Raw genomic sequence first — 63,427 nt, forward strand, 5'->3', positions numbered from 1 at the left:
ATGCGCTGCGACTCTGCTATTCCTGTCACGGGACGACTGATCCGGCCTCCATTATCACTTTACAATATTTATAAATCTATGGGGGATGGGAACTATAATGTAAAGTGGATAGGATAAAAAGTGTGATCACGTCACTGGTCACGTCTGCCGGGGCGACATGAAAAGTTACAATAATGTGTCCTCTGGTTTAAAATTATAATCAGTGCGGTCAACCGGTGGAGGTAATACTCAGTGATACTGCCCCCTGCTGGTGGAGGGACGACGAGCCCGGAGTAGGTGAGCATTCCACATCTCTATACTTTATATGGGGGGGGGCGGGGGGGCTGGCACTGTTATTTGTGTTGACTGATGGGGGGCACACAGTTGCAATTTTTTATGGTGTAATGTGTTCCTGACACTGTGTATGGGGGAGTCATCTCTGACAGTGTGTATGGGGGGATGTTCCTGACACTGTATGGGGGGGTTGTGTCTTACACTGTGTATGGGGGGGTTGTAACTGAAAATGTGCATGGGGGTAGTGGCTGAGACGGTGTATGGGGGTAGTGGCTGACACTATGTATGGGGGAGTTGTGGTTGAAACTATATGGCGGGGTTGTGGCTGACACTGTATATGGGGTGGTGCTGTGTTTGACACTGTGTATACGGGAGTTTTGGCTAGCCCTGTATATGGGGGGGTTGTGGCTGGCCCTGTATATGGGGGGTTGTGGCTGGTCCTGTATATGAGGGGGTTGGGGCTTGACCTGTATATGTGGAGTTGTGGCTGGCCCTGTATATCGGGGGGTTGGGGCTTGCCCTGTATATCGTGGCGTTTGGCTAGCCCTGTATATGGGGGGTGTTGTGGCTAGCCCTGTATATCGGTGGGTTGTGCCTGCCTGGCCCTGTATATGTGGGGGTGTTGTGGCTGGCCCTGTATATCGGGGGGTTTGGGGCTTGCCCTGTATATCGGGGGGTTGTGCCTACCTGGCCCTGTATATCGGGGGGTTGTGCTTACCTGGCCCTGTATATCGGGGGGTTGGGGCTTGCCCTGCATATGGAATGTGTCGTGCCTGGCCCTGTATATGGGGGGTTGTGCCTGCCTGGCCCTGTATATCGGGGAGGGTTAGGGCTTGCCCTGTATATGGGGGGGGGGGTGATGTGACTGGCCCTGCATATCAGGGGGTTGTAGGCTTGCCCTGTATATGGGGGTGTTGTGGCTGGCCCTGAATATCGGGGGGTTGGGGCTTGCCCTGTATATGGGGGTGTTTTGCCTGCCTGGCCCTGTATATGGGGGGGTTGTGGCTTGCCCTGTATATGGGATGTGTTGTGCCTGGCCCTGTATATGGGGGGGTTGTGGCTTGCCCTGTATATGGGATGTGTTGTGCCTGGCCCTGTATATGGGGGGGTTGTGGCTTGCCCTGTATATGGGATGTGTTGTGCCTGGCCCTGTATATGGGGGGGTTGTGGCTGGCCCTGTATATGGGGGGGGGAGGTTGTGCCTGCTTAGCCCTGTATATGAGGGGATTGTGCCTGCCTGGCCCTGTATTTGGGGAGTGTTGTGTCTTATACTGGCACTGAGGCACAATCATGTCCATATCTTCCCCGTGTAACCGTTTTTCTTGTTTTAAGGATGATTAAAGGGCAGCTTTCCCAAAATCCTGAACAGCAATTCTGCTGAGTTATGTTGCAGTACTGGGCAGATGATGTATCGCTGGGCAGGACTGACGTTCAGGACCCTGGGAGAGCTGGATGACAGTTCTTGTGAGAGCAGTAATGGCGGCGATATTAGTTATCGACTATTTTTCCCAGAAACACAGATAAGAAAAGGCTGAACAGAAGAGGAGACCGCGGGACTTTGCTGGATATTTACTGGGAACGTTTTAATTTTAGAAGGAAATGCTGATCTGACGAGGACGGAGAAGTGCAGCTAATCATTCTGCCGTGGCACCAAAGTCTCCTGGTCCAGCGCCAGCGCACATGAATGAGGAGCCATCAACAGGCTGCAGCGATAGAGCCGGGGATAACGGATAAGAGTCAGCTGCGGGGGTCACCTGTTCACACGCACCGACCATTACCAGGATCCCAGATTAGACCCCGTGAATGAAGAGAGAAAGAAAATCTGAAAACAATGCACATCATCCATCACCCATCACTCATCATCCCATCACCCATCACTCATCATCCATCACTCATCACCCCATCACCACATCACCCATCACTCATCACTCATCATCCATCACTCATCACCCCATCACCACATCACCCATCACTCATCACTCATCATCCATCACTCATCATCCCATCACTCATCATCCATCACTCATCACGCATCATCCCATCACCCATCATCCATCACCCATCATCCATCACCCATCACTCATAACTCATCATCCCATCACCCATCACTCATCATCCATCACTCATCATCCCATCACCCATCATCCCATCACTCATCATCCATCACTCATCATCCATCACTCATCATCCCATCACTCATCCTGCCATCACTCATCTTCCCATCACTCATCATCCCATCACTCATCATCCCATCACTCATCATCCCATCACTCATCATCCCATCACTTATCATCCATCACTCATCATCCCATCACTCATCATCCATCACTCATCATCCATCACTCATCATCCATCACTCACCATCCATCACTCATCATCCATCACTCATCATCCCATCATCTCATCGCCAGCACAGAATGAGAGGATCACAACATAATGACCGTCAATAACAAAGTCATCTCCAGAACTGCTGTATCTAATCCTAATATGTGTGATACTGGCTGCTGAGCTGCTGTATCTAATCCTATCATGTGTGATACTGTCTGCTGAGTTGTGTATCTAATCCTATCATGTGTGATACTGTCTGCTGAGCTGTGTATCTAATCCTATCATGTGTGATACTGTCTGCTGAGCTGTGTATCTAATCCTATCATGTGTGATACTGTCTGCTGAGCTGTGTATCTAAATCTATCATGTGTGATACTGTCTGCTGAGTCTCTGTATCTAATCCTATCATGTGTGATACTGTCTGCTGAGCTGTGTATCTAATCCTACCATGTGTGATACTGTCTGCTGAGCTGTGTATCTAATCCTATCATGTGTGATACTGGCTGCTGAGCTGTGTATCTAATCCTATCATGTGTGATACTGTCTGCTGGGCTATGTATCTAATCCTATCATGTGTGATATTGGCTGCTGAGCTGCTGTATCTAATCCTATCATGTGTGATACTGTCTGCTGAGCCGCTGTATCTAATCCTATCGTGTGATACTGGCTGCTGAGCCGCTGTATCTAATCTGTTGCCCTCTGTTTGCGCACAAGGTCATGGAGAACCTTTCACCCATCAGATACACTTGTTAAAAGATGAGATTAGATGCAGGACCCAGAGGTGGTAGAATATTAATACCTATCCCCGGGGGGCGCAGAAAGTCCCTGCACTACCACCTGCTTCTTATAACTTTATTTATGGATGAAAATGTGATGTGATCGGCGCAGGTTTCCATGAAGAAGATGATCTGGTGTCTTGGAATACCCCCCCCCTGCGCGCAAACCCCCCCCCCCCGGCCTTAGGGAATCATCAATATCGGGTAATCTGTCTTCTATCTGTTTCTGGGAAAGCTGGCTGACAACCAATATGGCCGCCATTACAGCTCCTGCAGCGCCCGTCACCCATCTTTCCCAAACTCCTGAATGTCAGACCTGCCTGGTCATGCAGCAATACATCCTACTCCAGCTGCATAGTCTGGTAGATATGCCATTCTGGAGTCTGAGGAAGCTGGATGACAACCGCTGTGTATTGGCGACTAGTCGGTGATGAGATATGACTCGTGTTCATCGCCCCCCCCGGCAGCACGAAGCCCCCGGATCCAGCCTGCAGAGGAGCGATCCATGCCGGAGAGAATGTCATTACATAGTGTCATGTATAGGGGATAACCGCCATCACATAAGGGATTACCCCGCAGAAGTGACATGTCTCATTATAATATAACACAATACGTCTATCGGGTTACATCTGATCCCTGTAATCCTAGACGACCCCCAATCCCCTGTTCTCAGCGCTCTGGATTCTCGGGGACCCTCACGTCTGGAATCCTAAGGAGTGACCATATTAATCCCCCGCTCATGTAACACCAGTAACAACACAACAGTATTGCAGCACTAGCTTCATTTACAGCACATTATACGGCTCAGTTGGAGGAACCTGTCCGATTGCGGCTCCTCATGAGATGGGCCATTGCACGCTGGCCCCTGGCCCTCCCATGACCAGTGCCCGCGCATCTCCACTGCATCCCCCCGAACATCCTGACTAACCTTTGTGGTTGCCGAGTCCATCCGAACCAAGGACCAGACATCGAGCTTGTGTTCTCCCCACAGACAAGAAACCATGCCACGTGGCTCGTTGTTATCTCGCGGTGGCCCATAGCTACTCACTCCATGTGGGCTCACCCAACTGCCCTACTTTGCCCCCACCATTTACCAATCCCTCAACCGTCTTCTGTTGAAACGAGCCTTACAGCCCAAGTCTTTGTGCTGCACCACCAGGTCCAACTCCTCGGCCATCCCTGCCCATCTGCCCCTTTGGCAGCTCTTTATCATCCTGACCAACCTACCTGGCCATACCACCGCGGTCTGACAGATGTACGGCCTCTCCTCTGACCAGTCCACTACACCCCATGTCCAGGTCCTTGTCCTCTGTGGACACTCTATCAATGCCGATATCCTGGCCCCTTCCACTGCTTCCCACATGAGCCCTGTAAGCACAAAACCTTCCGCCACCATCCATTGTCACCATCGTGCGGACCTGGCCTCGGTCCACGCGACTTCTTGTCCGTCGCATCGTTTAATGATGTTGTATTATTCTATACTCGCCGGCCGCATTTTCTGGTCACCATCTCCAATGCTGATACTTCTATTGGCGCTCGATCAAAGGGATTCTCACCAGTGGTGGATTAAGTAGACCATAGGCCCGGGGCTGTTCCACAAACTTGGGCCCCCCTTCGCCACCGCCACTCTGCCGTGTCTATAGTGAACACCACATTTCTGTGTGAGCATTGATAAATGGTTATTATGATTCCCCTTGTCAAAGGGCTGTGTCCCTACATACTGACTGACTCCAACCATCGATGACAGCATCACACTGTGTAGGGACACTTCCTCTTGACTATGGGAATGGTGACATGCATTTGTCTATTAGTTCTGGGTACACAGAGATATGTAGAATACAAGGATTACCTGCAACAGACATGTCAGGAGAGGGGACAGATCACCCTATAGATCCAGTGACTCACAAGTGACGTCTTCTCTGATGGGAGTCGTTCTCTTTTCTTCTCCATCTGACGCAGACCGTTATGGCGACTTTTCCTGATGAGACATCTTTGCTCTTCGCTTCTGCAGCCATTTCCAGCCTCTATAGAAACACACAAATTTAGACACCAAGGCTCAGGACCCTACATTAAAGGAGTTGTCCGGGCATGGACCGTTTTTTATACTGATGACCGATCGATGTACCCGGACAACCCCTTTTACTCAGACCAATAAATTTGGACCTCAGACTAGATCATAGAATACATACAGACCCCAGACCTTCTAAACTATTGCAGTCCCCAGACCAGATCCCCCTAAACAAATACAGACCCCAGAACAAGCACCCTAAATAAATACAGACCTCAGACCTGACCCCCTACACTAATAATGACCCCATACCTGACCCCCTACACTAATAATGACCCTAGACCTGGCTCCCTTAATACAGACCCCAGACCAGACCCCCTAAACTAATACAGACCCCAAAATAAAGACCCCTAAACTAATACAGACTCTAGACCAGGCCCCCTAAATACAGACCCCATACACTAATACAGACCCCAGACCCCTAAATACAGACCCCCTAAATACAGACCCCAAACCTCAAACTAATACAGACCCCATACACTAATACAGACCCCAGACCCCTAAATACAGACCCCCTAAATACAGACCCCAAACCTCAAACTAATACAGACCCCATACACTAATACAGACCCCAGACCCCTAAATACAGACCCCCTAAATACAGATCCCAGACCTGACTCCCTACACTAATAATGACCCCAGACCTGACTCCCTTAAGTAATACATACCCCAGACAAGACCCCCTAATCTAATACAGACCCCCAGACCAGACCCCTAAATACAGACCCCAGACCTCAAACTAATACAGACCCCCTAAATACAGACCCCCAGACCCCTTAAACTAACACAGACCCCTAAATATACAGACCCCAGACCCCTTAAACTAATACAGACACCAAACCTCCTAAATACAGACCCCTTAAACAAATCCATTCCCTTATACTTACAGAGCAGCTCACCTCAGTCCTCTCTGTGGAGTCTTGCTGCTGTTCTAGGACCTGCGGTCATGTGACCTTATGTCTTAGGCCGGGTTCACACTGAGTTGTTTTGCAGGCAGAAAATCTGCCTCAAAATTCCATTTGGAGTTTTGAGGCAGATTTTGCTCTGCCTGCACGCCGGCGTTTTTCTCCCGTGGGCAAAAAACACCGCGAAATACGCTTTCTCTGCCTCCCATTGATGTCAATGGGAGGTCAGAGACATAAACGCCTGAAGATAGGGCATGTCCCTTCTTTTTCCCGTGAGCCGTTTTTTCCGCTCGCGGGAAAAAACGCCTCAGCCCCCATTGAAATCAATGGGAGGCATTTTCAGCTGTTTTTTGGCGCGTTTTCCGACGCGGTTTCCGTGTCAAAAAACGTGTAAAAAAGCTCTGTGTGAACAGACCCTAAAGGTCCTTTTGCAAGACATATACAATGCCGCTTTGTCTCTGGTTTTGCCGCGATTCGCTGCAAAATCGTAGAAAAATCCAGGTAAAACTACATTGTACTTTGGGCGGCCATAGGCCTCCCCGGAGCCTCGGGCCCCAGGCGGCCGCTCAAAACGCCCTATGATGATCCGCCATTGATTCTCATCCTCATTATCTTCCCTAATTTTTACTTCAGCAACCAACGGGAATTTCTCCGCTTAACCTAACGTTTTTTTGCCTTGCTTTACTGCACCTTCCATGAAACCCCAGGGTAAGGCCCCGCGCACACGACAGTATTTTTCATAGGTAATTACGGACCCATTCATTTCTATTGGCCGCGAGCGTCTTTCCGTATTTTTACTGATCGGTGTCCGTGCTGAAAAAATTATACAACCCGTCCTATTCTAGTCAGTAATTACGGCACAGACTCTCCTATAGAAGTCTATTGGAGCTTCCGTAAATACGGACGGCTACTGATGTGCATCCGGAAACCGTCCGTATAGACAGAAGCGTTGCTAGGCAACATGTTGATGACATCATTTGCAACCTCACTCTTTTGTACGGATCCGTATATACGGATGGAATACGGACACCCTTCCATATATATATATACTGATAAAATACGGATGCCTACTGATCCGTATTTATGGACAGTATTTCGTCGTGTGCATGGGGCCGAACTCCTGAGCCATTCCATTGGTTTGCTTATTCTCACTGGTGTCGCTGCCTTTGCTATAAATCACCCCCCACCTTCCGCCTCTCCCGGTGAGCGCCCCAAGCCGGATTTTAAACATGCTCCAAAAACGGCTCAATAAGTGACACGGATTTCTTTTTACGAGGCGGTTTTTTTACGCGGCCGTTTTTCCCATTGAAATGAATGGGCAGATGTTTGGAGGCGTTCAACCCCCGCATTCTTAGCCATTTTTCGGGGCGTTTACGGCCGGAAAAATGGCTGAAAATAGGTGGTGTGAACATACCCTTATGGTTTCTTACAAACATTTTGCCCGCTCGTCACTCTTTCATGGCGGGCCTCATAAAACCTCCCCGGACCAGTAGTATATTTATCAGGAGCGCTGGGGGTAACCGGTATAACCGCGCCTCTCATCTACAAACACAAGGTCCATAAAACTCATCCGGCTCCGGACTCATCCGGTTTTCAGCAGAATGAGGTGAACGGTCTCCACGTAACGCTGAGGAACTGTAATATCCTTCATTTCTCTTGTATCAATCCCAGTTACATTATGGCCTATACTCCAGTCACATCCAGAGCTGCAAGCACAACACTGCTGGCTGCCATTAGAAACAGTCTGCGGTTTACCTGAACTTTGGGAACAGGGGACATTGCTGTGAAAATCAATAGATAATGCTGATAAAGCCGTTGCACCATGTACCGGCCCTTTAAGGCGACCTCCAGGATGAGCCCCACATGTTCTGTCGTGACGATGTCCCTATATTCCTATGTTACCGCATTTGATTTCACGACAAGTTCCTGTTCCCCTGGACTTGGTACGATGCTTTGTACTGATCCCTCAGCCATCCGTGATCACCCCAGAGCTGAACCCCTAATTCCCCCACATTCTCCAGCACCCTCCCCTGGCCTGACGCCTGTGAGCGGGGGATGTGACCGGCCTCGTGTCCCGGGGACGTCGCTGCCTGGGGTGACCGCACTGAGCACCGATTGTTCTCTACTTGTAATAAAGGACTCTATAGAGAGCAGCGGCTGAAAATCACGGGGCGATAGGGGGGGGGGTTTATCATTTCGAACCCGTTATATTCTAGAATCGAGTATTACTCAACAGCTATTTTGATACTTAACCCTGTCCCGTCCCCCCAGACCAACCCCATAAAGTAATGTGCTGCAATGACATCGCACTGTATAAGATGACATAACGCTATATGTGACATCACAGTGTATATGATGAGATTACTCTGTATTTGATGAGATCATGCTGTATATGATGAGATCACGGTGTATATGATGAGATCACGGTGTATATGATGAGATCACGGTGTATATGATGAGATCACAGTGTATATGATGAAATCACAGTGTATATAATGAGATCACAGTGTATATAATGAGATCACGGTGTATATAATGAGATCACGGTGTATATAATGAGATCACGGTGTATATAATGAGATCACGGTGTATATAATGAGATCACAGTGTATATGATGAGATCACAGTGTATATGATGAGATCACGGTGTGTATAATGAGATCACAGTGTATATAATGAGATCACGGTGCATATGATGAGATCACGGTGTATATGATGAGATCACGCTGTATATGATGAGATCACGCTGTATATGATGAGATCACGGTGTATATGGTGACATCACAGTGTATATAATGAGATCACGGTGCATATGATGAGATCACGGTGTATATGATGAGATCACGCTGTATATGATGAGATCACGCTGTATATGATGAGATCACGGTGTATATGATGAGATCACGGTGTATATGATGAGATCACAGTGTATATGATGAGATCACAGTGTATATGATGAGATCACGGTGTATATGATGAGATCACGGTGTATATGATGAGATCACGCTGTATATAATGAGATCACAGTGTATATAATGAGATCACAGTGTATATGATGAGATCACGGTGTATATGATGAGATCACGCTGTATATGATGAGATCACGGTGTATATGATGAGATCACGGTGTATATGATGAGATCACGCTGTATATGATGAGATCACGCTGTATATGATGAGATCACGGTGTATATGAAGAGATCACGGTGTATATGATGAGATCACGGTGTATATGATGAGATCACGGTGTATATGATGAGATCACGGTGTGTATAATGAGATCACAGTGTATATGATGAGATCACGGTGTATATGATGAGATCACGGTGTATATGATGACATCACGCTATATGTGATATTACGATGTATATGATGACATCACGCTATATGTGATATTACGATGTATATGATGACATCACGTTGTATCTGATGACATCACTGTGTATATGATACTTTGCTGTATGACACTGATGGAGCCCTGAGATGGAAGAGAAGCCGGGCATGTGTCTGATAATAAGTAGAGCTGTCACTGATCCCATAAAATCTGCATGACTGAACCCAACACATTAGTGACCGGACGAGACTGGACATTAACAAAAGGCGCCATTATCAGCTGACCCAGAGTCACGAGCAGACACAATGCATTCCTGTGGCCCCCACTACACCCGGCCGCTGTGCCAGACCAGACAATGAGGCGTGAAGAATCTGGTAGTCTGAGGTAGAATGAGACTTCATGTGATATAACATCCGGCTCAGCGGAGCGACCTACTGACTGGGTGAACCTCCCCGTATATATATATACACACACACACAGTATATACATGTGACCCTGCAGCTATATCATCAATGACCGATCACCAGGGGGAATCACGCAGCACAATCGTTTAAGGCCTCATTCACACGAGCGTATCCGAATCACGCGCGTGAAAAACGCGTGTTTTATATGATGGGTTATTCTAGGCAGGTGTATTATATGATGGGTTATTCTAGGCAGGTGTATTATATGATGGGTTATTCTAGGCAGGTGTGTTATATGATGGGTTATTCTAGGCAGGTGTGTTATATGATGGGTTATTCTAGGCAGGTGTATTATATGATGGGTTATTCTAGGCAGGTGTATTATATGATGGTTTATTCTAGGCAGGTGTGTTATATGATGGGTTATTCTAAGCAGGTGTATTATATGATGGGTTATTCTAGGCAGGTGTATTATATGATGGGTTATTCTAGGCAGGTGTATTATATGATGGTTTATTCTAGGCAGGTGTGTTATATGATGGGTTATTCTAAGCAGGTGTATTATATGATGGGTTATTCTAGGCAGGTGTGTTATATGATGGGTTATTCTAAGCAGGTGTATTATATGATGGTTTATTCTAAGCAGGTGTATTATATGATGGTTTATTCTAGGCAGGTGTATTATATGATGGGTTATTCTAGGCAGGTGTATTATATGATGGTTTATTCTAGGCAGGTGTGTTATATGATGGGTTATTCTAAGCAGGTGTATTATATGATGGGTTATTCTAGGCAGGTGTGTTATATGATGGGTTATTCTAAGCAGGTGTATTATATGATGGTTTATTCTAGGCAGGTGTATTATATGATGGGTTATTCTAAGCAGGTGTATTATATGATGGTTTATTCTAGGCAGGTGTATTATATGATGGGTTATTCTAGGCAGGTGTATTATATGATGGTTTATTCTAGGCAGGTGTATTATATGATGGGTTATTCTAGGCAGGTGTATTATATGATGGGTTATTCTAGGCAGGTGTGTTATATGATGGGTTATTCTAAGCAGGTGTATTATATGATGGTTTATTCTAAGCAGGTGTATTATATGATGGTTTATTCTAGGCAGGTGTATTATATGATGGGTTATTCTAGGCAGGTGTATTATATGATGGGTTATTCTAGGCAGGTGTATTATATGATGGGTTATTCTAGGCAGGTGTATTATATGATGGTTTATTCTAGGCAGGTGTATTATATGATGGGTTATTCTAGGCAGGTGTATTATATGATGGGTTATTCTAGGCAGGTGTATTATATGATGGGTTATTCTAGGCAGGTGTGTTATATGATGGGTTATTCTAGGCAGGTGTATTATATGATGGGTTATTCTAGGCAGGTGTATTATATGATGGGTTATTCTAGGCAGGTGTATTATATGATGGGTTATTCTAGGCAGGTGTATTATATGATGGGTTATTCTAGGCAGGTGTATTATATGATGGGTTATTCTAGGCAGGTGTGTTATATGATGGTTTATTCTAGGCAGGTGTATTATATGATGGTTTATTCTAGGCAGGTGTATTATATGATGGGTTATTCTAGGCAGGTGTATTATATGATGGGTTATTCTAGGCAGGTGTATTATATGATGGGTTATTCTAGGCAGGTGTATTATATGATGGGTTATTCTAGGCAGGTGTGTTATATGATGGGTTATTCTAGGCAGGTGTATTATATGATGGGTTATTCTAGGCAGGTGTATTATATGATGGGTTATTCTAGGCAGGTGTGTTATATGATGGGTTATTCTAGGCAGGTGTGTTATATGATGGGTTATTCTAAGCAGGTGTATTATATGATGGGTTATTCTAGGCAGGTGTATTATATGATGGGTTATTCTAGGCAGGTGTATTATATGATGGGTTATTCTAAGCAGGTGTATTATATGATGGGTTATTCTAGGCAGGTGTATTATATGATGGGTTATTCTAGGCAGGTGTATTATATGATGAGTTATTCTAGGCAGGTGTATTATATGATGGTTTATTCTAGGCAGGTGTATTATATGATGGGTTATTCTAGGCAGGTGTATTATATGATGGGTTATTCTAGGCAGGTGTATTATATGATGGGTTATTCTAGGCAGGTGTATTATATGATGGGTTATTCTAGGCAGGTGTATTATATGATGGGTTATTCTAGGCAGGTGTATTATATGATGGGTTATTCTAGGCAGGTGTATTATATGATGGGTTATTCTAGGCAGGTGTATTATATGATGGGTTATTCTAGGCAGGTGTATTATATGATGGTTTATTCTAGGCAGGTGTATTATATGATGGTTTATTCTAGGCAGGTGTATTATATGATGGGTTATTCTAGGCAGGTGTATTATATGATGGGTTATTCTAGGCAGGTGTATTATATGATGGGTTATTCTAGGCAGGTGTATTATATGATGGGTTATTCTAGGCAGGTGTATTATATGATGGGTTATTCTAGGCAGGTGTATTATATGATGGGTTATTCTAGGCAGGCTGTTCTATACTGTATTATTACATGCTATGATCTTTTGTTCTCAGGCTCCTCATTGCTCCTCATTGCTCCAGGCTGAGTTTTCTCCTTACTGGGAGTTTCTATACTTATCTGCAGGGATCAGGGTGCAGGTCTCCCCCTCCTGGTGTTGACCCCGCCCCTTGTTATGATTGACAGGCTGTGCGGCCAGTGATGTCCGGGGGCGGCGCTCCGGGCTGGTCGGGGGTGATTAGAGAAGCGGTCCGGCAGTCGTCACCTGCTGCAGGTAGAGAGCGGACAGGATGCAGGGACAGAGCCGGACGCTGCGCCTGGACCGCGGGCAGAGACTGCAGGCTGTGTGTGTGCTTGGCACCACCCTGTCTATAGATGTCAACGGGTGAGTGTGCGCCATTATTACACCCCCCTAATGTGTGTGCACCCCACTAACTGCACTCAGATGTCCCCTCATAGTCTGCACCCCACTAACTGCACTCAGCCTGCACACCGGGGCCCCCCTCTTCTGTCTGCACCCCCGGGGGCCCCCCTCTTCTGTCTGCACCCCCGGGGGCCCCCCTCTTCTGTCTGCACCCCCGGGGGCCCCCCTCTTCTGTCTGCACCCCCGGGGGCCCCCCTCTTCTGTCTGCACCCCCGGGGGCCCCCCTCTTCTGTCTGCACCCCCGGGGGCCCCCCTCTTCTGTCTGCACCCCCGGCGGGCCCCTCTTCTGTCTGCACCCCCGGGGGGCCCCTCTTCTGTCTGCACCCGCGGGGGCCCCTCTTCTGTCTGCACCCCCGGGGGGCCCCCTCATCGACTACATTATCTGTCTGCAGAGTTATCACTGTGTTATCTGTGGTGTTACATAGGACTGCAGGTAACACTACTACATTATCTGTACTCAGAGAGTTATCACTGTGTTACCTGTGGTGTTACATAGGACTGCAGGTGACATCTACTACATTATCTGTACTCAGAGAGTTATCACTGTGTTATCTGTGGTGTTACATAGGACTGCAGGTGACATCTACTACATTATCTGTACTCAGAGAGTTATCACTGTGTTATCTGTGGTGTTACATAGGACTGCAGGTAACATCTACTACATTATCTGTAATCAGAGAATTATCACTGTGTTATCTGTGGTGTTACATAGGGCTGCAGGTAACATCTACTACATTATCTGTACTCAGAGAGTTATCACTGTGTGTTATCTGTGGTGTTACATAGGACTGCAGGTAACACTACTACATTATCTGTAATCAGAGAGTTATCACTGTTATCTGTGGTGTTACATAGGACTGCAGGTAACACTACTACATTATCTGTACTCAGAGAGCTATCACTGTGTTATCTGTGGTGTTACATAGGACTGCAGGTGACACTACTACATTATCTGTAATCAGAGAGCTATCACTGTGTTATCTGTGGTGTTACATAGGACTGCAGGTGACACTATTACATTGTGTGCTCCGTTATATCGTCTGTGTTAATAGACAAGTTCAGCTCTGCTACATCTGTATAAGCTGTGATGCTGCATATGGGTGATGGCGTCGTCATTGATTCTGGAATAGCAGGGCCGGAGTGACGCAGCAGCGGATTATATGTGACACCGCCTGCCGCCTTCACTAAAGTCGCTTCTGTCCACCGCATCCATCCGTGACACAGAAATGTCGCTAAGTGTTCGGCGCGGACGGGCCGCTGTGTCGCCTCTGGTATAACTGGTTCTACTGTGACATCCAATAATCTCCGGGCGACCGCACAAGGTGTCAGATTTTGACGCCGTTCACTTTCATTCCCCAAATCCCGCCAAATAGCTCCTCCCATTGTATCGACTAGTGAGCAAATAATAGATCATCCGATCGCTCCAGTAGAGAAAACCCGTCCTGCGCCATTTCCGTGTTTGACCTAAAACTGCAGCGACTCGGGTGCTATCATTGGGTATTAAAGTGCAATGTGAACGCCTGATGATCCTGAAGGGTTAACTAGAGGCAGCGCCTGCCGTCATTTGCCGCTGGCGACTTCTCCTGTTGTGAATCGCAGACGCCGCACGTATAACGAGTTAACCAGAAGTCACCGTGGGGGATGGGGCAGTGGGTGTGACATTATAAGGTTATAACGCTCCAGCTCCCTGTATCCTGGTGCCGTACACAGATCCGCTCACGACATACGACCGTTTTATTGTCCTCGCTGGAAAGTCGGTGAACGTTTTTATTGCGGCGTTTCTTCATTCTATCTTTTCTGGGACAGGCTGGGTCACTATTACAGGTCCCGATGTCACCCAGCTTTTCCAGACTCCTGAATGAGACAGCGGCCAGATCTGCACCTCACTCTTGTAACGCTGCATAACTAGCGCATTCGGGAGTCTAGGAAAGCTGGGTGACAATGTAACGAGATTGTTGTGTTGTGTTCAGGGCTAGTTATAGAGGACGCTCCCCTCTCCTGACTTTTATTCCCCATGAAATAACCATTCTGGAGCATCTTTTCCCAGAACTCTGCATTGTGCCGTTCCTCCGTTATTCCTCCTAGAAATCTATGAATCAATTGACAACTGGGTGTTACAATTCCCCTTGTCAAAGGGGCGTGTCCCTACACTCACTGCACTGATTGGACATTGTCATTCTGTGTATGAACACACCCTCAAGAGGTTTCACCCAGCTGTAAATTTATCATACATTTCTAGGAGGAATAACAGAGGAACGGCAAAACAGAGTTATGAGAGAATTTGCTCCAGAATAATTTCATGGGCAATACAAGTCTTTTGTCAGGCGAGGGGAGCGTCCTCTTTAATATCCCCCCGCTGTAGTACTGACACGAGTCTCTTATCCGTAAAGTGAGCGGGCGATTTTCATTTCTGGATGATCTGTCGCCCCCTCCGTTTTTCATGATTGTCGCTACTTCTTCAGTTTAGTTATGAAGCCTCCGGAGGAGATTACAGCACAAAGAAGTGACAAATAATAACCCGGACGTTGCGTCATTTCCCCCTCAGGACTCGTCTTCTCGTAGCCGTGTCCCAGAATAACATCGCGCCCGGGAACCGTTAGACGACGCTCCAGCATTGCGTAATGAACAGTCCTGACACTTTAAGAGAGAATCTGTTACAATTTTATAAGCGTTTCAAAATCTCTGCTTGCTGTGACTGAAGGGAAACATTCATTATTTATATCCAGAGGCTAAAAACCAGTCCTGACCTCCTACTTCTCTGTGAGCCGAACAAATCTCTGTCCAGGCTGATCGCTGTGTGAGCAGGACTAGGTCAGGCAGGTTTTCAGCCTCTAGAGGCAAAACCCAATGTTTCCATTCACTGCCAGCAAGAATAAATTTTTAATGAGTTATTCAAACACAAAGTTGCAGAACTATTCATTCTACAGTGAGGAAGCTTTAGTTACACCGGCCCTTTAATGCGCCGGCGGACGTGAGATTATCGTTAGTGACTGTAATAATGTGGCGGCGGACGTGAGATTATCGTTAGTGACTGTAATAATGTGACGGCGGACGTGAGATTATCGTTAGTGACTGTAATAATGTGGCGGACGTGAGATTATCGTTAGTGACTGTAATAATGTGACGGCGGACGTGAGATTATCGTTAGTGACTGTAATAATGTGCCGGCGGACGTGAGATTATCGTTAGTGACTGTAATAATGTGACGGACGTGAGATTATCGTTAGTGACTGTAATAATGTGACGGCGGACGTGAGATTATCGTTAGTGACTGTAATAATGCGGCGGTGGACGTGAGATTATCGTTAGTGACTGTAATAATGTGTCGGACGTGAGATTATCGTTAGTGACTGTAATAATGTGGCGGACGTGAGATTATCGTTAGTGACTGTAATAATGTGGCGGACGTGAGATTATCGTTAGTGACTGTAATAATGTGACGGACGTGAGATTATCGTTAGTGACTGTAATAATGTGACGGACGTGAGATTATCGTTAGTGACTGTAATAATGCGGCGGCGGACGTGAGATTATCGTTAGTGACAGTAATAATGTGACGGCGGACGTGAGATTATCGTTAGTGACTGTAATAATGTGGCGGCGGACGTGAGATTATCGTTAGTGACTGTAATAATGTGGCGGCGGACGTGAGATTATCGTTAGTGACTGTAATAATGTGGCGGCGGACGTGAGATTATCGTTAGTGACTGTAATAATGTGCCGGCGGACGTGAGATTATCGTTAGTGACTGTAATAATGTGGCGGCGGACGTGAGATTATCGTTAGTGACTGTAATAATGTGACGGCGGACGTGAGATTATCGTTAGTGACTGTAATAATGTGACGGCGGACGTGAGATTATCGTTAGTGACTGTAATAATGTGACGGCGGACGTGAGATTATCGTTAGTGACTGTAATAATGTGACGGACGTGAGATTATCGTTAGTGACTGTAATAATGTGACGGCGGACGTGAGATTATCGTTAGTGACTGTAATAATGTGACGGCGGACGTGAGATTATCGTTAGTGACAGTAATAATGTGGCGGCGGATGTGAGATTATCGTTAGTGACAGTAATAATGTGACGGACGTGAGATTATCGTTAGTGACTGTAATAATGTGGCGGCGGATGTGAGATTATCGTTAGTGACTGTAATAATGTGGCGGCGGACGTGAGATTATCGTTAGTGACTGTAATAATGCGGCGGACGTGAGATTATCGTTAGTGACTGTAATAATGTGACGGCGGATGTGAGATTATCGTTAGTGACTGTAATAATGTGACGGCGGACGTGAGATTATCGTTAGTGACTGTAATAATGCGGCGGCGGACGTGAGATTATCGTTAGTGACTGTAATAATGTGCCGGCGGACGTGAGATTATCGTTAGTGACTGTAATAATGCGGCGGACGTGAGATTATCGTTAGTGACTGTAATAATGTGACGGCGGATGTGAGATTATCGTTAGTGACTGTAATAATGTGACGGCGGACGTGAGATTATCGTTAGTGACTGTAATAATGTGACGGCGGATGTGAGATTATCGTTAGTGACTGTAATAATGTGACGGCGGACGTGAGATTATCGTTAGTGACTGTAATAATGTGACGGCGGACGTGAGATTATCGTTAGTGACTGTAATAATGCGGCGGCGGACGTGAGATTATCGTTAGTGACTGTAATAATGTGGCGGACGTGAGATTATCGTTAGTGACTGTAATAATGCGGTGACGGACGTGAGATTATCGTTAGTGACTGTAATAATGCGGCGGACGTGAGATTATCGTTAGTGACTGTAATAATGCGGCGGCGGACGTGAGATTATCGTTAGTGACTGTAATAATGTGACGGTGGACGTGAGATTATCGTTAGTGACTGTAATAATGTGACGGCGGACGTGAGATTATCGTTAGTGACTGTAATAATGTGACGGCGGACGTGAGATTATCGTTAGTGACTGTAATAATGTGGCGGACGTGAGATTATCGTTAGTGACTGTAATAATGTGACGGCGGACGTGAGATTATCGTTAGTGACTGTAATAATGTGACGGACGTGAGATTATCGTTAGTGACTGTAATAATGTGACGGACGTGAGATTATCGTTAGTGACTGTAATAATGTGACGGACGTGAGATTATCGTTAGTGACTGTAATAATGTGGCGGTGGACGTGAGATTATCGTTAGTGACTGTAATAATGTGACGGACGTGAGATTATCGTTAGTGACTGTAATAATGTGACGGACGTGAGATTATCGTTAGTGACTGTAATAATGCGCCGGCGGACGTGAGATTATCGTTAGTGACTGTAATAATGCGACGGACGTGAGATTATCGTTAGTGACTGTAATAATGCGCCGGCGGACGTGAGATTATCGTTAGTGACTGTAATAATGTGACGGAGGACGTGAGATTATCGTTAGTGACTGTAATAATGTGGCGGCGGACGTGAGATTATCGTTAGTGACTGTAATAATGTGGCGGCGGACGTGAGATTATCGTTAGTGACTGTAATAATGTGGCGGCGGACGTGAGATTATCGTTAGTGACTGTAATAATGTGACGGACGTGAGATTATCGTTAGTGACTGTAATAATGTGACGACGGACGTGAGATTATCGTTAGTGACTGTAATAATGTGACGGAGGACGTGAGATTATCGTTAGTGACTAATAATGTGACGGCGGATGTGAGATTATCGTTAGTGACTGTAATAATGCGCCGGCGGACGTGAGATTATCGTTAGTGACTGTAATAATGCGCCGGCGGACGTGAGATTATCGTTAGTGACTGTAATAATGCGCCGGCGGACGTGAGATTATCGTTAGTGACTGTAATAATGTGGCGGACGTGAGATTATCGTTAGTGACTGTAATAATGTGACGGACGTGAGATTATCGTTAGTGACTGTAATAATGTGACGGCGGACGTGAGATTATCGTTAGTGACTGTAATAATGCGGCGGTGGACGTGAGATTATCGTTAGTGACTGTAATAATGTGACGGCGGACGTGAGATTATCGTTAGTGACTGTAATAATGTGCCGGCGGACGTGAGATTATCGTTAGTGGCTGTAATAATGTGACGGCGGACGTGAGATTATCGTTAGTGACTGTAATAATGTGACGGCGGACGTGAGATTATCGTTAGTGACTGTAATAATGCGGTGACGGACGTGAGATTATCGTTAGTGACTGTAATAATGTGACGGCGGACGTGAGATTATCGTTAGTGACTAATAATGTGACGGCGGACGTGAGATTATCGTTAGTGACTGTAATAATGTGACGGCGGACGTGAGATTATCGTTAGTGACTAATAATGTGACGGCGGACGTGAGATTATCGTTAGTGACTAATAATGTGACGGCGGACGTGAGATTATCGTTAGTGACTGTAATAATGTGACGGCGGACGTGAGATTATCGTTAGTGACTGTAATAATGTGCCGGCGGACGTGAGATTATCGTTAGTGACTGTAATAATGTGGCGGCGGACGTGAGATTATCGTTAGTGACTGTAATAATGTGGCGGACGTGAGATTATCGTTAGTGACTGTAATAATGTGACGGCGGACGTGAGATTATCGTTAGTGACTGTAATAATGCGGCGGACGTGAGATTATCGTTAGTGACTGTAATAATGTGGCGGACGTGAGATTATCGTTAGTGACTGTAATAATGTGACGGACGTGAGATTATCGTTAGTGACTGTAATAATGTGACGGCGGACGTGAGATTATCGTTAGTGACTGTAATAATGTGGCGGACGTGAGATTATCGTTAGTGACTGTAATAATGTGGCGGCGGACGTGAGATTATCGTTAGTGACTGTAATAATGTGACGGCGGACGTGAGATTATCGTTAGTGACTGTAATAATGTGACGGCGGACGTGAGATTATCGTTAGTGACTGTAATAATGCGGCGGCGGGCGTGAGATTATCGTTAGTGACTGTAATAATGTGGCGGACGTGAGATTATCGTTAGTGACTGTAATAATGTGACGGACGTGAGATTATCGTTAGTGACTGTAATAATGTGACGGCGGACGTGAGATTATCGTTAGTGACTGTAATAATGCGGCGGACGTGAGATTATCGTTAGTGACTGTAATAATGCGGCGGCGGACGTGAGATTATCGTTAGTGACTGTAATAATGCGGCGGCGGACGTGAGATTATCGTTAGTGACTGTAATAATGTGACGGCGGACGTGAGATTATCGTTAGTGACTGTAATAATGTGCCGGCGGACGTGAGATTATCGTTAGTGACTGTAATAATGTGACGGCGGACGTGAGATTATCGTTAGTGACTGTAATAATGCGGCGGCGGATGTGAGATTATCGTTAGTGACTGTAATAATGTGGCGGCGGACGTGAGATTATCGTTAGTGACTGTAATAATGTGACGGCGGACGTGAGATTATCGTTAGTGACTGTAATAATGTGACGGCGGACGTGAGATTATCGTTAGTGACTGTAATAATGTGACGGCGGACGTGAGATTATCGTTAGTGACTGTAATAATGTGGCGGCGGACGTGAGATTATCGTTAGTGACTGTAATAATGTGACGGCGGACGTGAGATTATCGTTAGTGACTGTAATAATGTGGCGGCGGACGTGAGATTATCGTTAGTGACTGTAATAATGTGGCGGCGGACGTGAGATTATCGTTAGTGACTGTAATAATGTGACGGCGGATGTGAGATTATCGTTAGTGACTGTAATAATGTGGCGGCGGACGTGAGATTATCGTTAGTGACTGTAATAATGTGACGGACGTGAGATTATCGTTAGTGACTGTAATAATGTGGCGGCGGACGTGAGATTATCGTTAGTGACTGTAATAATGTGGCGGCGGACGTGAGATTATCGTTAGTGACTGTAATAATGTGACGGACGTGAGATTATCGTTAGTGACTGTAATAATGTGGCGGCGGACGTGAGATTATCGTTAGTGACTGTAATAATGTGGCGGCGGACGTGAGATTATCGTTAGTGACTGTAATAATGCGGCGGACGTGAGATTATCGTTAGTGACTGTAATAATGCGGCGGACGTGAGATTATCGTTAGTGACTGTAATAATGCGGCGGACGTGAGATTATCGTTAGTGACTGTAATAATGTGACGGACGTGAGATTATCGTTAGTGACTGTAATAATGTGCCGGCGGACGTGAGATTATCGTTAGTGACTGTAATAATGTGACGGCGGACGTGAGATTATCGTTAGTGACTGTAATAATGTGGCGGCGGACGTGAGATTATCGTTAGTGACTGTAATAATGTGGCGGTGGACGTGAGATTATCGTTAGTGACTAATAATGTGACGGCGGACGTGAGATTATCGTTAGTGACTGTAATAATGCGGCGGCGGATGTGAGATTATCGTTAGTGACTGTAATAATGTGGCGGCGGACGTGAGATTATCGTTAGTGACTGTAATAATGTGACGGCGGACGTGAGATTATCGTTAGTGACTGTAATAATGTGGCGGCGGACGTGAGATTATCGTTAGTGACTGTAATAATGTGACGGCGGACGTGAGATTATCGTTAGTGACTGTAATAATGCGGCGGACGTGAGATTATCGTTAGTGACTGTAATAATGCGGCGGACGTGAGATTATCGTTAGTGACTGTAATAATGCGGCGGACGTGAGATTATCGTTAGTGACTGTAATAATGTGACGGACGTGAGATTATCGTTAGTGACTGTAATAATGTGCCGGCGGACGTGAGATTATCGTTAGTGACTGTAATAATGCGGCGGCGGACGTGAGATTATCGTTAGTGACTGTAATAATGTGGCGGCGGACGTGAGATTATCGTTAGTGACTGTAATAATGTGGCGGCGGATGTGAGATTATCGTTAGTGACTGTAATAATGTGGCGGCGGACGTGAGATTATCGTTAGTGACTGTAATAATGTGACGGACGTGAGATTATCGTTAGTGACTGTAATAATGTGGCGGCGGACGTGAGATTATCGTTAGTGACTGTAATAATGTGGCGGCGGATGTGAGATTATCGTTAGTGACTGTAATAATGTGGCGGCGGACGTGAGATTATCGTTAGTGACTGTAATAATGTGCCGGCGGACGTGAGATTATCGTTAGTGACTGTAATAATGTGACGGACGTGAGATTATCGTTAGTGACTGTAATAATGTGGCGGCGGACGTGAGATTATCGTTAGTGACAGTAATAATGTGACGGACGTGAGATTATCGTTAGTGACTGTAATAATGTGACGGCGGACGTGAGATTATCGTTAGTGACTGTAATTATGTGGCGGACGTGAGATTATCGTTAGTGACTGTAATAATGTGACGGCGGACGTGAGATTATCGTTAGTGACTGTAATAATGTGACGGCGGACGTGAGATTATCGTTAGTGACTGTAATAATGTGACGGCGGACGTGAGATTATCGTTAGTGACTGTAATAATGTGACGGCGGACGTGAGATTATCGTTAGTGACTGTAATAATGTGTCGGACGTGAGATTATCGTTAGTGACTGTAATAATGTGGCGGACGTGAGATTATCGTTAGTGACTGTAATAATGTGGCGGACGTGAGATTATCGTTAGTGACTGTAATAATGTGGTGCCGGCGGACGTGAGATTATCGTTAGTGACGGCTGCTCATTAACATGTCCGTGATTCTCGTTAGGATGTGGGGGAGACCAAAAAAAAAAGGAAAAGTGGAGCAGTTGTCCATGGCAACCAATCAGGTTGCTGCTCTCATTTTCCAGAGGGCCTCTGAAAAATAAGAGCTGCAATCTGATTGGTTGCTATGGGTGACGGCTGCAGTTTTGATAAGTCTTTGTTTTCTATGGTCTGGGGAATGTATTTTCTCCTCTATCAATTCTGACCAATGGAGATCTGCCGCCTGCGGTGGGAAACGTGACGTAAAATATTTTCACGGCTGTGGTGACCGTTACGGTCGGGACATTTCCTGTGTTATGCGTGAGATGTCCCACCATTTATGTGCCCCCAGATCAGGGGGAGTCTCTACAACGGGTCGGCTCAACAGAAAGTGAATGTTCTGCGGTTAAGGTTCCGCACGGTCGGATCCGGCGCACTGTAAACGGCGATATCTTCCCTGATGAGTGGTCATCGCTGCGTTTAGGGCAAATTTGGATAATTTTTCTTGGACTTCATATCAATGAAACTTGTCTGTTATGAAGCCCCCAGAGTTTATACTTCCTATGTGTCTCGTCATCACTACCAGCGCGTGGGTTAATATCTGCTCTCCGTGGTGAGGTCTGGCACATGTCCGCCGGCGAGCAGCTGTGACTGGGTAATCTCTGCGGAGCGATGGCTCTCGGCACCTGGGGAGGGATATTCGGAGACGCACGGAACGATCCATTGGAATAACCTTCTAAGGATTGGTATGGCTTACGGCTGAGTGCGTCCTCTGCGGCGGACGGGTCAGCAACTCGCCAATGTTTATCTAGGGCCGGGTCCAGAGACTGGAGATTCTGGGGTCCTCGGCCCTTACATCACAAAGTCCTCAACATGAGCAGGAGAGGGGGTCCCATAGGGGAGAGGGGGTCCCATAACTGAAATCAAAACGGCCCCTGCTCTGGATCACACCTCCGGAGTACTAGGTCGTCTTCCCTTCTTCTCGGGTTCCTCCTCACCTTGTAGTGCCAGTAGAGGGTCTCACCACTGATGAAGGTAGTACATGCAGCCTCCCTCTGTAAGTGCCTCCTGGCAGCGGTCTGTAGGCCCCTGGGGATCAGCCTCGTGCTGCCGGTGTGATATCTGTGACTGGGCACCAGCTTGGCCTGGCGTTGGCCTTTCACATTTGATGGACGTCTGTTGTAACTTTCAGCCGATCGTCTGGGTCGCTTCCATGAATGATCGTTGCCGGGGACGACCTCTGACCGCCCGGGATGATTTCTATTTTTGACTGGACTTCAAGATGACAAATGACTGAACATGAGTGGCCACTTGTTGATAGTGTCGTGTTCTAGGTGAACTCGTGGGACGCCATGGACAGAGGATGCAGCCTGATAACTTATTGGGGGGTCATTTATATTGTGGAGGCCTCCGGCCCATCACCACCAGCAGATCACGCAAATCTCGTACATGGCCGGATTCTACCCCCCCCCGTAAATCACTCCATCGATGATCCAACTGGGCGACCAGTAGAGTTCCCGCAGATTAACCAGTTGGAATTTCTTCATCAAGACGTGGCGTTTACCTGATCATCCCTAATGGCTGGCGCTCCCTGGCAGCGCCCGCACCCACGGGCTCTGATGTAGTCACCGGAGGCTCCAGAGAAGCCACAGACACATACAGTCCTAGAAGCGGCCATCCAGCGCAGTAGAAAGATGGGTCATTATAGGGTTAGATTACAGGTCTCCAACTTGTGGCTCATCAGAGCTTTCAAAACTACAACTCCCAGCATGCCCCGACAGATCTTTTTTAGCTGCAAACACGGAAGTTGGACAAGAGAAGACCCTTCAGTCCAGCTGCAGATTGAGGTCGCCCTACAAGAAAACGTCCATCTAGATGAAGGCGATGTCCACCCAGACGTCAAAGGAATGTCCTGGAGTAGAGTCGGGTGATCTCCTGGTTGTGGGCGGTTAGTGATGATGGCATTGGGGGTGGAGCTGTGACAACCTTTCGTCACATGTAATAGACGCTTGTTTTCGGTGTCTTCTCCAGAGGTGCAGAGTCTACAGGAAACCGTTGTTGGCGCTTTCCCAGTCCAGCGTCTGGATGTGAAGAATCAATGACGTGATGGGTGTTGCCATGACAAATACTGAATCTACGCCAGCGGTGGTCAACGTGAATGTTCTGGAAATTCTATCATATTATATCTTAATATTTCTTTATAGTCGCACCTTCTGATATTCTCAGTGGGAGGAGCTCCGCAGATGGCGTCTGCCCGTGACCAATAGCCTTCCTTGTGTTTGTTGTCATTTCTGGTAGTCACCAGCGGGGGCGCTGTTAAACTTGGAAGCAAATTTGGATGCAAAGTAAAACTTCCTGAGGTTTCTGGAGTTCCCCTTTAATAAGTGGATGATAACACTTGTGTGTCCTAGTGAATGGAGAATTTACGAGCGCCTCGGCTCCAGCGCCCCCCCCCCTCTCCGTGTCATTTGTAAGAGCTTGTTCCCACACGTCGTCCGAGCCGGGGCTGCCGACCGTGCTGGCGTCGTGCGTTCCTCTCCGGTCCCTTTGAGACATCTTAGAACTTGCAGGTTACTGACGCCTGTTTATAGATTAAAGCGTGAAATCCCCAGTAAATATAAGACCAGAGTCCTCTCCACCTGTCGCTCTAGAATTCTATTCAGAATATCTGTTTTTGGGAAAGTTGGGTTACAACCAATAAGGCAGATTTGCCGTTCAGGACTCTAGGACTCTAGGAAAGCCTCATAGGAGTCGTAGTGGGCTCCATATTGGTTGTTGCTGAGACCGTAATACACCCCCCGTTCCCTTCTGATCATGTTACTGGGTGATACATATAGAGAGGGTCCCTAATATGGGGAGTGGGATGGTTCATTGCATAATTGGAAGATTTGCCGTTCAGGAGCCTGGGAAAGCTTCTCCGGCGATGTCATTTAAAGACCTAGTGTTCTCGTCCTGGACTTATATTTCCCGATTGAACTCCGCAGGCCTTGTAAAATGGGATGGGGCGGCCTGAGGGTGACAGGTTTACGAGATGACATTATTAGGGCTCTCCTTATTTAGGCCGGGATATGTGCTGGACGCCACCGCTGTGTGAGCTGAATGTGTCAATCTCCCGTATCACTGTTAATCTGCAAATATAGTTTATCGCTTTCTTCAAACTGCTGGAACTTGCAGCTGTTCTGCGGGATGGAGGGAGCTCGGGGGAGGGGAGACGGACGGGTCCGAACCTGCAAAAGAAGTCGCCAAGATATGAGAAACAAGCGCTTCCAGGGACCGCGGCGTCCAGTCTTCTGTAAAAGTTAACTTTCTAATATGTTTTGTCTTTCAATTCCTCACCAGTTTCCAAATCTCAGCTTGCTGTCAATGAATGAACATGGTTGTGTTTACAACCTGACGCTGAGAACCTGTAGAGAGCCAACACTGCTACTGGGGAATATGTGTTACATTCACTGATACATTGTAGCAAATTGAGAGAGATTTGTGTTGCAGTGTTTAGCTCGCAGAGGATTGTTTAGACTGGACACAGCTGTAACAAACCATCAGCTGTGAAAAATCTGGATGGCTTTTCATCCTAGGGATGAAAATAAGAATGTTCCCATTTACTGACTGCAAGCAGAGATCTTTAAAATTGACTCCTATGTGCAGAAGCCCCTGTTCTGTAACCTATAGATAACCATGAGACGTCGAGGACGTTGTGCCAGTGCATGATGGGAGTTGTAGTTTTGTCATTGCTAGAGAGCCACAGGTTGTAGACCACGTCCCTATATCCCATCCCCCGAGACCCCAGAATCAGAGCGGGTGAGATGAACCCCATAGTGATGGCTGCTGATGTGGCTCCTTCTATAGAAAGTCTAGGCCCCATTAAATATCACAGCTGTTCTATGAATATAATACATGTTTTCTCCGTTTAGGGGGTCTCCGCCGGAGTGTAAGTGGTTCAGCTTCCGTCCAACCCCCAATATAGAGATTGAAGTTCTGAACAGCGACGCCTCTCAACAGAAAGTGATTAACGGGGTGAAGCTATGGCCGCTGTCCAAGAAGACGCTGGTGGAGTTCCGAATGACGACGCCAAGCACCGAGACCAACGATGGCAAGGTGGGTCAGTCAATGGGGACTCTATACTGGCATTGATCTGTCCAGGTAGGAGACCCCCACATCTAAACATTATAATGAAGTAAGCGATCACTCGCTGCATAAATTTGCATGAATTAGCAACCGACTCCACCCCCACGGGAACCTAACGGTCATTGCAGAAATTTCTATAACCACGTCCGATCAATCCCGATCGTCTGTGTTTTAACTCCTTAATTTCGCTTGTCACTGTTTCCTTTTTAGATCACGTTCGCTTACTATGGGAAGGGGTCGGACGCGCCTGTGGACAAAGCTGGAATCTACCTGACTGGGATCGGTACGTCTGGATCTCTTTAAAAACTGACATTCAGCCCTTGACGGCGCAGCCCCCCCAGTCCCAATCAATGGCTGTGATACAATTAAAGGGGAACTCCTGCCAAAAAAGTGAAAATGTAGCCACTGCCCAGAATCTTACTTAGTTCACGGTTTTTAGATATCTTTGCCCCTTTAATTGCCTGTGACTCCTGGACTCCATGTTCACGACCCGCCTGGTAGTCCGCTGGGTCATGTGATCTTCAATGTTTACTGTGCAGGCTTCGGATTGGCTCCACAGGGTTAATTAGACCTGCTGGGTGGGGGAGGGTGCTGAATTTCCATCTTCTCTCCGGAGTTCCACTTTAATACTTAGTTGCCAGATCATTGCAGAGGTGGGAAACTTGGACGCGGTGAACTTCCCGGTCATCGATATTTTAAAGCCGCTGAGGATGGTCCTTCTAGAGCGCGGTCAGAGGAAACCTGCGCTGCGAATGTCCTGATCGCGGCGGCTTCCAGTGAACTATATATCAGTGGATTTATTACCCTGTCACGTAGGACCCAGGAATATCCCAGTACAAGGAGGGAATTCTCTTACATCACCAGAATGTATACGACAGCTGACCCCCCCCCCCCCCCAGCGCGGCGAGTCACACGTGAATATATATAGATCCACGTAACCTTCCCACCAGGCGTAATGTCTAATCCGACTCCTTAACGTACAGGACGCGCATTTTAATGTCGCAATTACTCAAAAGGTTTATGGGACGGTCCGTAATATTTAGGAAATCCTCCGGCTTCGTTGTACTGCGTCTCTTCTACGGCAGCAGATAGCTATATACAGGAGTGTGCGCCATTTCTGGTGTCCGTGCGTTGAATGTCGTATCCATGGCGGGTCAATGTATACTTCTAATACTCCATGACCCCATTGTTCGGCCATCCTACGGAGCTGCCATGTTGACCCTATTTTGATCAGGACGAGCAATCCTGCCCCCTGCTGTTACCTGAGAATAGATGTCCTGGGGGAGGGGGGAGGGTTGATGAGGAATCTGACACCGGTTATGTGTCCTCTTAAAATCCTCCTAAGAAAGACGAGACGGGCGCGCGTTACATCAGGGCACGGTTTTTTTGCCGTACGGCGTTTGGGTTCAGGTTGCACATTCTGCGGATCATGCGGCCCCGTCTATTGTCTGGGGGATTCACAGGACCAAGAGACTGAATCCTAAATATACAGGAACGTTCCTTTAATTCGGTATACGTGACGTGACCGGTTCTGGATTATCAGACGTTCCGGATCATTGAACAGTCACGGAAAAGTCCAAAAATCGTATAGAAGATTCAGAATAAAATATTAGCACAAAATGTCATCGTTTTAGGGATTTCCAAATTGTGTCGGATTATCGGACTATGAAACGCCAGATTCCAGGATTTCGCTACACTGTGGCGGCCCCGCTGTAATGTAATATGGATTCTTCCGCCGCTCCCCTCCTTCCCTATAACCTCTGTTCGTTCTTTTGTCAGAGATGTCCCTGGATGTCGACGCGGATCGGGACGGAACTGTAGAGAAGAACAACCCGCGTAAGGTAAATGGCGCCATATGGGCCGCACGGGGGGGATGATGACTTATCGCCTCGTACCGTCGTCTTGGGATATTTTCTAACAAGTTTCTTAATAAAAACAGAATTTCTTTTGAGATTTGGGAACGGTCACCAGGAGAGGATCTGCTACACTGCACTAGGGGGCGCAATGCGGAGCCTATAGCTTGTGACACAAGCTCCTCCCCTCTGTGGGCCCTCAGCCAATCAGCACAGAGTTGGTAGTTTGTGGCAGTCTGGGCCCAGTGACTGGCACGGTGAGGGTATTCAGCAGGTGTCGGTCCCCCCTCTGGTTCACAGGAGATTGTGGAGATGCCATGTCCTGCCCTGCTGACCCTTCACATTTTTGGAAGTTCTTCGACTCCTAACTCGGTATATAGGGATGCTCGTCTAGTATACAGGCAGGACACGGTATATAGGGGCGCTCGTCTAGTCTACAGGCAGGACACGGTATATAGGGACGCTCGTCTAGTATACAGGCAGGACACGGTATATAGGGGCGCTCGTCTAGTCTACAGGCAGGACAAGGTATATAGGGGCGCTAGTCTACAGGCAGGACACGGTATATAGGGATGCTCGTCTAGTATACAGACACTACACGGTATATAGGGACGCTCGTCTAGTATACAGGCAGGACACGGTATATAGGGACGCTCGTCTAGTATACAGGCAGGACACGGTATATAGGGACGCTCGTCTAGTATACAGGCAGGACACGGTATATAGGGATGCTCGTCTAGAATATAGGCAGGACACGGTATATAGGGACGCTCGTCTAGTATACAGGCAGGACACGGTATATAGGGACGCTCGTCTAGTATACAGGCAGGACACGGTATATAGGGATGCTCGTCTAGTATAGAGGCAGGACACGGTATATAGGGACGCTCGTCTAGTATACAGGCAGGACACGGTGTATATAGGGACGCTCGTCTAGTATACAGGCAGGACACGGTATATAGGGACGCTAGTCTAGTGTACAGGCAGGACACGGTATATAGGGACGCTCGTCTAGTGTACAGGCAGGACACGGTATATAGGGATGCTCGTCTAGTATACAGGCAGGACAGGGTATATAGGGACGCTCGTCTAGTCTACAGGCAGGACACGGTATATAGGGACGCTCGTCTAGTCTACAGGCAGGACACGGTATATAGGGACGCACGTCTAGTGTACAGGCAGGACACGGTATATAGGGACGCTCGTCTAGTGTACAGGCAGGACACGGTATATAGGGACGCTCGTCTAGTGTACAGGCAGGACACGGTATATAGGGACGCTCGTCTAGTATACAGGCAGGACACGTTATATAGGGACGCTCGTCTAGTATACAGGCAGGACACGGTATATAGGGACGCTCGTCTAGTGTACAGGCAGGACACGGTATATAGGGACGCTCGTCTAGTGTACAGGCAGGACACGGTATATAGGGACGCTCGTCTAGTGTACAGGCAGGACACGGTATATAGGGACGCTCGTCTAGTATACAGGCAGGACACGGTATATAGGGACGCTCGTCTAGTATACAGGCAGGACACGGTATATAGGGGCGCTCGTCTAGTATACAGGCAGGACACGGTATATAGGGACGCTCGTCTAGTGTACAGGCAGGACACGGTATATAGGGACGCTCGTCTAGTGTACAGGCAGGACACGGTATATAGGGACGCTCGTCTAGTATACAGGCAGGACACGGTATATAGGGACGCTCGTCTAGTATACAGGCAGGACACGGTATATAGGGACGCTCGTCTAGTATACAGGCAGGACACGGTGTATAGGGGCGCTCGTCTAGTATACAGGCAGGACACGGTATATAGGTACGCTCGTCTAGTATACAGGCAGGACACGGTATATAGGTACGCTCGTCTAGTCTACAGGCAGGACACGGTATATAGGGACGCTCGTCTAGTCTACAGGCAGGACACGGTATATAGGGACGCTCGTCTAGTGTACAGGCAGGACACGGTATATAGGGACGCTCGTCTAGTATACAGGCAGGACACGTTATATAGGGACGCTCGTCTAGTATACAGGCAGGACACGGTATATAGGGACGCTCGTCTAGTGTACAGGCAGGACACGGTATATAGGGACGCTCGTCTAGTGTACAGGCAGGACACGGTATATAGGGACGCTCGTCTAGTGTACAGGCAGGACACGGTATATAGGGACGCTCGTCTAGTATACAGGCAGGACACGGTATATAGGGACGCTCGTCTAGTATACAGGCAGGACACGGTATATAGGGACGCTCGTCTAGTATACAGGCAGGACACGGTATATAGGGACGCTCGTCTAGTATACAGGCAGGACACGGTATATAGGGACGCTCGTCTAGTGTACAGGCAGGACACGGTATATAGGGACGCTCGTCTAGTGTACAGGCAGGACACTGTATATAGGGACGCTCGTCTAGTATACAGGCAGGACACGGTATATAGGGACGCTCGTCTAGTATACAGTCAGGACACGGTATATAGGGACGCTTGTCTAGGCTACAGGCAGGACACGGTATATAGGGGGGTGCTCGTCTAGTATACAGGCAGGACACGGTATATCGCGTCGTGCATGTTCTATATATCATTCTATGCTGTGATGTCATCTAGGCTACGTGGACCTGGGGTCCGGAGGGTCAGGGTGCCATCCTGCTGGTGAACTGTGACAAGGACAGTATGTTCTCCCGCACGGTGGATGGAGGAGATAACATTGTGCTGTCCAAGGCGGGTGAGTGATTGATCGTGGGCCGGTCAGGGTCCCGGGACGCAGCAATGACCGGCTCCTCTGTCCCTCCACAGATCTCCTGGACATGTCAAGGATGCTGCTCCGAATCCAGGGGCCCGAAAAACTGCCCACGGGATACCACCTGCTGCTCTACATCTCCGCTACTGATGCCCCAAACCTGGGAGTGTTCCATCAGCACAGTAAGTTCTCCACCGCCCACCCGGTGGCGCCATCCTAGGGGCTCTACGCTTCAATCTTGAGGTCTGTACAATCACTTTGCTTTACTTCTCTTGTGCGGATTAAATTCCAGTAGAATTGTGGAGGCAGCTCTGGATGTAACTGGAGTGTAAGATATCTTTTCTTATCCTCCAGCAGAGCTGCATCCACAATTCTGTATGATGTGAAGTCCCGCAGCCCTACAGCAATCTCTCTTCCCCCTTGTTGGGTTCATCTCTGTACAGTACGTGCTTTGCTGTGCTGAATTGTGGGAGGTGTAGTGATTACACCAGTGCATCTCGGGGTGTCCCCCGGCACATTGCTGATGGAACAAACGTGAGCCCATCCAGCTGAATTGTGAATGCAGCTCTGTATGTGATTGGAGTATAAGGCATAATGTAACAGTAGAAATGTGATTTGCAGCTCTGGATGTGATTGGAGTATAAGGCGTGATATAAGAAGACTAGTAAAGTATTATATGGTGATATACGCTGGTAAATATTGCTGTGAAGTGGCCTCCGTATATAAGGCAGGTGAAGTCTCGTGGCCGGCTGGTTATGAGTCCCCCGCTGCCCGGACTCTAAGAGCCCAATTGACAATGACAAATCTTTCATCCTCCTGACGTGGGATCTACAGAAATCCCGAGCTCTTAGCCCTGATCCGTCCTGAGAGGCTGTGGAACATTCATTAGTGCTGCGCAGGACATCCGATCCCTGTACAAGAAGCGCTGCCTGGCGGAGAGCCGCGCCGCGGGACCAGGAATGGATATTCGTGCCCTCACACTTGTCACAAAAGCTGAAGTAATGAACTATTAGCACATTGTGTTAGTGATGAGAGACTCCGATAATCAGGACGCGGCGATTCTGCGCCTCTGACCGCTGCCACCTGGTAAAGGGTCATCTGTTTGTGTGAACGAAGCTTAAAGGAATCATCAGGTTTCAGCAAATAAAGTTTAATCTTCCTATAAAGTTCTACAACTTTCCAATCCACTTTCTGTATGAATTCCTCACTTTTTCTAAGATCTCTGCTTGCTGTCATTCAATAGGAACCTTCGTTGTCTGTGACCAGGAGGATAAAAAAATAAATCAGTCCTGGTCATGTGATGGACACAGGTGCAGCACACGTTACATGACACACTGTAACGAGTCCTGCACCTGTATTCTCATCACATGACCAGCACAGATTGTTATCCGCTGGAAGTAAACTATGAAGGTTTTTATTGAATGACAGCAAGCCGAGATCTTGAAAATGTGAAGAATTAATACACTGTATATTGGAAAGTTCTAGAACTTTACACAAATCTTTATTTGCTGAAACTGGAAAACGCTTTAATCATCGTATAATGAAAACCTGGGCTGACCTAATACTTAACAGCTGAGGGTTCGTTACATTGTATCCAGTCCAGACCATCCTGTGTGAGGTAAACGCCCTGATACATTTTGCCTGCACTGATACAATGTAACAAAAGATCAGGACAGGATGGAGATCTGCGCTGCTGTGGACTGCAGCATAAAAAGACCCTCGAGCTGCTCGTGTTCTTGTAAGGCGCGCGCGTTTTCTCTGCTCAGTCGCCCTGTCCGCCCGTCATGTGACCTCTCTTGGGCTTTCTCCCGGCAGATAAAGTGTACACCCACGTGGTGGGCAGAGAGAAGCTCTTCTACAAGGCGCGGTACACGGGGACCGGCGAGCTGGAGTTCTACGTGGAAGGACTGCGCTTCCCGGATGAGGGATTTAACGGGCTGGTGACGGTCAAGGCCAGTCTGCTGGAGACTCAGGTGGAGGTAACGCAGACAGCAGAGCTTTTATTATTTTTTTCACAAACTTCCCTCTAAAAAGAAAAAAATCATGAAGTTGTCCTTGTCTATCAAGATGCCGCTGGGTAATAACCAATATGGCCGCCATTCCAGCCTTCACGGGGCGATGACCCAGCTTTTCTGAACAGCAAACATGCCTAGTGGTTCAGAGATGCGTTACTAGCCAGTCAGCGCCGTGGAGGGGTGTGCGCCGTGTTTTGACCGCCGTGGAGGGGTGTGCGCCGTGTTTTGACCGCCGTGGAGGGGTGTGCGCCGTGTCTTGACCGCCGTGGAGGGGTCTTCGCCCTCTCTTTTCACTCCCCTCAGTCTGACCTCTGTATATAGCAGTCTGACGGCAGTTTGTGTCCAGTAACCGGATCTGATTTTCGCTTTAGTGTCGCTGTCCTTGGCTTGCGTTTCGCTCCTGTCTCGACCGGTGCTAACAACCTCATCAGCGTCAATGCGAGCAACTGCCAGGATCTCTGCTTCTATCAGTGAGCGTAAACAAGGACACGTTTCGGACAAGGAGGGTGAGGGGCAGAGCCTTCAATAACTTAGTGTTGGCTATATCCAAAAAGCATCACCCAACTTTCCTCAGACCCTGAATGGCATATCTTTGTAATGCGGCTACATTTAACCCCGTATTTCTCGTGTCTACTGCTTTGCGTGTGTCCGTTTTATACAGGAACGGCATCTATTCATGAAACAGGAGGCTCAGGATGAACAGTTGTTTGTTCTCCACCAGATTGATGAATAGTCAGAATCTGAGCTTGGACAATATGAAATAATATAGAGAATCGTTGCGATATCCATGTGTTATTCCGCTCTGTCCTGCAGGGAATTCCGGAGACCCCCATATTCACAGATGTGGTGACGTTCCGGATCGCCCCCCTGATCATTACACCCAACACGCTGGAGCCGGTGGAGGTTTATGTCTGCAGGTAACAGGCGACGCGTTTTATTGAGATTTAGTTTTTGGGCTCCAGGACCATAACCCCTAATATTGTGTCTTCCTCCCGCAGTGTGAAGGATAATTACCTCTTCCTGAAGGAGATCAAGAACCTGGTGAGTGAAGCCAATTACAAGATCCGGATCTGCTTTGAATACGTGAACCGAGGGGATCGCTGGATGCAGGTGCGTCGCTCTGTGTTATGATCCCTACAATACAGGAGCCTCGTCCGGGGTCAGGACATGATGGTAATAATGTGTTTCACCGCAGGACGAGATGGAATTCGGATACATTCATGCGCCACATAAAAGCTTCCCGGTCGTGCTGGATTCTCCCAGAGATGGAGAACTGAAGGATTTTCCTATTCGGGAACTGCTGGTGAGTTCATTGTGACTGTTCAGTCATTCACTAGAGAGCAGCGGTGACATCACTGAGAATGCCGCCTATCCGTTCACTAGAGAGCAGCGGTGACCTCACTGAGAATGCCGCCTATCCATTCACTAAAGAGCAGCAGTGACTTCACTGAGAATGCCGCCTATCCGTTCACTAGAGAGCAGCGGTGACATAACTGAGGATGCAGCCTATCCATTCACTAGAGAGCAGCGGTGACATCACTGAGAATGCAGCCTATCCTTTCACTAGAGAGCAGCGGTGACATCACTGAGAATGCAGCTTATCCATTCACTAGAGAGCAGCGGTGACATCACTGAGGTTACAGCCTATCCATTCACTAGAGAGCAGCGGTGACATCACTGAGAATGCAGCCTATCCATTCACTAGAGCAGAAGCGGTGACATCACTGAGGATGCAGCCTATCCATTCACTAGAGAGCAGCGGTGACATCACTGAGGTTACAGCCTATCCATTCACTAGAGAGCAGCGGTGACATCACTGAGAATGCAGCCCATCCATTCACTAGAGAGCAGCGGTGACTTCACTGAGGATGCAGCCTATCCATTCACTAGAGAGCAGCGATGACATCACTAAGAATGCAGCCTATCCATTCACTAGAGAGCAGCGGTGACATCACTGAGGTTACAGCCTATCCATTCACTAGAGAGCAGCAGTGACATCACTGAGAATGCAGCCTATCCATTCACTAGAGGGCAGCGGTGACTTCACTGAGGATGCAGCCTATCCATTCACTAGAGAGCAGCGGTGACATCACTGAGAATACAGCCTATCCATTCACTAGAGAGCAGCGGTGACATCACTGAGAATACAGCCTATCCATTCACTAGAGAGCAGCGGTGACATCACTGAGGTTACAGCCTATCCATTCACTAGAGAGCAGCGGTGACATCACTGAGAATGCAGCCTATCCATTCACTAGAGAGCAGCGGTGACATCACTGAGAATACAGCCTATCCTTTCACTAGAGAGCAGCGGTGACCTCACTGAGAATGCAGCCTATCCATTCACTAGAGAGCAGCGGTGACCTCACTGAGGATGCAGCCTATCCATTCACTAGAGAGCAGCGGTGACATCGCTGAGAATGTCGCCTATCCATTAGCAATGCTTTATTGTCCTAAATAGACAGATCAGCGCTATAAAAAGGTGCGGCGCTATAATATGTAACTGATAACGTGCTAAAGAAAACGGGACAAAGATGAGGATAATTAACCCTTAACAGACATCCCTGCACCAGCTATGGTTAGCAGCCCATTGGTGCTTGGTAGGAGCCATGTGATTGGTCAGTACAGGACCGGGGGGGGGGGGGGGGGCCTGCATGTTATTTGCTAAGCTCTATATTTTGCAGATCGTCTCCTTTGCATTGGATTTTCTCGCTCCGGTATATTGAGCCATCAATGTCTGTGTCGTGCGTGTCACCAGGGCATGATGTGCCGGCTCTCATAGCTGGGAGTTTTCTGGGCGCACGTCCCGGGCATTTTACAGGTTGTTGTACAGTTTAATGGAAAGTCGGCTAGGTTCACAATCCTGGGTCCGGGGCCAGGAGACGACGCTCATCACCCCACCCCCGCAGCAGAACTTTGCGCTTAGCAGCTGCCATATTGAGCGTGATGGATCGGTATTGAGTTCTCCTCAGGATGGTTCTCGTCTTACTGGTTGCAGCTCCGTGTGTGTGCGCAGCATTTCTGCAGAGAGCCGGAGTCCCCCATATACTTCGCTGCTCCTGAGGTGCTGGACGGAGACCCTTGTTAGTCAGTTGGGCGGGGAATCATCTGCTGGGAGTAGTCCCATAAATGATGTCCACGTCTGCTGGTTGTCCATGGAAATTTAGTGGTTTAGCCCCCCCCCCCCCCCCCCACACTGTTAGACGTGTGACCCACTCGCTCAATGTGAAGCACCCACAATGCAGTTGACTCTGATTTGTGAATGCAGCTCTGGATGTAACTGGAGTATAACGCATGGCATAATTTACGCAGATACTCTGCATTCTATGTAGATTTAACCCGTGGAATGATGTAAACTGTTCAGAGGTGGAGGTCTGCTCTGCTGTTTATGTGGATGATCTTCTCTCTGCGTTTCCAGGGACCAGATTTTGGCTATGTAACCAGAGTTGCCGCCTCCTCGGAAGTCACAAGCCTGGACTCCTTTGGAAACCTGGAAGTGAGCCCTCCGGTGACCGCTGCAGGCAAGAAGTACCCACTGGGCCGGATTCTGATTGGGAGCAGCTTCCCCACGTAAGTATGGCGGGCACGCGGTGCAGCGCTGGAGGTTTTGTGTCCGGGGCATCAGGCGGGTTCTCTGCTGTGTGATATGACTGCGTGCCGGTGTGCGGGCCTCCTGGGGGGGGGGGGGGGGGTGACCGCCGTGTCCTCTCCGAACCTCTCCTATAATTATACGTTCTCAGCTGTCACATAAGTGGCAGTAAACACCTTTGCGCTGCGTTGCTGAGCTGGCAGAGTTGTGTGTGTGGGCACCTCGCTGCGCTCACCTTTGTAACTCAAGAATACCCTCTGCCAGGGGTGCCGGGGCACGCACGCAGCTCATGTGATCCCTCGCACCACATTGGAGATGACACCAGCATTACCTGATCTCCGCTGTAGTCTGGAGTGTCTTATTTTTATAGATCTGTGGGTTCAGGTCTCATTAAGGGGTTTGTTCAGGACTCGGGAGACAAACTGCACGACTTCCTTATATCTCGGTTAGATTGTAAGCTCTGCTGCCCGCTCACCTCCCGTTTTCTATTGCCGCTGACTGCACAGCACTGTGTAATATGTTATATATGTAGTAACGCCCATTAGAGCGGGCACCTGTTGCCGTTGGTTCACCGTCCTGCCTGTCCTCTCTTTACAGCTCATCTGGTAGAAGAATGACCAAAGTCGTGCGGGATTTTCTGTATGCCCAAAGGGTTCAGTCGCCCATTGAGCTGTTCACCGATTGGCTGCTGGTGGGTCACGTGGATGAATTCATGACCTTTGTGCCAGCGCCGGATCAGAAGGTACAGTCTGCGGCTTATCTTATACTACATGGGGTACAGGTCATCCATTGTCTGCAGAAGTCGGGTCACTCATTTGTAGATCTGGGCACATGGAGCCGAATCCATCCAGGGATCTATAATATATATATATATATATATATATGTTCTCAGCGCTCTCCATGTAACTAAAGCAATGACTGGAGTGTTGGGCCCCCAGATCTGCGGTCAGGGGCCACATACATGGAGTAGATTGTTGTCAGCACATGGTAGGTTTACTGTAATTAAGAAGATCCCTGTAATCTCTGAGATTATTTTATTTGTGGCGGCTTTTATCCCGTAACGCCGATCCTGAGTAATCCCGGACACGCGATACAGGGACTGACTTTTAGTAATGCGCTGCTGCTGCCACCTGCTGGCGATCTCGAGCAGTCTTCACCATCCACATGCACGCGATGCGTATAACATTGAGACTTTCCTGTGTACAGCGCCAGCAAAGTAAATTCATATTTCAAATAATCTCATCTACATGTTGCAGGATTTCTCTGCACGGGAAGTGACCTGCGGTGAGGTGCTTTGTTTTTTTAAATCCGCAACGTGTCCGTTCATCTTGCGTTTCCTTCTCAGAATTGTACCTGACAAGTTTATAAAGAAAACGCAGCAAAATCCGCAGCGTAAAAGCCACAGCTGTTTCTGGATCAAATGGTAAAATTCGCAGATAACATTGCTGATTTTATCTGCAGATTTTTCGCAATGTGCGCGTGTAGCCCTAAAGGTGAGATCCCGCGTAAACGCTGCGTCCGGATTTTCTGCACCAAAATTCCACAGCATTTTCGCAATATAAACTATGACAAGTTGTGGATTGAAAATCCCTACAACGTCCGTTTCCTTGCCTGTCTTTTTGTGCAGGTTTTTTCCGCAGGGTGTGAATGATTTGAGATTTGTTGAAGTAGCATTCACTTTGCTGCTGCTGTAAATGCTGCACAGAAGACTCGGATGGAAGTTCTGCAGGGTTTACGCTACGTGTGAACGTGGCCTCGTTGTATTGGGACACAGTAGTGAACTGTAGAAGAAGCTTCAGGATGTGGGGGATGAGGGTTTGGTGACTTTTTTGGGGTTGATGCTTATAGGTAGGTGCCCCCTCCATCTCTCCTCACACTGACCAAAACAGGGACATAAGAGGGTGCAGGACAGATCTTCCTGGGATATCAACCCTTCATCCTCTGTATTATTCCATGTATTGTGTGTCCTGATCCACCGATCGCTGGGTCTGATCCACGTGTATTTCCTGTAAATATTGTAGTGTACAGCGCCGCAGAATATGGCGACGCTATATCAGGAATGAAACCTGTCAATGACGACTCCTTGTTTTAGGGTTTCCGCCTGGTCCTGGCCAGTCCAGCCACCTGCCTCAGAGTCTTTCAAGAGAAAAAACAGGAAGGGCACGGAGATGCCACCATGTTCCAGGGTGAGAGCAGCTTCAGTGTCCCGCAGAACATTGCGACTGTAGTTTTTACAGGAACACTCATCTTCATTTCCACATTTCTCCTGCAGGATTAGAAACCAAGCGATGGACTGTGACAAAGATCCTCTCCACAGACGTCATCGTGCAGGAGAACATTTATGCGCAGGTAAGAGGCCAGGGTATGAGCTCAGTCCATGCCGCAGGAAGTCCTTGAGTCCATGCTGGGAGACATTGCCCCCAGAGCCGTAATCCCACTACAGAAGCCTAATTGGGCTGTACACAAAATAGCGGCGGACACGAGCGCCATGTTCACGAATGCAAAGCGCCACATTATTTTTAATACTGTGGCTTATTTCTCCGTTCTGTACTCGTAACAAGGTGCAGATGTTGGACCACCCGCAGTACAGGCGTCACAATAGCAGGATACATTAAATACCGGCGGGGCCCCCATATTCCACCATATCTGCTTCATGCAGTTATGTAACACAAAAATAACACTATAGATATATGGCCCATATAAATAGGATGGGATGAAACCTTATATGCAGTGGCGTCACATAGATGTGCCCTCCTTCAGTGCCCTCCTTCAGTGCCCTCCTTCCAGAACATTGGTGTAGGTAAGACATAGGCTAGTATAAGAAGATGATGGTAATGCTGCTGCTCTTCTTGCAGCACTGCATCGACTGGAACCGGGATATTCTGAAGAAAGAGCTTGGTCTGACAGAGGAGGACATCATCGATATACCCGCCTTATTCCGCTTGCACAAGGACGAGGCTGTGGCTTTCTTCCCCAACATGGTGAGTACCGCGATGAGACTAGACGTCCACGATGCCCACCCGTAAAGTCTCTGAATGTTCTGAGTGACTCTTGTCCTTTTATCCTTGTTCCCTCCAGGTTAATATGATCGTTCTGGGGAAAGACCTGGGAATTCCCAAACCCTATGGGCCTATAATTAAGGAGACCTGCAGCCTGGAGGATTATGTCGTCGAACTGTTTAAGCCGTTAGAACTGAAGTGCACGTTCATAGATGACGTCGTGTCGTACCACAAGAAACTGGGCGAGGTCCACTGCGGCACCAATGTGCGTCGGAAGCCATTCTCATTCAAGTGGTGGCAAATGGAGCAGCCTTAGTGCCCGACGTGGCCTGGAACCCTCTCATCCTTGGCAGTCGCCTTCTCCGCTCCAGTCTCCGGCAGCCTCTTCCACTCCTTTCATTGGCTGGTTTAGTTTTATATTGTGGCAATGTCCTTGGGTCTCCGTTCTTAGTTTCTTTGGCCGGATCATGGACAGTTACTCGCCAGTATTTCTCAGGCAATGGCACCTCATTGGGCGGGTATATGACAACAGTCTATTGCGCATGTATATACACCCCCTTAGGCCTATGTAGAAATCGCTAATGCCAGTGATAGCCGCCATTTTTAATAATTATGCTGCTGTGAGGGTCTCTTATATCTGCCCAGTCGCTTCATGTATAGGAATATGCAGTCTCAATGATCCTTTCCTCTAAACTTCTTAGGATATTTCCAATTTTGTGCTGCAATGTATTCTGGGAGGGTGACGTCATATCAGATGGCAATCATTCGGAGCGGCTGCAGCAAGTGCCTTCTGATAAGCGAGCTGTGGGAGCCCAGTGTATTATAGGTTATTACAGACCAGTTAACCGTGCAGATCACATGACCTTCCAACCAGAATTCATGAGTCTTACATACATACATACATACATACATGCTAACACGAAGGACAGAGATGAATACCGACCACCCCAAGGATGATGAGGGTGATGGGTACCGTTCATCCCCGCCATCACTAAAGATGGTTTTCAGTAGATTATACAGATATATTATATATATAATCCCTGGATTTTCTTTTAAGTGTCTTTTAACTTTGGTATTGGGACTCACAGCGTTGCCTGTAATGGGATGTGACGATTAATATGATTTTTTTTATTTATACTAATCTCTTATTATTCCATAAAGTTTCTTATTTCTGATGTGTCTGTCTTCTCCTTGTCACCTCCCGCTTAGTAATTCCTGGCACAGAGACATATTTTTGCCTATAGGGGGCAGTATTATAACAATGATTAACACAATACATGAATAAGTAGGGGGCGATATTGAGCACCACAGAAAGCTGCTCCCACAGTGAAGAGAACATGAAATGTGCGCGCCTTCCTGAGGGAAGGACATTTGGATAACACTGGAATGGAAAAAAAATAATCTATTTTATGTAATGGTGTTACGGTGTAGCTCCGCAATGATTCCTGCACCAGTAATGCCAATAGTCACAGGGACTGGAGTTGTCCTTTAAGGATTCAGTGCTCTTGTTGCACTTGTGTAATGGCTGCCTGTAGTAGGGGGTTGGGTGGTCATCGCAACAGATTCTGAGAGGCCACGTGGCACTTACGAGAGTAGGTCTTTCATTCTGGTTTACCATCCCATGTAAAATAAATGGACCCCTATAGACAGAGCTGGGTCTAAGGGTCTCCTCACAGAAATGAAAACCAGCGTAACCGATGCAAAGAGACTACCAAGTGGACGGGACTAGAAATCCCCCAGAGACTGGACCGTGGATGCATGGGGAGGTACATGTCTACTTCATGGCGCATTTATTATCTCTGCGCTCCGGTCTGACCAATAAGACGTCTCCACCATCTCCGCACACCCCACTCATGACCCTCATCTATACCACGAATCCGCCGTCCTGTGATTACTAATAACTGATAATAAAATCTGTGGAATGAATCGTTTGTCTGATTTTATTGGGGGGAAAGTTATTGGCCGGTGATGAACAGTATAGAATTTATTATGGAACTACAAACCCCATCATTCTGACCCGATGCTCTATGACCAGGGTTTCTAAACTTACAAAACGTTGATGGCCTATCTCTAGGGTATCCTGCCGATGAAAATTTGGTGAGGGGGTGTCCCCGCGAAGATTTACCAGACACGGCGACGCTCTGTCCACACCCTGCGGAGCTGAGCTGGTAAACCGCCAAGTGACCCCTCTGTTCTAGTGATTGGGGTCCCAGCAGCCGGACCCCACTGATCTCACATTGAGGGAAGATCCCAGGGATGTGTGATTTTCTGAATATACTGATTTCCCTATATCCTGATGCGACATTTATCATTTTGCGGTATCTTACGGCGGACGCTGGTTTTAGCCGGGGTGGTCACGTGGGGATCGGGAGTTGCTTTTGGCCTTTCACTTCCCCACCGCATGGGTCCAGAATTCAGCAAAACCGACCAGGAACATCACACGTCTGTCCTGGGTAGAGTGAGGGTCCGTCCACACAAAGCATAAACGAGGCGGAATATCTGCAGTGTTTTACAGGAGCAGCAAAGTGGATGAGAGGAGAACAAATTCCATCCACTCGCCGCGGAAAAACCCTCAGAAACTGCCGAATTCCAATTTCTCTTGCGAAAATGCTGCGGGATTTCCGCACGGTAGATCGGGTTAGATATTCCGCAGTGTTTCGCTGTGTGTGGATTTACCCGAACATGAACTATTTAACGGGCTCTGCTGTGTGGCTGGTGCAATTCTATGGGTAATTATTCAGCATAATCTTTTGGGCCAAAGTTCTGACCCAATATTGAGGTCCAGTTGCTGCTCGACATGGACAACCCCAAGAATAAATCACTCGCTAATGGGGTCCGCCTCTTTTTGGGGTGTATAAGCCTTTCCTTCTAATTAGACGGATGTCTGCAACAGAAAGTGGTGAACCTGCGCCCGTATAACTGATGGCTGGGCACGGTGTACCCCTGCCTGGCACTGCTATTTGGCCAACGCTGCTGTGTGGAATATATGCGGTGGCACAGCTGATGTCGCCAGGTCTGGGCACGGAGAGAACACGGGGTTAACATGCTGTCGTTGGCACGTTATGGTTGGCACTATGACTGTAACACCTTCCGATGTACCGGTAAATGGTGACTGACGTGAAGAGGTTCTGCAGCAGCTGAGGTGTTATAAGGATAATTTTGTAACCTTAGCCCAGAACTCCCCGGCCATTATATTATTAAAAATGTTTAATCACAGCTAATATTGTGCACACACCCCTGATTACCACAACTACACCAGTATCTCAGCTCTGCTCCATCTTATTACAACACAAGTTTATTATAGTTGTTATTTATAGTTTTGATCTTCTGACTGGGTGACAACACAGCCGCTCCACAGGCGGCGGACGAATCACATGACAGAGCCCGCCCATCCCCATGGCAACAGTGGTTATCCAACACACCATCGAGACTAAGAAGCGGAGACAGAGCGGCCTCCTGTACCATAGAAGACGGGTCTAGAGCGGACGTACGCTCTATACGCGGCCTCTGATTTTCAGATAGGACTTTGTTTTCGTCTCTATGGTTTTTCGGTCCGCAGCGAGAGGTACGATGGGAAGTAGGAGGTGTGTAAAGGAGCAGAAGAAAAATGGCGGCGGTCGCGTTCTCCTTGAGACGTAGCGGGTCTGTACTGAGGACGGCGGGGGCGATACAGGTCAGAGCTGAAAACGCTGTAGTGCTGTGTGTGTGATGTGAGTGTGTGTGGAAATTTATATGGGGGGTAATATTTTATTATTACTGATAACAAAAACATCCGGTGGCTGGAAACACTCCTCACAGCTGAGGTTTTGTTACAATGTGTCCAGTCTGGGCAATCCTCTCAGCATCAGGCTGATACATTGTGACAAACTATTAGGAAAAGCTCACGGCATACATGCTAAGTATCTATAGGGCTACATTAACCTGCCTGAGGCCAAAAGAGTGTCCTTGTCTTACGAGGTATACGGAAAAAAAGCGTATACCGCGTGTGATATATTACGATAGGAGCCTATGCGCTGTATCGCACTGTATACAGTCACCGCCTTCTGTCCGAGGTACAAATCAGGAGCTTTTCACGTCTCTACGTCAGAGGGCCTTGGGATGATGTGAACAGGGCCTAATACACTAAAACAAAACCTCAGCTGTGTGAACAGGACAAGGTCGGATGGAGTTTTCAGCTTCTGGATGTAAACAAGAATATTACTATTCACTGACAGCAAGTAGAGATCTTGAAAGCGGTGAGGAATTGAAACACAAAGGGGGAATGTATTAGGACTGGCGCCTTTGTACTGGAGTAAGATGAACCTCTTAATAAATTTTGTGCGTCTCTGGACGTCCGTTCGCCGGAAAGGAAAATCGCGAAAAACTATAGGCTTCGGTTACAGTAAGTTTGTTGGGACGCTGGTGGCCCCGCCCCCTACGCTAAACTCCACCAACTTTATTGCGCAGGTATTCTTCCCGGTGCACGTGGTATTTGGCTATGTTTCTGGTCCATGTGGGGTCCGCATGTCTCCTGCCAGATTCCGGAAACTTCCTGATTTTATCAGAAATCTACAGACGCCGCATGGATCAGGAACATAACGGCGACGATTCCCTGATAACGACTCAATAAGAATCCGGGGATCGGGATAAGTCGTGCGAGGAGCAGAGACTAAGAAATCGCCGCAGTGCTGCCCGGCTGCAGATACTGAGCGCCCGCCGCCAGGTGAAGCCCACTACACGTCCCTCTCCACTGACCCCAGAGTTCACAGCCGGTGCGTTATACGGCATTATGGGAGCGGAGGGTGGATAACCACAGGACGAGGCAGGTCTGTCATTCAGGGGTCTGGGAAAGCTGGGTGACGACCGCTGTGCGCACTGTCATGGCGGCCATGCTGTTTGTCACTCAGCTCTCCCAGAAATGGAACTTGTAGCCCCCTGTCAGCAGAGGACGCCTGCCGGGTGATATATACAGGTCTGTGCCCGCTGTTCTGCTGGAGAAGCGTTCCTTTGTGCTAGTCACTTTGTGCAGCGGGTGATTCTCGTGGGATCTTGTGATTGTAGATTTTCCGCTGATTTTCCCCGGTCCGGCGATCTGGCTGCGGCTCTGTGTGCGCAGGGTCCAGTGAGCGGCCGTGGATGGAGCAGCGGTAAGACGGACGACGCAGACATTTGGTCACCTGCAAGTTGTGGGATTAGTGGCCGCGGTGCTGGATTGTTTGTGCTGGTCACTGGTGAAATTGACCCGCGCTGTGTATTTTTCGTGCATGTCAATTCCGGCTGGAGGAAGTGACTGAATTGCTGCATTTTTCAGAGGAGACGTCCCATCCCCCAACACTGAGAAAAACGCAGCAAAACACGCAGGAAATGCTGCAGAAATGATCTGCAGCGATTTAAGTTACGCGTGGACAAGCCTTACGGATCCTAAAACGCGGCCATGTTACAGCTGTATGAAGCGGCCTCACAACCCCCGCTTATCTCCAGGGGCAGGAGCCGCTCACCTGTCTACAGGAGGAAGAAAGCCGCCCAAAATGTCCTGCACCAGCCGTGAATTTCTAGGCACGTTGGGCCTCATTTCTCGAAACGGTGTCCCGGAAAAACTGGTCTTGTAGCCCAAAGCAACCAATCAGAACTCCGGCTGTCACCAGATTATAAGTGCCCTCTCTCCTACATGATGTGATCGGCGCTGTAATGTAGAGAACAGTGGCTTTTATTTTGAAAAACAATCATTTTTGAGCACGTTATGAGCAATTTTAGATTTATGCTAATGAGTTTCTTAATGACCAACTGGGCGTGTTTTTACTTTTGACCAAGTGGGCGTTGACCCATCAGTGACCAATCCGCGTCATACACTTCTCATTGTTCCAGCCCAGCTTCTTTCACTGCACAATCACACTGGAACAATGAGAAGTGTATGACGCTGATTGGTCACTGATGGGTCAACGCCCACTTGGTCAAAAGTAAAAACACGCCCAGTTGGTCATTAAGAAACTCATTAGCATAAATCTAAAATTGCTCATAACGTGCTCAAAAATGATTGTTTTTCAAAATAAAAGCCACTGTTCTCTACATCACAGCGCCGATCAGATTATGTAGGAGATATGGCACTTATAATCTGGTGACAGCCTCTTTAAACATCACAGTTTTATGTGATCTGGATTATATATTGGGGTCACGGTGTATACACTCTGCAGTCTTGTATGATCTGGATTATATATTGGGGTCACGGCGTATACACTCTGCAGTCTTGTATGATCTGGATTATATATTGGGGTCACTGTGTATACACTCTGCAGTCTTGTATGATCTGGATTATATATTGGGGTCACTGTGTATACACTCTGCAGTCTTGTATGATCTGGATTATATATTGGGGTCACTGTGTATACACTCTGCAGTCTTGTATGATCTGGATTATATATTGGGGTCACGGTGTATACACTCTGCAGTCTTGTATGATCGAGATTATATTTGGGGTCACTGTGTATACACTCTGCAGTCTTGTATGATGTGGATTATATATTGGGGTCACTGTGTATACACTCTGCAGTCTTGTATGATCTGGATTATATATTGGGGTCACTGTGTATACACTCTGCAGTCTTGTATGATCTGGATTATATATTGGGGTCACTGTGTATACACTCTGCAGTCTTGTATGATCTGGATTATATATTGGGGGTCACTGTGTATACACTGCAGTCTTGTATGATCTGGATTATATATTGGGGGTCACTGTGTATACACTCTGCAGTCTTGTATGATCTGGATTATATATTGGGGTCACGGTGTATACACTCTGCAGTCTTGTATGATCTGGATTATATATTGGGGGTCACTGTGTATACACTCTGCAGTCTTGTATGATCTGGATTATATATTGGGGGTCACTGTGTATACACTCTGCAGTCTTGTATGATCTGGATTATATATTGGGGGTCTCTGTGTATACACTCTGCAGTCTTGTATGATCTGGATTATATATTGGGGTCTCTGTGTGTATACGCTGGGCAGTCTTGTATGATCTGGATTATATATTGGGGTCACTGTGTGTGTACACTCTGCAGTCTTGTATGATCTGGATTATATATTGGGGTCACTGTGTGTACACTCTGCAGTCTTGTATGATCTGGATTATATATTGGGGTCACTGTGTATACACTCTGCAGTCTTGTATGATCTGGATTATATATTGCGGGTCTGTGTATACACTCTGCAGTCTTGTGTGATCTGGATTATATATTGAGGGTCTCTGTGTATACACTCTGCAGTCTTGTATGATCTGGATTATATATTGGGGGTCACTGTGTATACACTCTGCAGTCTTGTATGATCTGGATTATATATTGGGGTCACTGTGTATACACTCTGCAGTCTTGTATGATCTGGATTATATATTGGGGGTCTGTGTATACACTCTGCAGTCTTGTATGATCTGGATTATATATTGGGGGTCACTGTGTATACACTCTGCAGTCTTGTATGATCTGGATTATATATTGGGGTCACTGTGTATACACTCTGCAGTCTTGTATGATCTGGATTATATATTGGGGGTCTGTGTATACACTCTGCAGTCTTGTATGATCTGGATTATATATTGGGGGTCACTGTGTATACACTCTGCAGTCTTGTATGATCTGGATTATATATTGGGGGTCTGTGTATACACTCTGCAGTCTTGTATGATCTGGATTATATATTGGGGGTCACTGTGTATACACTCTGCAGTCTTGTATGATCTGGATTATATATTGGGGGTCACTGTGTATACACTCTGCAGTCTTGTATGATCTGGATTATATATTGGGGGTCTCTGTGTGTATACGCTGGGCAGTCTTGTATGATCTGGATTATATATTGGGGTCACTGTGTATACACTCTGCAGTCTTGTATGATCTGGATTATATATTGGGGTCACTGTGTATACACTCTGCAGTCTTGTATGATCTGGATTATATATTGGGGTCACTGTGTATACACTCTGCAGTCTTGTATGATCTGGATTATATATTGGGGGTCTCTGTGTATACACTCTGCAGTCTTGTATGATCTGGATTATATATTGGGGGTCACTGTGTATACACTCTGCAGTCTTGTATGATCTGGATTATATATTGGGGGTCTCTGTGTGTATACGCTGGGCAGTCTTGTATGATCTGGATTATATATTGGGGGTCTCTGTGTGTATACGCTGGGCAGTCTTGTATGATCTGGATTATATATTGGGGGTCACTGTGTATACGCTCTGCAGTCTTGTATGATCTGGATTATATATTGGGGGTCTCTGTGTGTATACGCTGGGCAGTCTTGTATGATCTGGATTATATATTGGGGTCACTGTGTGTGTACACTCTGCAGTCTTGTATGATCTGGATTATATATTGGGGGTCACTGTGTATACACTCTGCAGTCTTGTATGATCTGGATTATATATTGGGGGTCTCTGTGTGTGTATACGCTGGGCAGTCTTGTATGATCTGGATTATATATTGGGGTCACTGTGTGTGTACACTCTGCAGTCTTGTATGATCTGGATTATATATTGGGGGTCTCTGTGTATACACTCTGCAGTCTTGTATGATCTGGATTATATATTGGGGTCACTGTGTATACACTCTGCAGTCTTGTATGATCTGGATTATATATTGGGGTCACTGTGTATACACTCTGCAGTCTTGTATGATCTGGATTATATATTGCGGGTCTGTGTATACACTCTGCAGTCTTGTGTGATCTGGATTATATATTGAGGGTCTCTGTGTATACACTCTGCAGTCTTGTATGATCTGGATTATATATTGGGGGTCACTGTGTATACACTCTGCAGTCTTGTATGATCTGGATTATATATTGGGGTCACTGTGTATACACTCTGCAGTCTTGTATGATCTGGATTATATATTGGGGGTCACTGTGTATACACTCTGCAGTCTTGTATGATCTGGATTATATATTGGGGGTCTCTGTGTGTGTATACGCTGGGCAGTCTTGTATGATCTGGATTATATATTGGGGTCACTGTGTATATACACTCTGCAGTCTTGTATGATCTGGATTATATATTGGGGTCACTGTGTGTACACTCTGCAGTCTTGTATGATCTGGATTATATATTGGGGTCACGGTGTATACACTCTGCAGTCTTGTATGATCTGGATTATATATTGGGGGTCACTGTGTATACACTCTGCAGTCTTGTATGATCTGGATTATATATTGGGGTCACTGTGTGTACACTCTGCAGTCTTGTATGATCTGGATTATATATTGGGGGTCTCTGTGTGTATACGCTGGGCAGTCTTGTATGATCTGGATTATATATTGGGGTCACTGTGTGTGTACACTCTGCAGTCTTGTATGATCTGGATTATATATTGGGGGTCTCTGTGTGTGTGTACACTCTGCAGTCTTGTATGATCTGGATTATATATTGGGGTCACTGTGTGTACACTCTGCAGTCTTGTATGATCTGGATTATATATTGGGGTCACTGTGTGTACACTCTGCAGTCTTGTATGATCTGGATTATATATTGGGGGTCTCTGTGTGTATACACTCTGCAGTCTTGTATGATCTGGATTATATATTGGGGGTCACTGTGTATACACTCTGCAGTCTTGTATGATCTGGATTATATATTGGGGGTCTCTGTGTGTATACGCTGGGCAGTCTTGTATGATCTGGATTATATATTGGGGTCACTGTGTGTACACTCTGCAGTCTTGTATGATCTGGATTATATATTGGGGGTCTCAGTGTGTATACGCTGGGCAGTCTTGTATGATCTGGATTATATATTGGGGTCACTGTGTGTATACACTCTGCAGTCTTGTATGATCTGGATTATATATTGGGGTCTCTGTGTGTATACACTCTGCAGTCTTGTATGATCTGGATTATATATTGGGGTCACTGTGTGTACACTCTGCAGTCTTGTATGATCTGGATTATATATTGGGGGTCTCTGTGTGTGTACACTCTGCAGTCTTGTATGATCTGGATTATATATTGGGGGTCTCTGTGTGTGTACACTCTGCAGTCTTGTATGATCTGGATTATATATTGGGGGTCTCTGTGTGTATACGCTCTGCAGTCTTGTATGATCTGGATTATATATTGGGGGTCTCTGTGTGTATACACTCTGCAGTCTTGTATGATCTGGATTATATATTGGGGGTCTCTGTGTGTATACACTCTGCAGTCTTGTATGATCTGGATTATATATTGGGGTCTCTGTGTGTATACGCTGGGCAGTCTTGTATGATCTGGATTATATATTGGGGTCACTGTGTGTATACACTCTGCAGTCTTGTATGATCTGGATTATATATTGGGGGTCTCTGTGTGTATACGCTGGGCAGTCTTGTATGATCTGGATTATATATTGGGGTCACTGTGTGTATACACTCTGCAGTCTTGTATGATCTGGATTATATATTGGGGGTCTCTGTGTGTATACGCTGGGCAGTCTTGAATGATGATTATTGTATTTTGGAGGTCACTGTATCTTCTCTCTTTGTGGTATTTGCAGATCTCTCGAGGAGCTCAGACCGCTGCTGCACCTGCCTCTGAAGCTGCGGCCCGCATAAAGAAATTTGCAATCTACAGATGGGACCCTGACAAGCCCGGGGACAAGCCTCATATGCAGACTTATGACATCGACTTGAATGCGTGAGTTCACAAATCCTAGAACAACCCGAGATCTCTGCTGAGAACAGCGGCTGCTTGATGTGAGATGAGGAGGATTGTAGCTGTGTACCCGAGGCGTTGTGTGCCGCTGTATTACAGGATTATTCTCCCCTAGAAGTGTCAAAAGAGCATGACGTGTTTTTATTTTATTTGTGGTGGATTCATAAGGAATCTGCCATAAATAACCTACATATATCTCTGTATGAAATCCAAAGCATAATGAGGTGCAGTATTACAGCTCAGAGGTGACTCCCGGATCAGTTCAGGATATGTAATGTATGTACACCGTGACTCCACCGGCAGAATAGTGAGTGCAGCTCTGGAGTATAATTCAGGATGTAACTCAGGATCAGTACAGGATATGTAATGTATGAACACAGTGACTCCACCAGCAGAATAGTGAGTGCAGCTCTGGAGTATAATTCAGGATGTAACTCAGGATCAGTACAGGATAAGTAATGTAATGTATGTACACAGTGACTCCACCAGCAGAATAGTGAGTGCAGCTCTGGAGTATAATACAGGATGTAACTCAGGATCAGTACAGGATAAGTAATGTAATGTATGTACACAGTGACTCCACCAGCAGAATAGTGAGTGCAGCTCTGGAGTATAATACAGGATATAACTCCGGATCCGTACAGGATAAGTAATGTAATGTATGTACACAGTGACTCCACCAGCAGAATAGTGAGTGCAGCTCTGGAGTATAATACAGGATGTAAGTCAGGATCAGTACAGGATAAGTAATGTAATGTATGTACACAGTGACTCCACCAGCAGAATAGTGAGTGCAGCTCTGGAGTGTAATACAGGATGTAACTCCGGATCAGTACAGGATATGTAATGTATGTACACAGTGACTCCACCAGCAGAATAGTGAGTGCAGCTCTGGAGTATAATACAGGATGTAACTCAGGATCAGTACAGGATAAGTAATGTAATGTATGTACACAGTGACTCCACCAGCAGAATAGTGAGTGCAGCTCTGGGGTATAATACAGGATGTAACTCAGGATCAGTGCAGGATAAGTAATGTAATGTATGTACACAGTGACTCCACCAGCAGAATAGTGAGTGCAGCTCTGGAGTATAATACAGGATATAACTCAGGATCAGTACAGGATAAGTAATGTAATGTATGTACACAGTGACTCCACCAGCAGAATAGTGAGTGCAGCTCTGTAGTATAATACAGGATGTAACTCAGGATCAGTACAGGATAAGTAATGTAATGTATGTACACAGTGACTCCACCAGCAGAATAGTGAGTGCAGCTCTGGAGTATAATACAGGATGTAACTCAGGATCAGTACAGGATAAGTAATGTAATGTATGTACACAGTGACTCCACCAGCAGAATAGTGAGTGCAGCTCTGGAGTATAATACAGGATATAACTCCGGATCCGTACAGGATAAGTAATGTAATGTATGTACACAGTGACTCCACCAGCAGAATAGTGAGTGCAGCTCTGGAGTATAATACAGGATGTAAGTCAGGATCAGTACAGGATAAGTAATGTAATGTATGTACACAGTGACTCCACCAGCAGAATAGTGAGTGCAGCTCTGGAGTGTAATACAGGATGTAACTCCGGATCAGTACAGGATATGTAATGTATGTACACAGTGACTCCACCAGCAGAATAGTGAGTGCAGCTCTGGAGTATAATACAGGATGTAACTCAGGATCAGTACAGGATAAGTAATGTAATGTATGTACACAGTGACCCCCACCAGCAGAATAGTGAGTGCAGCTCTGGAGTATAATACAGGATATAACTCGGGATCAGTACAGGATAAGTAATGTATGTACACAGTGACTCCACCAGCAGAATAGTGAGTGCAGCTCTGGATTATAATACAGGATATAACTCAGGATCAGTACAGGATAAGTAATGTAATGTATGTACACAGTGACTCCACCAGCAGAATACTGAGTGCAGCTCTGGCGTATAATACAGGATGTAACTCAGGATCAGTACAGGATAAGTAATGTAATGTATGTACACAGTGACTCCACCAGCAGAATAGTGAGTGCAGCTCTGGAGTATAATACAGGATGTAACTCAGGATCAGTACAGGATAAGTAATGTAATGTATGTACACAGTGACCACTAGCAGAATAGTGAGTGCAGCTCTGGAGTATAATACAGGATGTAACTCAGGATCAGTACAGGATAAGTAATGTAATGTATGTACACAGTGACTCCACCAGCAGAATAGTGAGTGCAGCTCTGGAGTATAATACAGGATTTAACTCAGGATCAGTACAGGATAAGTAATGTAATGTATGTACACAGTGACTCCACCAGCAGAATAGTGAGTGCAGCTCTGGAGTATAATACAGGATGTAACTCAGGATCAGTACAGGATAAGTAATGTAATGTATGTACACAGTGACCACTAGCAGAATAGTGAGTGCAGCCCTGGAGTATAATACAGGATAAGCAATGTAATGTAAGAAATAAAAAACAATCTCGTAACCCCTTTCCTCTATCGTTCTGCGCCATTTCATCGTTCTGCTCTCTAGTCTATACCATTTCTTCCTTCCTTCAGGTGCGGCTCCATGGTCCTCGATGCGCTCATAAAGATTAAGAATGAGATTGACCCCACCCTGACCTTCCGCAGATCATGCCGGGAGGGTGAGTGTGTCCCTTTTCATGTGGCATCTCGGGGCGCTGTTTGTGCCTCTCACTGACTTCTGCCTTTTTGCTTCCATTCTCCAGGTATCTGTGGCTCCTGTGCCATGAATATTAATGGTGGGAATACACTGGCGTGCACCGTGAAGATTGACACTAACCTTAATAAAGTCTCGAAGATCTACCCCCTCCCTCACATGTACGTTGTGAAGGATCTAGTGCCTGTAAGTACTGAAAGTAAAACTTTTGAGGGAACTAGAATGCAGTACCCACTCTGCCCAGAGAGAGGGCGCTCTTCACTCACTATTAATGAACAGCGACTGTACCTGTGTAGCAGCTGGGCCTGAAACAAGCCTAATCTCTGGATCAGTGCGGTCCCTGTGCCCAAAATTTTATGACCTGTTCTATCAACCTAATGGAACCCATAAAACCGCTTTTAACCTATTTACGTGGCAAGTGACAACATAAATTTTCTTTTCTCAAGGACTTGAGTAATTTCTACGCACAGTATAAAACCATAGAGCCCTATCTAAAGAAGAAGGATGAGTCAAAGGAGGGGAAGGAGCAATATTATCAGTCCATTGAGGACCGAGATAAGCTGGTGAGTCAAGGCGTGACGTGAACTTCAATCCATACCTGAATAATACTTTAATACTACAGTAGTAGCTCGTTAAATCTGCTGAATAATTAAGGCTTATTCATATACCTAAAGCACATGTTCACCTCTAAACACGATCTTACAATTTCCATATAGAATTCATTTACATAAATAGCTGAATCACTGCATGCATACATAACCTGTACTGATCCTGAGTTACATCCATTATTATACTCCAGAGCTGTACTCACTATTCTGCTGGTGGAGTCACTGTGTACATACATTACATTACTTATCCTGTACTGATCCTGAGTTATATCCTGTATTATACTCCAGAGCTGCACTCACTATTCTGCTGGTGGAGTCACTGTGTACATACATTACATTACTTATCCTGTACTGATCCTGAGTTATATCCTGTATTATACTCCAGAGCTGCACTCATTATTCTGCTGGTGGAGTCACTGTGTACATACATTACATTACTTATCCTGTACTGATCCTGAGTTATATCCTGTATTATACTCCAGAGCTGCACTCACTATTCTGCTGGTGCAGTCACTGTGTACATACATTACATTACTTATCCTGTACTGATCCTGAGTTACATCCTGTATTATACTCCAGAGCTGCACTCACTATTCTGCTGGTGGAGTCACTGTGTACATACATTACATTACTTATCCTGTACTGATCCTGAGTTACATCCTGTATTATACTCCAGAGCTGCACTCACTATTCTGCTGGTGGAGTCACTGTGTACATACATTACTTATCCTGTACTGATCCTGAGTTACATCCTGTATTATACTGCAGAGCTGCACTCACTATTCTGCTGGTGGAGTCACTGTGTACATACATTACATTACTTATCCTGTACTGATCCTGAGTTACATCCTGTATTATACTCCAGAGCAGCACTCACTATTCTGCTGGTGGAGTCACTGTGTACATACATTACTTATCCTGTACTGATCCTGAGTTACATCCTGTATTATACTGCAGAGCTGCACTCACTATTCTGCTGGTGGAGTCACTGTGTACATACATTACTTATCCTGTACTGATCCTGAGTTACATCCTGTATTATACTCCAGAGCTGCACTCACTATTCTGCTGGTGGAGTCACTGTGTACATACATTACTTATCCTGTACTGATCCTGAGATATATCCTGTATTATACTCCAGAGCTGCACTCACTATTCTGCTGGTGGAGTCACTGTGTACATACATTACATTACTTATCCTGTACTGATCCTGAGTTACATCCTGTATTATACTCCAGAGCTGCACTCACTATTCTGCTGGTGGAGTCACTGTGTACATACATTACATTACTTATCCTGTACTGATCCTGAGTTATATCCTGTATTATACTCCAGAGCTGCACTCACTATTCTGCTGGTAGTTATCGGAAATAATGCAACTCGATTCTACCATAACTACATTGCTCCATAGTTATGGGGGGAGGTAAGAAGAATGTTCTTTTGCCAGTTTGGAGCGATCTGTAAACGGTGAGTTCTGCAGGCGAGGTCCGGGGGTGGATAGATATGTCAGTGATGTGCCCTCAGTTTGAACATTTTATTCATGTAACTGCTTGTCCTGTTGATTCTGTATACTATTGGCTGTATTTATAATGATACTCTCATCGTTGGTCGTCTTCCTCCATTACTCGCCGATCATGCAGTGAATGACCCCCGTGTTCTGCTGTTAATACCTTGTCCTCCTCTTGTATACAGGACGGGCTGTATGAATGCATCCTCTGTGCTTGCTGTAGCACCAGTTGTCCCAGTTATTGGTGGAACGGTGACAAGTACCTGGGCCCGGCGGTCCTCATGCAGGTAACGTGCTCCCGCTGACCGTTATGATCCCGGCTCGTTGCCAGCGCTAAGATTAAGGCCCGGCACGGAGTCCTGGGATCTCCTCGTTACCTGGATCCGCACTCCTATCATGTTCTGCATTTCAGGCTTATCGTTGGATGATCGACTCCAGAGATGAGTACACAGAGGAACGATTAGCCAAACTGCAGGATCCGTTCTCCCTGTACCGGTGCCACACCATCATGAACTGCACAAGGACGTGTCCCAAGGTAACACACCCTGCACTCCCTCCAATGGGAAGTGTCCGGGTATTGAGGTCTTAAAGGGGTAGTCCCACCATGAAGGTCAGGGCTTAATAAATAATCGCTTAACCATTAATATTTGTAAATCACATTGTTCATAAAGAAAATCCTTGCCCCAAGTACCCCAAATCCTATCCGTATTCAGATCGAGTTGCCGCTGGTTACGTCCTGCAGTAGTTACTGGACGAGCATGTGCAGAGGAGTTCAATGCGGGCGTCGGAGCTTTGATGTTTCAGGGTCTGCGCAGCAGCTCCACAATGGGGTGCGGCTTTACGGCAGGAATGTAATGTGGGTTCCAGCTTGGATACGCTGCACATACGTCCTGCGGGGACCCGGCCTTACAGCTACTCAGACGCACAGAAGTCACGTCGATGCCGCTTACAACACTCCAATATGGAGGCCGGACAGTATCTGGCGTTCTCACTTCTGGGACTTCGTCGTGTAGTTTGGGTGGAGCGGAGTCTGGCTGGGATCTGACCCTGGACCGTATACAGCTCTATAGAATGTGCAGTACTTGTGTAGTTACATCATGTCACAGCCCGCCTGAGAATAAACCATTGTGATCTATGTGGATGAATGATGGATCCTGTAATAATAACCGAGGGTCCCGTACGTGAAACAGTCCATGGCCGTAGTGGATCACGTACATGATGGATCGAAATGATAAAACATGTGGATCTATTAGAGTGTAACGAGGGTCACAAACCATCAAGGTCATTACCTCTACAGTCCCACCCAGAGCTGCGTGGACAATTCTGCTGGTTGATATTTGCCGCTCGTCGGCTTAGCTGAGATCTTATACTTTATTGTGTCCTGCCGCATGTCAACTCTGCGAAACACGACATCTCCCACAATGCACCGCAACAGCCTGCGCTGTACACCAAACCAGCAGGTGGCACTATACAGATGTGAGGTCCTACAGTCTGAGCGATCAAGAACAGCCAGTAGAATTCCGAGGGCTGCTCTTGATGTGACTGGAGTATAAGATATGATGTAACTCCGGTTGAGTAGCTCTGCTTTACGTATTATATGTAGGTGATCTAAAAGATATTCAGGAGCAGTATCATTTTATATGTGAAATTGTTATGGGGGAAGGGAGCACGTTGTGGTCACATGTTCATGTAAAGGGCCCATTGGCTGCTGGTTCGGGGCTGCCGGCTTCTCAGAGAAAAATAAAACCACATTTCTGAATGATCCTTTCTTCTGATTTATCACCTCTTTGTATGTGTTTAGGGGCCGGCGTCTGAGTCCCGTCCTGTTTATATCACGTCTCACACAAGTTCTCTCGTTTTAGGGCTTAAACCCCGGTAAAGCCATCGCTGAAATTAAGAAAATGATGGCAACCTACAAGGAGAAAGCAGCGAGGGCGTAACATTGGCGAGCGAGCCGGCCCCTTCTCTGTTAATGCTGTTCCTGAGCTCCGCCCATTGCGCTGCTGGGGGTTTTGCGGGCGTTTCCGCAGCTTCATGATGTTACGCTGTAAGGAAATGAAGAAATTCACTCAACTGTACTTTACTTTATATTCATCTAATTATTAAAGACTTTGGTCTCTGGATCTGTGCAGTGAATGTGGGGGAGGTGCTGTTCACATCACGTGGTTGGTTTTTATGCTTGGCGTGTACGTTGAGACCTCCTGACCTCCCGCTAAATGCGTCCATAGGGGCCCCATTGTCCTATAGGTGAAGGCTGTCACTGTATGGCATCCGGTAAGTGTATACATAATGGGTTCTTCAATAGCTTTTCATGACCTATTGGTTAATCGGAGGCCATTATGGTCTATAGGCGATGGATTCCGCTGTCCGGCATCTGTCACAGTCGATATTTAACTGAAACGTCGGGAGCCTTTTATGGCATTTGTCAAATGTAGGCAAATAAACGTGATGAGGTCTTAAAAATAAGAAAATCGTTGCGGCGCTTGATGCGGGCAGCGGTCCACGGTCTGGGATGTGGCTGTTTAGTTGCGTTGTACAGAGCGCTACACGACCAATGTCAACCTTGGATCCGTCTTACATGGGCGGGTGTCACTACGATCATCTGTGATCAATCAGCCCGGCTCCGATACATGAAGTATAACCTGGCACCCCTCCCCCTCCAGGTCCCGGTCAGCCGCGGGCGGGGTCCATGTTTGTCAGTGATGTGTATACTGTGGTCATATCCCCCGGAGCTGTACTCTGAGCGGCGTGGAGTAGATGTTGTGTTTGTATTCATTTAAGAATTCACTTGACCAGTAACGTCGGACGCTCGGCTGATCTCTCTCCCGTATCTCCATCTACAAAGGGCCTGTCCACTGAGCAGATCCCCCCCCCCCCTCAGCTGTAATCACTGGGGAGATGCGGCATGCACACGGCTCTGCCCATAGTCGCCGCCCACGATTGCGGGCACGGCTGCCGACCACATTTTCGTGCCGTGCCCGCAATCCGGGAGCACGGCCCGTAAAATCCGAAAAGTAGGACATGCGCCATATTTCCCGGCATGGACAGCCTTCCGTAGCGATATGGAAATGTGTCCGCGGCTCATAGAACCGGGCAAGTCTGCAATTAGAGGTTTTTTTTTACGGTCGTGTGCGTGGGTCATAAGGCAACATTCTCTTAGGCTTCATGCACACGTATTTCGTATTTTGCTGCGGAGCGGTTTTTACTTATTGATGCGTAAATCGGTGCGTTATCGCGCTGCGGCTTCTGGTGCGATTTCCTTTATAATTAGGCAGATACAATTCACAAGCGGAAACGCAGGATAAATTGACGTGCTTTTTAAAATCCGCACCACGGGTTACGTGCTGAAATAAATACCGCTACGTGTACATGGGATGTCCTGGAATCATTTACTTTGCTGGTGCTGTATTCTGCTGCGGGTTTGCTGCACGTGATACACATTGTGTGCACTGAGCCTTAATACACGTATTCAATCACCTCAGACTCTGGATCTTCTCACGTCTCTCCAGTCATTTTTTCATTGTTTTTGACATCACGTCTATAAAGACTTGTTCTACCGCCATTGAAGCAGAGACGGGGCGGCGCCGGTCTGTGGCCCTCCGTCAGATCCCACGTCCGAGTCTAAACCCTCTGCCAGACCAGGATCTCACCCAGTTTTGATGCAGATTTTGAGCCAAATCTAGAAGTGAATTGTAAAGAAAGGACTGATGGATTTTTTGGGGAGAAAGACTGAGCAACAAACTGCATCAAAACTGTGTGTGATCGTGGCCCTAAAGGGAACTGGTCACACTGACCTCAAGTGGGCGGAGCGGAGCATTTTGATATTAAGCTTTGTGGGAAAGGATCCGGTAGAGCGTAGACTCGGTTCACATCACGTTTTTGCATCTGGTTGAAAGGTGGGCGGTCTTACTCTGTGATTGACAGCTATCTGTGGGCACACTTGTATTGGACCCGCTGTCAATCATCAGATCACTCCGCCCACCGGACTCCTAAACCCAGAATGTGCGGAAGTGAAGATGAATAAATTACAAGTTATACTGAATCCGTTCCCATAAAACGATATATCGTTCTTCTCAGCCGCCCCCGCTCTATAACATGCTGCCCGCAGATCAGACCGGATGTGTGACGTGTAATATCCCCGCTAGTTATCAGATCACTACTGCAGCTCCGGGGCGCGGATCCAACGGAATAGGAAATGTTGGGGGTATACTGACAGGTGACCGCAGGTACTGCACACGTTCTGGGGGATTATCCCTGGTGCAATGCGCAGGTATTGCCATGTTTTTTCAGGGGTTGAGATTTAGGCCTATGTTGGGTTCATACATCATCCATGTGACCCACATCACACATAACCCAGGCAGAGCTGCGGAGTGGAGTCCGGTCTGTGTCCGGGTGTTGCTTCTACTCACACTTTGCTGCTCTTCACACCTCTCAGAGCCTCTTGGGCCCAGTTCACACAGAGTAATTTGATGTGGAAACCGCAGACCATTAAAATCAATGGGTGGCGGAGGAATTTCCCGCCCGCCTGTGGCGGTTTTTAAAAAAAAAAAGAAAAAACAGCGAAGGAGTAACAGCGCTCAATGGCCGCGCGGAAAAATGCAGCAAGAATTTCCAGGCAGAAAAATCTGAACCTCAAGGAATTTTTTAGGCAGGTTTTTCTGCCTGGTAAAAAAACAAACCATGGGAGCGGAGCCTTACTGCCTGCAGGAGCGGCACTCACGTTACCCTCCCCCGCTCCAGATCACTCCGCGCAGTCCTCATCCGCAGACGTCAGAGATAACACATTCATCCGGCGCTACAGCTATAGACTTGTATGTGCTGGGAGTCTGATCGATAAATACATTGTACGTAGGCGTTCTGCTTCCGTTTTTCGAGGCGTAAACGCCCTGTAGAGAGTGCGTGTGCACACACCCTAAGGGGATGTTCACACGGCTTATTTTCGGCCGTTTTTCGGGGCAAAAGCGGCCAACAAATCGAAAGCAGAGCGCCTCCGAATATCTGCCCATTGATTCCAAAGGGAAATACGGCGTTCTGTTCCGACGGGGCTTTTTTTTTTTTTAAAACGGCTGTGAAAAAAGTGCATGTCACTTTTTGAGATGTTTTTGGATCTGGTTTTCATTGACTATAGAATAAAAGCTCCAAAAACGCTTCGAAAAATGCGACTTTGAATAAAAAAAAAACGGCTGAAAATCAGGAGCTTTTTTCCCTTGAAAACCGCTCCATATTTTCAGAAGTTTTTGATTTTGTGTGTGAACAGAGCCTAAGTCTTCCCCCAGAAACGGCTCTACTGGAGATGAGCTGCACGCCAGACTGCCCATGGACAAGAGCGGGGCTTTTTCTAAAGGATGGGGAGGGGGGACAACTGCAGGGATATGGGGCGCCTCTCCTGGGCTCAGTGCTTTGCCCCCACTAATCAGACTTTCATTGCATATCTATCCCATATACCGAGGGGGGCTTCCCACTTTAATCACTAGTCTGCTATTGATGGGTGATAAATGTTAGTTGAGCTGGGGTCTGAGTGCTGGAATCCCCCCCCCCTCCCCCCTTCCCTTCAAAGATTTAGGAGAACGGGGGTCCCAATTCTTCCATTTTCTATCATCAGGCCTGGAGTTGAATGGATTGAAGGTTGTGAATGGAGCAGAGCTGTAATACCAGACACGGACCATGGACAAGAGTGGCGCTGTTCCTGGGGAACTTTTCTAATCCTGCGTTAACTGTTTAGGGTCCATTCACACGCAGCAGATTTTATTGTAGACGTTTCTGCGTTCTGTATCTGAATCCACGTGCCTGCTGCAGAAATAACACATCCTGGTATTTGTCAGGGAAGATTTGCAGCACATTTTGCATTTAAAACCAGAATTGGATCCAGGAGAGGAGACCCGGAAGATCCTCCTTTATATATTTCTTCTGTTTAGGTTTTGTTGTTGGTTTTGTACATGCAAAATCTGCAGCAAATCTGCACCGTGTGAACGTCCCTTAAATTAGCAGTGGATCGCAATCTTATAAATTAGCAGCCCCGGCTCTTGGGGTGTGACCCCGACCTTCACCCACCTGCTCCCGATTAGCCTGAGGCTGTAGACTGTAACGAGGTTACCGATCCCGTGTTTAGCTGATGGGTTGAGGGATCGGGTCTCCGTGTATCTCCCAAGAGTCCGTGCGGCTGTCGTGTGTGATCGTCCCGTGTAAGAGTGCTGTGTTGCGCAAAAGAACTGAACACTGACATAATATGAAGGCGAGGGAAGAACGTGTGTGCCGCCCGCCAACCTGGAGATACATGACATCCACAAGACCGCGCCAGCTTCAGCGACCTTCCCTACCCTCAAGGTGACGCCATGTCCGACCTATCTACTGCTGACCTGAGGACACGCGGTGTGACCGGACTGGGCGGATTACAGGTCAGTGAGCGGAGTATCCGCGGCCTGGAGATCGAGCCCTATGTCCTGTAATTGTATTATTATGGTGAAGAGATTAATACTACCAGTCAGCAGGGAGTATCACACATGATAGGATTAGATACACAGCTCAGCAGACAGTATCACACATGATAGGATTAGATACAGCAGCTCAGCAGACAGTATCACACATGATAGGATTAGATACACAGCTCAGCAGACAGTATCACACATGATAGGATTAGATACAGCAGCTCAGCAGACAGTATCACACATGATAGGATTAGATACACAGCTCAGCAGACAGTATCACACAGGATAGGATTAGATACACAGCTCAGCAGACAGTATCACACAGGATAGGATTAGATACACAGCTCAGCAGACAGTATCACACATGATAGGATTAGATACACAGCTCAGCAGACAGTATCACACCGGATAGGATTAGATACACAGCTCAGCAGACAGTATCACACATGATAGGATTAGATACAGCGGCTCAGCAGACCGTATCACACATGATAAGATTAGATACACAGCTCAGCAGCCCGTATCACATGATAGGATTAGATACAGTGGCTCAGCACATTGTATCACACATAAGATTAGATACACAGCTCAGAACATTCTTTTAACTTTTGTATGCTTATTAGGACTCTGTTCACACTGCTGATTCTGTGGTATTTGGGTTGTATTTTCATGTCCTGGAGCTGAGGGTTGCCGCCACCGCCGCTGTCCTGAGGCTTCAGACCTTTCTGCTGCTTTATTCTCTGAGTTTCTACAGAATCTTACCACTATAATGGCAGAGCCGGCTCAAGGTTTATGTGGGCCCTTGGGCGACACCGACTTAGTGGACCCCTTTGCAGGTGAAATCATGGTGGCAGTAAAATTGCAGAAACCGTCACTTTGTGCCCCCATATAGAAGTTAGGCCCTGTTTATGCCCCATAAATGTAGTGCCCACTGTAGATAGTGCCACACAGCCCCCCCTTCCCTGGTCTTGCACACGGCCCCCCCTTCCCTGGTCGTGCCACACGGCCCCCCCTTCCCTGATCGTGCCACACGGCCCCCCCTTCCCTGATCGTGCCACACGGCTCCCCCTCCTCCCTGATCGTGCCACACGGCTCCCCCTCCTCCTGATCGTGCCACACGGCTCCCCCTGATCGTGCCACACGGCTCCCCCTCCTCCCTGATCGTGCCACACGGCTCCCCCTCCTCCCTGATCGTGCCACACGGCTCCCCCTCCTCCCTGATCGTGCCACACGGCTCCCCCTCCTCCCTGATCGTGCCACACGGCTCCCCCTCCTCCCTGATCGTGCCACACGGCTCCCCCTCCTCCCTGATCGTGCCACACGGCTCCCCCTCCTCCCTGATCGTGCCACGGCTCCCCCTCCTCCCTGATCGTGCCACACGGCTCCCCCTCCTCCCTGATCGTGCCACACGGCTCCCCCTCCTCCCTGATCGTGCCACACGGCTCCCCCTCCTCCCTGATCGTGCCACACGGCTCCCCCTCCTCCCTGATCGTGCCACACGGCTCCCCCTCCTCCCTGATCG

The 63,427-nt window shown here is 47.2% G+C and overlaps 2 protein-coding genes across 3 annotated transcripts; both read left to right on the forward strand.

Moving 5' to 3' along the window:
* The first annotated feature begins 12,816 nt into the window (after positions 1 to 12,816).
* LOC142662347 (protein-arginine deiminase type-2-like) lies at positions 12,817 to 41,942 on the forward strand. 2 transcript variants are annotated; one of them, XM_075840564.1, is made up of 16 exons: positions 12,817 to 12,999; positions 26,605 to 26,788; positions 27,029 to 27,101; positions 28,598 to 28,659; positions 31,281 to 31,398; positions 31,470 to 31,595; positions 33,229 to 33,392; positions 34,242 to 34,345; positions 34,427 to 34,538; positions 34,624 to 34,731; positions 36,847 to 36,998; positions 37,615 to 37,759; positions 39,110 to 39,203; positions 39,290 to 39,366; positions 39,873 to 39,998; positions 40,096 to 41,942. In XM_075840564.1, exons 1-16 carry the CDS (start codon positions 12,905 to 12,907, stop codon positions 40,330 to 40,332), a joined length of 1,977 nt encoding a protein of 658 aa, XP_075696679.1. In that variant the 5' UTR covers positions 12,817 to 12,904; the 3' UTR covers positions 40,333 to 41,942. The 2 variants fall into 2 exon arrangements, with proteins under 2 accessions (XP_075696679.1, XP_075696680.1); XM_075840565.1 differs by lacking the exon at positions 12,817 to 12,999 and adding an exon at positions 22,892 to 22,942.
* A 1,638-nt stretch (positions 41,943 to 43,580) lies between these two features.
* Positions 43,581 to 57,601, forward strand: SDHB (succinate dehydrogenase complex iron sulfur subunit B). Its single transcript, XM_075840566.1, has 8 exons — positions 43,581 to 43,689; positions 50,527 to 50,666; positions 53,245 to 53,330; positions 53,415 to 53,551; positions 53,812 to 53,928; positions 55,666 to 55,767; positions 55,893 to 56,015; positions 57,343 to 57,601. The coding sequence occupies exons 1-8, from the start codon at positions 43,624 to 43,626 to the stop codon at positions 57,418 to 57,420; spliced, it is 849 nt and encodes a 282-aa protein (XP_075696681.1). The 5' UTR covers positions 43,581 to 43,623; the 3' UTR covers positions 57,421 to 57,601.
* The last annotated feature ends 5,826 nt before the right edge of the window (positions 57,602 to 63,427 follow it).

The sequence above is a fragment of the Rhinoderma darwinii genome, chromosome 10 (genome assembly GCF_050947455.1).
Source record: "Rhinoderma darwinii isolate aRhiDar2 chromosome 10, aRhiDar2.hap1, whole genome shotgun sequence".
In the NCBI taxonomy this organism is placed as follows: domain Eukaryota; kingdom Metazoa; phylum Chordata; class Amphibia; order Anura; family Rhinodermatidae; genus Rhinoderma; species Rhinoderma darwinii.

What these genes read in the sequence shown, in the direction of transcription:
- LOC142662347 (XM_075840564.1), top strand. Translation starts at nt 12,905, where the DNA reads ATGCAGGGACAGAGCCGGACGCTGCGCCTGGACCGCGGGCAGAGACTG. An exon ending in GAGGGGATCGCTGGATGCAG is followed by an intron (nt 34,539 to 34,623) that starts GTGCGTCGCTCT and finishes GTTTCACCGCAG; the next exon opens with GACGAGATGGAATTCGGATA. An exon ending in ATTGGGAGCAGCTTCCCCAC is followed by an intron (nt 36,999 to 37,614) that starts GTAAGTATGGCG and finishes CTCTCTTTACAG; the next exon opens with CTCATCTGGTAGAAGAATGA.
- SDHB (XM_075840566.1), top strand. Translation starts at nt 43,624, where the DNA reads ATGGCGGCGGTCGCGTTCTCCTTGAGACGTAGCGGGTCTGTACTGAGG. An exon ending in TATGACATCGACTTGAATGC is followed by an intron (nt 50,667 to 53,244) that starts GTGAGTTCACAA and finishes TCCTTCCTTCAG; the next exon opens with GTGCGGCTCCATGGTCCTCG. An exon ending in GCACAAGGACGTGTCCCAAG is followed by an intron (nt 56,016 to 57,342) that starts GTAACACACCCT and finishes CTCTCGTTTTAG; the next exon opens with GGCTTAAACCCCGGTAAAGC.